Source organism: Heptranchias perlo, chromosome 32 (assembly GCF_035084215.1).
Source record: "Heptranchias perlo isolate sHepPer1 chromosome 32, sHepPer1.hap1, whole genome shotgun sequence".
NCBI classification, from domain to species: domain Eukaryota; kingdom Metazoa; phylum Chordata; class Chondrichthyes; order Hexanchiformes; family Hexanchidae; genus Heptranchias; species Heptranchias perlo.
Genome location: NC_090356.1, coordinates 7,131,309 through 7,192,256, shown reverse-complemented (window position 1 = coordinate 7,192,256; position 60,948 = coordinate 7,131,309). Strand labels below are relative to the sequence as shown.

The 60,948-nt window shown below is 42.7% G+C and overlaps 1 protein-coding gene and 1 long non-coding RNA gene across 2 annotated transcripts; one reads left to right on the top strand and one right to left on the bottom strand.

Moving 5' to 3' along the window:
• Positions 1–594: 594 nt before the first annotated feature.
• On the bottom strand, positions 595–51,390 carry ttc34 (tetratricopeptide repeat domain 34). The gene is made up of 7 exons (XM_067970269.1): positions 49,700–51,390; positions 45,814–46,039; positions 40,307–40,499; positions 21,875–22,041; positions 15,246–15,516; positions 13,160–13,374; positions 595–2,277 (listed from the first exon to the last, which is right to left on the bottom strand). The coding sequence occupies exons 1-7, from the start codon at positions 51,328–51,330 to the stop codon at positions 1,756–1,758; spliced, it is 3,225 nt and encodes a 1,074-aa protein (XP_067826370.1). The 5' UTR covers positions 51,331–51,390; the 3' UTR covers positions 595–1,755.
• LOC137300972 (uncharacterized) lies at positions 50,654–57,222 on the top strand. Its single transcript, XR_010958206.1, has 2 exons — positions 50,654–52,570; positions 56,603–57,222. It is a non-coding gene; the product is annotated as an uncharacterized lncRNA (long non-coding RNA).
• Positions 57,223–60,948: the final 3,726 nt, after the last annotated feature.

The window sequence follows — 60,948 nt, the reverse complement described above, 5'->3', positions numbered from 1 at the left end:
TTGTGGCTTGAGGTAAAACATGAAATACTGAGCTGAAAACATTTAGATCTAGGCTGACACAGTAGGATAGCAAGGGAAAGGAGAGAGTCAGTCATGGGGGGTGTGGGGGAGGGAAGAGGAGAGGAGTCCTCGGGCGGGCAGGTAGGAAAAAAAGAGGGGAGAGGTCCAATCGCAAGGGGTGGGGTCGGCCAATTGAGAGGTGGTATACAGGTTAGCTTGGTGGGCCGGGGAGAGGAGCACTCCTGCTCCTCCTGACCCACCAACAGTGCTGGAAAGGCACCTACCTGTTTGATCCAGCTGTTCTCGCCTCCCTTCAGCTGCCAGGTTTTCTGACCTCTGCTGGTACCTGTGAAATTAAACCCCACCAGAGGTCAGTGAATTGAGGAGAGGAGAGAGGGAAACTAAAAGGAGAAAACTGGATAACAACTTGAGGCTTCTGGTGATGATAAATAGCTGTTATTTTTTTTAAAGATCCAACACAAGATTAAACAGTCATCCTGACACCTCAATTTTTCACTTAAACCACTTGTAACTTCTAGTAACTTGATTGCCAGTGGCTAAATTAATGTCAAATTGTATTTATTCATATTGCTTTTGTTGGTTTCAGAATCCAACTACAAATCCTGTACAAGTTATTATAATTTAATACAAAATAAATACCACATACTGCATATATAATTTAAGAAAAAATGAACTTGTATTTATAAATTAGCAATGTCCGTAATCTCTTCCCCCTTCCTGAAAAAAAAAGTTTGGTGAGTGATAGTGTCTCAGGTGGATTCCAATGAAGTGCCCCATATGCAAAGGGCTAAAATATACAGTAATCACATAAGAAGACGACAGGTTTAATGAGGGGGTCCATCTGCGTACACCAATGCTGCTCACCAACTTACACTCACAGATGCAATCTCATCCAATGACTTGCTCAAGAGCCATTCTCTTAGAAGGCTGCACGTTCACCACACCAAGTCCCCTAATTTCAATCATACCAATAGGACCCTTGTAAAGTGGAGGCCAGGCATTTCAACAAAGGACAAAAAGTTAAAATTACAAGACCAATAATTTTAAGAAGGCCCTTCTGTGTATTCTGTAAAGGCTAGTGCAGCTCTGTCTACTTATGACATTCCCTTGCTTACTTTTGCTGCGAAGCAAAGGAGAACAGCACTGGATCTGAGTTTGGTCAATATCTAACAAATCAATAGGAAACGAATGGCGGCCCAGAAGCACATGGAGCAGCAAGTCTGCCGAGGGGCAGACAGCCTCGAATAGCCCATGGGCCATTTAGGTGCACCAATGCCATACAATAGTGTTGACTTCAATACGAACCCATTTGTTCTGTTAACGAAGATTAAAAACATTTTGAAGCTGAACTGTACTCATTAGTTATCAGTCTATTGAAACATTATAGAGAATTTCCTGGTTCACCACCATAACTTCGCCAGAAGTGCGGCGGTAACACGGTTGGCACATAGCAGCAGTAGCTCAGAGGAAAATCTGGGCCATCATGTCTGCCAAAAGAAGAAAAAGGTTTGCCAAGCACTTTACACAAAAGGTACTGCCCCTTTAAATATTTCTCCTTTTCCTCAGTCCATATTCCCAATACCGTCTCTCTACTACTGTCAGTCCTAGGCCATTCAGCAAACTATTCCAGACAATGTAGCTCCGTTTTGGACCTCTGTCCCTCACTGTATGCAAGGCATGTTGTCCATGTCCTTTCTTAAGCGCTCTTATTGTGCCAATCTGTGATGTAAAATATTAATGAACAACACACCCTGATGCCTCTCGTTTGATCCTAGCTCTCAGTTTCTTTAATTCAGTGTTGTTTTCATCAATTATCAGTCCGTATTCTGCTAAATGCCACGCTTCTTCATAAAGTTGCTGTTCAAAGTAACGGAGAGCGATGCGCTGGAAGTGTTGTGACAAGCTGAGCCGTCCTGGCCTACTGGAGATGTTGGTTAGTGCTGCAGACTGGTCTAATTGCAGGGCTTTTATATAGTCCTTACAAGCCTCTTCATCCTTCAGGATAAGGAGTTGGATGTGCCCTGTGCAGCAGTAATCTTCTACCAGCTCTGGAGAGTTGCTGGAGGTGCTCCTTTTGATAACCTCACGCAGGTCCTTTAGTGCCCTCTCGTGCTGCTTTAGTCTGGTCAGGCACATTGCACGTGGGCGGACATACTTAGCTTTGTTTTTACTTGCAAGGACAGCCAGTGTGTAGTACCTCAGAGCTTTCTCCTGCTGATTCTCTTTAGCCAAGATACTAGCTTCCTGCGAGGCTACCTATAGAAGAAAATGGTAAACGAGGCAACATTAGATTTCCTTAGGTTGCAATTATTAGAAGATAAATTATTGGCAGATTTGGGGGGGGGGTGGTGGGGAGGAAGGAAAGAGGGAGAGGGAGGGAAGTGTGGCACACTGTCCTTTCACCTCAAGGATCTGGGTTGAATCCAGCCCGAATTGATGGATGAAAATCTCAGGGTAAAAATTCTGCTTGCCATATTGGAGGCTTAAGCACCCATCTAGTGCCCGACAAACGGGCGCTGTGCCATCAAATTTCTACATCCTCCTCTCTAGAGGTCCTATAGAAATGAATTTAGTTAGACTTAATCCTGTTCCTATTGGGCACAAAATTGCTCCTTTTATTGCAAATCTCATTCAGAGAGTCCACAAGGTTGGCTGTGCAGGAAATGAAAATGTCACACTGGTACAGTTGGGGGTGCTCTTCGAGGTTGTTGTTAAGGCACACGATTGATGCAGAGAAGGAAGGAGAAATAAGGAATGAACGAGTGATAGACTAGCATTTATATAGTGCCGTCTATCTTAAACATATCAAAGCACTTCACATGTAATGATTAACTTTGGAGTGCAGTAACTCCTTATGCAGGCAAGCATTCACACGCAATGAGATAAATGGCCAGTTGATTTGTTTTTTTTGTTTGAGGGAGGAATGTTGTCCAAGAAACCAGCAAGGAGGAACATTACTCTGCAACTGTTGTCTTATACCTGACCTGAGTGCTGGATGTTATTCTGGGTGCCTGAAACAGTAAAGGGTTCCAGTTCTCATTGCTAACACTGCTCGTGTTAAAAGGTAGAAGAGGTAAAAAAAACTGATTGCAAAGATGCAGTTTTTAGAACATATAAAGCATAATCCTTTCCCATTTCCCAAAGAAAATATCCACCATTGAATTGGCTTTTTGTTGAAACATCTCCCACACAATGAAACACAGAGCAAAACTATTCTTTACTCCAGCTGCCTTTCCATTGGGACCCTACTGATGCCCAGTCACCCGTTCCCCTTTCTATGCTACAGTGGGATGGACCGCTCCATGGACACAGTTTTCACTACAGCCAGCTGACAGAATACCTATTTCTACAAGGTATGGATGATCCTGGCAGTTTTCGCTCATCATGGTGGTGCAATCTGCCACCATAAAAGCCTTATACAATGGCTCTCAGACAGAAATTAAGTTGAAATGATATTGGAAGTTAGGATTCCAATTAGAATCCCATCTCGGTCTCCGACTGAAAGCCTGGTGGTGCTCCTGATAGAACTGCTGGTTCGTTTAATTAGAAGCCTGTGTCTTTACCCCTAAAGTTAGCAGGCCACCTGAATGGAAGCCTATAACGATCAGTGGAGCACAAAATTTTCAGAGAAGTTGTTCATTGCTCCACTGTAACAGCTCTCTCTAAGAGGCCTACCCTACAAGTTGCCTCAGGGCAGCAGGACAGTGCAGATGGGGAACAGGGAAGTGGTGCACAAGTGCATGAATATCAGGCAAGGACAGGATCTAGCATAGCAGTGATGAAACTCATAACTGTCAACACTCTCTGCCTGGCTGCTTATGCAACGTATAGGAGTGTGGCCACTAGCACCAATGCAGTTTTTTATATATATAAAAAGTTGTTGAAATTTTCAACAACTTCATATCATAACCACTCCTCCCATTTTTTCAGACAGCAAGTGTTGGTAATGGCTCTGCTGTTGCCATTTACAGCTGCTCTAGACAGATCTTTTATTCCTTAACTTATCCTATTACCACCCTCCTTGTCTTACGCCATCATTCCTTTTGTCATTTAATCACTCTTGCCTTCTACCCTATCACAGATCTTCCCTTTTGTTCTTTCCTCCCCTCCCCCCCCTTCCCTGGCTCTGTACTTGCTTAAAAACGTTAACTCTTAACATCTTCCAGTTCTGACAAAAGGTCTTCGACCTGAAACGTTAACTCGGTTTCTTCCTCCACATATATCACACAGCATCCAGCTGATAATCTATTCCAATATTTACAAAAGTTACAATTGTCCACAGTCCATTACCACATCACGAATTGCAGAGCAGCAGTAATTACTGCTTAGGGAGCAATTAATCCAATAGTCTCGCGTCCTCCTGTCAAGGGATCCCGTCCAGTTTAAAAATTCAAGAGAATGAAGATTAAATTGTTCCAAACAAGGAGAAGCCTTCATAACTCTGCCAGCACCACTTTTTTTCTTGCTGTGAGCAACAATCTATCTCTTGTCTGTCAACAATATGCAAATGATTGGCGCCTCTGCATTTCTAAAAAAAAGAGTAGCATGAACAAAAATGAAATGGCAATAAGGGTGTAATGTGGGGTTAGAATGACAACAAAATGATGTTTCAAAAATATCACTGGATAGATAACATCCCTGACTCAAGGATGCATAAGATGCCTGTGTCTACTAGAATTAGGCTTACCCTTTGATCTAGGACACTGCCCTACAAGCAAAGTTAGAAGTCTCCCATCGCCTGGTGTAACTTTCCAAGTTATGATAGCACAAATGATAAAGAAAGACAGAACTTGCATTTATATAGCGTCTTTCATGACCTCAGAACCTCCCAAAGCTTTTCACAACCAATGTAATGCTTTTGAAATGTAGTCATTTTCTAATATAGGGAAACGTGGCAGCCTATTTGCAAATAGCAAGATCCCAACAACAACGACCAGATTATCTGTTTTAGCAATGTTGATCGAGGGATAAATATTGGCCAGCACACGAGAACAGCTCTGCTCTTCTTCCAATAGTGCCATGGGATCTTTTATGTCCACCTCAGTGGGGGCCTCAGTTTAACATCTTATCCAACACATGGATAGGGAAATACAGGGGGTTCGTCAACCCTGTGGCTGCTAAGGCAAGAATATAGCGCCCTAGTGGAAAAAGCCCTTTTAACATCTCACTCTCCATGTCAACTGAGGCAATAAAACGGGGGTGGGGGGAAAACAGCTCAGCCAGGTCTGCGGCTCCTGATCAATAGACAGTAACCCCTGCTGGAATTTGCATGTGTGAGCATACGAGGTTGGAACAGGGTTGGGCTCAGTTGGCATTTGAATAGGCTGCTGACTGTTGGCTTACACAAAGAATAGTAATTTGGGCATAGTTGTTTGGTGTTCATGGGACCCAACCTCAGCAAGAGGTGGCATCTTTGAGAGGGGAGGAAAATAAATGTGGAGAAAGCATGCACACGTGCATGAACAAGTATACAACCGAAGAATCTCTCTGGTATGCATTTCAACAGTAAGTGGGAGGTTAAAGATATTTATGAAAATGAAATGGAGCCAGTGCTCCCCTATGAAGAGGTTTATACATCGAACCAAATAAGGTGAACACATTGGCTCCTACACCTTTGTGAAGCAAGTTTCATTGCCTGGAATGTGACGGTGAAATGAGAATAATGTAATACTGACAGCACACTAAAACTGCCAAACGCTTGTTCTTAAATATGTTGTTTAATGTGTAATTTAATAAAATCTTTTTGCTGCCACCCAAATCATATGTTCACTATGAATGTGATTCCAGAAAAAAAAAAGGGGGGGGGGGGGTGGAAAGTAGGGCTGGAAATGCCAATCTGCCACATGTGAGATTATCAAGTATCAAATTTCCTCCTCTAGCTGCCCTGAAAAGCACCCATAAATGGGACCGAATTAATACTGCTCTTGCTGTTAGGGCAGGTGGGCACTGAAGATGTACCAATACTATGCTTGGGCTCATCTAAATTTTAAACTTTATTCACTTATCATCATGGATGATGATACAGGCCATTTGGGAGGAAAGAAACTGAAGTAAAAAAACAAAATTGTTAGCATAGCAGAGATCGTGTCAGGGAACCTCTATTGCTCGTATTCCAACTATTCATTGATGTGATTATTTACCAGAATGTTTGTGGGACAAAACCTTCCACAAGATGTTGAAACTATGCAATGTTTACTTTTTTATTTGTATTTTACTGGTCTTCACTGTCATCTCTAGAGTATTGCTGTGAAAAACATGCAAGACCAAAATTGGGGGCCTCTTGATTATCTGACAATTTCCACTATCCACCCCAGGGATTTTGGGGGGTGGGGAGTAAGAAGGAAGATAATGGAGGTTTAACTGCACAGTGTTTCTCCTCAATGACTGAAAGAATCAAAAGAATGTTAGGTTTCCCCCGTAGTGCCTCAAATGTGGGATGAAGTGGTCAGTTTCTGATGAATGGTTACACCTGAAACATTGACTTGTCTGTTGTCACCACAGATGCTGATCGACCTCTTAAGTGTTTCCATGAAATAAATCTTCTAATGGTAGTCAGATAATGCCAACCTTGAGTTTTTGAAGTCTGTGGACTGTTGTATTAAGTTAAAGATGCTACAGAAAAGCACCTCCAGATATGGGTGCAGAGTTAAAATCTTGCAAAGCAGGCAACTCAGGTACTGAGCAACCCAGGGAGGACAACTTGAGTGACAGGTAATTCTGGTGTGTTTGGGTAGGAGGAATTCTGCAGCTTATTGTTCTACGAGAGACTGTTGGTGATAAATACAAGTCTACCGAATACTAAATTAGAGAGGGTACAGTCAATTATCACCAGTGGACTAGAGACCATGGTTTATATGCAGTGGATTACAACCCACGGGTATATCCCATGCATTATAGCTTGTAGTTTACAACTGGAGGATTTTAAGAATGATTCCATGATCACATGCTCCCACTGGGAAGCTGCGCTGACGGCGAGTGCGGGTCAGCGACAAGGCTCCAATATTGGAAGCCTCAATTCTCTGATCTATGATCCTTGCCAGTATAGCTCCCCACTGGGAGCACGGGATCGTGGTCTCACTACATATTTCATGATTGATGGTCAGTGGTGGAGGCCAGCATTCACTAGACTAAAACATTGAGGCCCAAATCACTGGTCGCGTCAAAAAGCCTGCACTCCTGTGTCAAACCCTCAATAAATCATGATTTCGTCTCAGGATTTTACCTCATTAAAAACATTTTAAAGACTATATTTCTGTTGTATAAATACACAAGGCCAAAATGCTGCATGTATAATTAACTGAATCACACACCCGTGGCATCACTAATGTTTGACTTATTCTGTAATGGCATTGGAAAATTCTACTTACCGTTTAAAAAAGTTTCTGCCCCCTGTTGTGAAACTACCCCTCCCATGCCATGGGGTAGTTTCACCAAGAGACTGAAAGGCCTGAGCCTGACTGTCCCTGTCCTTCTCATCATTTCTTTCTCAACCATTATGGACAGTTTTTAAAAAAAAAATATAGGAACTGCTGGAACATGGTTTCTTGTTATATAAATGAAAACGGAGGCTAAAAAATGTCTTTACCATAATTTCTCCTATGCCAATGCACTGTAAAGTAAATGGTTGTCATTACATTTTTTCCACTTGTATACAAGAGCCCAGTGATGGATCCCATTGAAAAAAAAATTTCAGTTGTGATTGTGGCAATGGGAAGACCAGAGGTGATGGAGGGGTAGTGATTCTACAGCTATGTTATTTGGGACACCAAGGGATACAGGGATAGGGCAGGAAAGTAGAATTGAGGTAGAAGATCAGCCATGATCTTATTGACTGGTGGAGCAGGCTCGAGGGGCTGTATGGCCTACTGCTGCTCCTATTTCTTATGTTCTCTTAAATTTGCTTTATAAATTATCATGGTTTATAATGGAAGGAAAGCTAAGTGAATGCACATCAAGTGTCTCTGAATACTCAAAATCTACAGATTGAGATGTTCGGTCAGGCTCTATGCCTTCTCCATTATTGAGGCTGGCAAGCAGCACACCCCATACTTTCTGGTCTCTGCACAAGTGAATTATATTTGCCTATTCCATTACATCATCTTACTACATTTTTCTTTGCTTGCCTCAATTATCAACCTTTCCAGACAATAACAACCCCAGTGTCTCCCAACTAACATGTGCACAATCAATCATAATTATCCTCTTCACTTCTCTCTTGTGCTAGTTCAAGGACATCTCACTTATTATGGCAAACAGGAGCCAGTTTGTCCAAATATTTTGATAGGAGCCGAACCAGTTTGTTACTATAACCAAGGTATTAAAATTATTTCTGTGAATTATTCTTCCCTTTCTGTATCCATGATACCAAAGCTAAGAACTGTCTTCACGCGTCACATTCTCTATCACTACACAACTTGGGCTGATATATAGATCAATTACACAGCATGTAAACAAGAGTTGTGTGGACTATTAAAAATATTGGAAGAATTTTGAAATGAATCAGATAGCTTAAAAGTCCCATTTTCATCGAGTTTCAGCAGTGTTCAACAGCAAGTACAAGAACGACCACCCTTATAGGAAGTATCTTAACTTCTCAGAGAAGGGCCCATGTTCCATCTCTCCCCATATACATACATCTTATATACCCACGGGACAGAAGACAAGTTGGACCCCATTAAGGAGTTTACAACCATCTTCCTTTCTGCAATAAGATTCTTTACAACAACCTGTATTTATATGGCGCCTTTTAACGTAGTAAAATGCCCCTAGGCGCTTCACAGGAGCGTTATCAAACAAAATTTGACACCGAGCCACAAAGAGATATTAGGACAGAGAATAGCTTGGCCAAAGGGGTAGGTTTTAAGCCTCTATGATGGTTGACAGAGGGTTCTGGGGTATTGCTTAATATTAAGGTTAGTAAAAATTTCCCCCAAGATAGAGACTACATCTGGTCCATTTTTATGGCTTATCTCAGAGGTGACAATCTTCAACTGAAAAGTCTTGGACAGTGTAGCAAGTTGAATTGCTGGACTAAAGCAGCAGCTTAGATATCAACTCCAATGCACAGCCTTCTAGAGCTTAGGCTGAGCAGATGCTTAAACATGAGACATTTGTAAGTGACAATGGTAATGGTCTTTCTTTTTTCCCTTTCTCCACAATCAATTGTTCAAGGAAAAAGCAAAATAGATAGCATTTAGCTCCACTAGTCACTTATCATGGGTCCTGCTGGCTCTTGAGCATGGCTGATGTAATTTTTGAGACACACACAATGTGGACATCGAACTGTATCTTTGACAAACTGAGATTGTCCATTTTACCTCACAGCTAGTGCCTCTGAGAGCAAATACAACCGTCATCATTGAGACAACTGCTTGCAAACCACCATTCCGGCTGAATGAAGGAAACTTGGAATATAGTTTAACTCAATTTGCTTCAACAACAGTGGAAAAGCTGGAGCAGCTGAATTGCTGCGAGTTGATAATGGAACACAGGTCTTAAAGAGTTACCGTAGTTATTGAAAGCAAATCTGTGCCAGCTTTTCCATTAATGTGTTGAGCCACCGTGCCAGACAATGCACTTTTCATTATTTCTGTTTATTACTGATCTTACAAGCTGTTGACAGAAAGCACTGGGATGAGAGGGAATGCAAAAGCATTTCAGTCTAAGGTCAATGCACCAGCTTCAGACTCTGTTATGACTAAGGAGAGGGTCACATAGGTTCTTCTTAGTGGTATCGTACAATGTTATGACAGAACAGTGTGCAGAACAAGAAGAGATTTCTGTCAATATACCCAGCAAGGACTTTTCACTGGTTACTGACTTAATGATTCAACATTATTTGAAGCTACTATCTAGTCAACCCAACATAAGGCCTGATTTTCGTGATAAGAAATAAAATGTTTATAGGAAGAAAAATTGCTGGAAGACATTTAGGATTGGCAATGTGGCAATATTTTCATGATGTAATATTATTGGAATGGATTACAGTATTCTCATTTAGCATTGGGGTAAGAAAAACTGAAAACAATGGCGTATGTTTTGCCCTGGTGGTTAAATATGATGAAGTCTATACGACTGACCAGCCATTAAATGCAGCAACAGACCTTTTAGCCATTATTATTACTGTCTCAGTTTTTCTCAGTCTGCAATTTGTGCAAGGACAGTAACAGGAAAGCCCCCTGCTTGTTAAGAAGTTGTTAATGACTGAAGGCCTTGTTAAAAGGTCCATGTGAAGAAACAGGCCAATCACCAGTTCACTCATTTCATTGGTTTAATCCATATCTAAAAAGTACCGTCAAAGATTTATCACCCATATACATCACCCCAACCCATATGAGTGGCATACTGGTCAGCTATCACTTCATTCAACTGGATGTATCTGCTGTTATAAACAATTGGATCAGGTGATGGGGCTGGCAGACAGTTGGGCTGTGGATTCACAAACCATAAACTTCCCTCCCCAAAAATTTATGGCACAATTTTAAATAAGAAAGGAACATTTTAAGCATTTTACTTATGGGTGATCCAACAGTTTACCCATGGGTTTGGTCCATTTGGAGGAATTACAACTCGACTTTTAGTGTACTACATTTTTATAGGGTTGAACCAATAAAAGAGATCTGTTAACATTAGGATTATTGAAATATCTTACATCCAATGTGATGTGAAATGCCGAAAGGGATTGTTTTGAGACAGCCTTCTGAGGCTGATTAAGTGCTAGTTTTCCTCCAGAGCTGGAACCTCCCATCTAGCAACCCTTCAGAGAATTGGACTCTCAACCATGTATGAAGCACCACTGAGAACCAAAAAAGGAAAATAAGGACCACAAGATATTAAGCAGAGTCTGTGGCTTGTGTAAAGGTTTTAATTTAATATACTTAATGTCGCCACCTGAGAACATCCAAGCATGCAAATCAATCAAAAAGAACAAATTGCCAGCACTTCGATAATATATTAGCATTCCAATGCATATTGCCATCAAATGGTAGGTTAGAGTGTTCTATCTCTAATTTCCCCATCTTGGCCAATCTCAAAGGCAAAGTGTGTCCCCACAAGGATGGAGGGAGGAAGTAAGGAATAGAAGGAGATTGAGTTACCCCTGGGCATAGTCTTTGTGACCAGATCAAAATTAGCATTGGCCTGGGATCAATTATCTTAATTGAACACTCAGCTGGGAATGATGAATCAGACCAGGGAATGTAAAAGATTGGGGGCGGGAGGGGGAGGGTGGAATGTAAAAGATTGGGGGCGGGAGGGGGAGGGTGGAATAGAGAAAAATAAGTCCTTGAATCACATTCCCTACTTCATTTAGTTTATAGTTTCTAACTAAAAGGAAAGGAACAAGTTAAAAAGTTAGACGCTAACTGAAAAAGCTTCATTATGATCCTGTTTGATATGTCACACCCTTTACTAAAACTCTCAGGTTTATAACATCCTTCACTAAGATATTCCACGTCCCATAAACCAGTAGTTGATCAGACATTTCAATAATCTAAATGATATGCCCAAATCCTGAACTTGGGATGAAAGTGCGCTACCACTCAACTAAGCTGATGTTTAGTAAGAATAGCATTTTAAAAATTCATATAACATATACTGTAGTGGGGCCAATATAATGCCCCATAGTAGTCGATTGGCACTTCAACAATGAGAGTGTGCTGATTCTTCCACGCACACTTACAGCAAGCAAAAAGAACAATAGGGACTTTGTGGCTTTGAATTTAGTATCTCCCACGCTACATGACAGCCACCCAAACTTCTCAGTCTTTTGCTATTTTCAATTTACCACGTCTCCCAATTTCTTCAAATACACTGCATATTTTCATCTCGAATTGTGTTGTGTCTGGAAGTTGGCTGATTTTTTCTTTAAAAATCTTTATTCATTCTAAGAAACTATCCACATAGGCTACCCAAAGAAATCTCCCATTTCCTCACTTATCTGAAACCTTGCTTGTAATGATTAATATTAGTTCACACTGTTTGAGTGGAAGAACATGATGCTTTATCAAGTTTTTTGGCACTGTATTTGAGCCAATGGCAACATTCTTCAAATAGTTGAAGACGTTTCCCTGAATGCCAGCCCACTTCTCCTTCCCATTCTCTTCCCACACTTACCATTTATGTGCAAGTTATAGTCCAAAGATAATCTTTAACAGCTGCATATTATTGATTTGCGCTTTCCCGTATCCCATTGACCACTTTTTCCTACAGGAGTGTTGCACAGTTCTTACCATTGCCCTGTTTAATGCCAACTTTCGATTATAAAGAGGGAATTAAGTTCATAAACTATTCTGATTAGAACAGTGCCTGTCCACACAATCTTGGCACCTCAGCAGGGCCAAACAAGTTCAACCTTCTCAGCCATTACTAACATTATACCATTCAGTGTGGGATTCATGTTGATTATTAATTAGGTTGAGAGCGTCCCAAACCAATTTCCTTAGATGTTTAAAAATATCATAGAAAAAAGTGGTTTTAGCCATCAAGCTGGACTGAATCTGAACCCAGGGCAGGCTCCAGGGATAAAAAGGAAAAATATTCTAATTAAATTGCCACCAATCTTGAGGATGGAAACACATCATGCACATTTACAATTAGATAGCAGACAGTCAATACATATAGAACATTGTTATTCCATCAATATCAACTATCAGTCCAATCAAAGATTGAAACTTATGACTGAGTAGGGACCATCAGGCATCAGAACATGGAGGACAAAAGATTTGTTCCTGTGTATAGTTAATCACAGTCAACCCAAGAAATCAGCTGACTAAGAGGAGTTAGCCAATGTTAGACAACATTTGATTAAGTTAGGGTTGCATTTGCAGTTCAAATTTCCCAAGGGACCAGTTCTAGGTCAATGACACCAACTTGGATACTATGCTAAATAGGTTAAACAAGAATAAAGGCCACATATAAATAATTCCATTTTAAACTTGAAACAAGCTGTGCTGATTTAGTCTGTATTATTGTGCACAAGCACTAGCTGTTAAAATCTGCCTTGCTTGTGCTACTTGGTGTACAGCTCTGAGAGGCTTCTCTATGCCTAGACCAAGGGTCCGATGTTCCTGAATTGAGGTGGAAGGGAATATTCAACTCCCCAATTCTACATTCTTGTTTTCATGAGTATAAACATTACCTGAACCACATGGTGACATGATTTGCTATCCAGGAACAGCAATAGAAACTCCAGGTCTTTGTTGTCCTTTTCAGCGAGCATGCTCAGATTCTGCACAGCAAGCTGGGTGTTCCTCCTCTTCATCTGAATGAGTCCATACCTGGCCTTGGCAGCAACATCGTTAGGAACTTTTCTAAAAATCTCCTCCAAGTGTTTCAAGGCATCGTCATACATTTCTGCAGAAAGGACACATTTGTATGAGATGCAGTTTCCAACATCTGGAATAATAGTTTACATCATGCCCAAATAAAGATATTTATAGTCACCATTTAAAAAGGCAGCATCCCAGTCAGGGATATTTCGGTCAGGTTTAGTTCCTGCAAAATAGCCTGTTCCAAAACATCATAGGAGGTTCCAAGGAACATCTGCAGTACATTACATGTAATCCGAATTTGTATACCATTAAGTGTTAGCTTGGCTCAATGGTAGCATTTTCGCATCGCTGAGCTTTGTGCTCAAGCTCCACTCCAGTACTTGGGCTCATAATTTAGGCTGACTTGGGAAGGTTTGATGTTGTCACTTGAGTGGCTAAAATTCCTCTGTGATAATTTTAAGGAAAAAGTTGATTTTGATCCCCACTTAAATACTCGAGCTAACTTTTCCACTAAAAATATTGAGGGGAAGAAAAAACGTTCCATTTCCTAGCACTCATTGAGCAACACAAAATTCGCAAAAAGAAAAAAAAACTTCTAAAGCAGTTCTCTCTCTCATCTATTTGGTCTCCTGTCCAGAAGGCTGTGGATGCTGAGTATATTCAAGGCTGAGACAGATACATTTGTGGACTCTACGGCAATCAAGGGATATGGGGATCGGGCAGGAAAGTGGAGTTGAGGTTGAAAATCAGCCATGATCTGATTGAATGGCGGAGCAGGCTCGAGGGGTCGTATAGCCTACTCCTGCTCCTATTTCTTATATTCTTATGAACGGATGTTTTTCGGACTGGAGAAAGGTATACAGTGTGTTCCCCAGGGGTCGGTACTAGGACCACCGCTTTTCTTGATATATATTAATGACTTGGACTTGGGAGTACAGGGCACAATTTCAAAATTTGCGGATGACACAAAACTTGGAAGTGTAGTGAACAGTGAGGAGGATAGTGATAGACTTCAAGGAAGACATAAACAGGCTGGTGGAATGGGTGGACACGTGAAAGATGAAATTTAGTGCTGAGAAGTGCGAAGTGATACATTTTGGTAGGAAGAACAAGGAGATGCAATATAAACTAAAGGGTACAATTCTAAAGTGGGTGTAGGAAGAGAGAGACCTGGGGGTATATGTGCACAAATCTTTGAAGGAGGCAAGGCGGGTTGAGAAAGCGGTTAAAAAAGCATACGGGATACTGGGCTTTATAAATAGAGGCATAGAGTAGAAAAGCAAGGAAGTTATGATGAACCTTTATGAAACACTGGTTCGGCCACTGCTGGAGTACCGTGTCCAGTTCTGGGCACCGCACTTTTGGAAGGATGTGAAAGCCTTAGCAAGGGTGCAGAAAAGATTTGCTAGAATGATTCCAGGGATGAGGACTTCAATTACGTGGATAGATTGGAGAAGCTGGGGTTGTTCTCCTTAGAGCAGAGAGGGTTGAGAGGATTGATAACGGTATAAAAATCATAAGGGAGTCTAGACAGAGTAGATAGAGAGAAATTGTTCCCATTGGCAGAAGGATCCAGAACCAGAGGACACAGATTTAAGGTAATTGGTAAAGACGACATGAGGAAAAACTTTTTTTTAAACGCAGCGAGTGGTTACAATCTGGAATGCACTGCCTGAATGGGTGGCGGAGGCTAATTCAATCGTGGCTTTCAAAAGGGAATTGGATAAGTACTTGAAGGAAAAAAAATTCCAGGGCCACAGGGAAAAGGGTGGGGGAGAGGGACTAGCTGGATTGCTTTTGCAGAGAGCCGCAATGGGCTCGATGGGCCGAATGGCCTCCTTCTTTGCTGTAACCATTCTATCTTTATATAAATTGAGCCCTTTTACCAGTGCCTAACTGTATAGAGAACAAAGAATCAAGAATCATTCGAAGCATAAAGCATTTGTATATTACCTTTTGCAATCAATATATCAACATACAGGATGTGTCGGGTTGAATCTTTCCCATTGATCACGAGTAGAGATTGACCAATTGCAGGAAGATTAACAAGTTCTTCACTGAAGACCTTTTCTTTGGCTTCTGCCATTCTAATTAGAGTGTTAATACAGTGATCATGCAGCCAGCTGCTGATCAGATTTTGAGCTTCATGCTTCAGAGATGAGATTTCTTGGATTGTCATTTTTTGGTTTGTCCGTAGAGCTGATGCAATGTCCTGTATTGCTTCCTGTTAGCAAAGGGAACGGGAACAAAATGATAGATCCACCAGTTCCAAAAGCTTGGAAAATAGAAACTCTAATATGTAGAGGTATCACAATTAGTCTTATACACTAGTGTATTAGTTTTAAGAAAAGTTTAATAAATACATTGGAAAACGTGGGTTTTAGCACTGCTTTTCATTCATTTATCTGACCCTAGTAGCTCATCTTGATCCCGTGGCATAATTATAGGTCTTTCACATCTATTCTCAACTCTGACACTATACAAATATTAGCACCTAATATGTTCTACAAAATTCCTTTGCCCCTATTATAATAATTATCCTAGTTATTGTAAACAGGTTAATGACTCTGCAAAAAAAGCAGATAAAGGAATTTCATATGAACTGGCTAAGAACTGACATGCTGATATGCATGCTGTGTAATTTCAAGGCCGTAGAATGGTTTTAGGTTCAAGACATCTTTATGTCCCCCTTAATGAGTCATCGCCGGGCCTGCAGTAACTGATGGCTTGTTTTCTATCCCTGGTAGGAAATGTTTTGTTTGTATAAGCCTTCATGATTTAATTAGCATCAATGCTTTTTCCTTTCCTGATGTGGAGATGCCGGTGATGGACTGGGGTTGACAATTGTAAACAATTTTACAACACCAAGTTATAGTCCAGCAATTTTATTTTAAATTCACAAGCTTTCTGAGATTTTCTCCTTCCTCAGGCAAATGTTTCAAGATCTTGAAACATTTGCCTGAGGAAGGAGAAAATCTCCGAAAGCTTGTGAATTTAAAATAAAATTGCTGGACTATAACTTGGTGTTGTAAAATTGTTTACAATTTTCCTTTCCTAGCACTGAATTTGACTGACTCCATTTTCAGGACACTTTAGGCAATTCTAAGGGCATTTCCCCTACATAGGTAGGGCATGGGAGGACATCTCAGAAACCATCGTTCAGGTAGAAACAGCAAATCCAGTTCAATACTTTTAACAATCTGTGCTTTTTCAAGAAGGGGTGTTGCTCATTAGCGACAACAGCTAAATATTGGGTGTTTATGAAGTTGAATCTGAAGTTCCATTCCTGATCACTGTCTCTGGTGTGCTAATCGGCCATTGATCTTCAATTTAATGGACCAGAATTTACTGTCAAAATAACAGTTATTTATGCACAAATCACACAGCAACTTCAGGAGGGCAGATGCATAGTTAAACTCAAAAATCCATAAACTGCTGTCTGAGATGCGCCGCTGTGCCGTTAGCTTCACGAAAACGTCATCTTGTTCTCTGACTCACCATTCAAATGCATTTATGTCAACTCCAACCCAAATGATGCAAACTAGAAAAAGAACTGGGTCCTTGTATGTGGGGATTGTCGACAGCTTAGGGCTGGAGTTTAGGTCAGGCCAGAAAGCTGGGAACTTCCATTCTCATATCTAGCACTGTGGGCTTAGTACGGATACCAGCTGTCACTGTATTCAGCACTTCATAATTGGCATTATCCTGCCCAGTAGAACACATTTGACACAGAGAGGTATTTCCTAAGGCCAGGTCAAATCCTGATGCCACACTTATATTTTTACAATGGCAATATATCTCATTGAAACGTATAAAATTCTTAGAGGGCTTGACAGGGTAGATGCGGAGAGGCCGTTTCCCCTGGCTGGAGATTTTATAACTAGGGGGCATAGTCTCAGGATAAGGGGTGGGCAATTTAGGACTGAGATGAGGAGGAAATTCTTCACTCAGAGTGGTGAATCTTTGGAATTCTCTACCCCAGAGGGCTGTGGATGCTTAGTCGTTGAGTATATTCAAGACTGAGATTGATAGATTTTTGGACTCTAAGGGAATCAGGGGATATGGGGATCGGGCGGGAAAGTGGAGTTGAGGTTGAAGATCAGCCATGATCTTATTAAATGGTGGAGCTGGATTGAGGGGCTGTTTGGCCTACTCCTGCTCCTATTTCTTATGTTCTTATTTGCAAACCAGAATGCTCCTCAATTCTGGTTTCTGGGTTTTAAATGAAATAAACCTAGACTTTTTGTGCACCCAAGTAGATTCCGATAGGCCTGTGATCAATGGAGATCTTCAAAGTTTATGTAGGACAGCTTAAAATTGAACCAATGCACCACAGACAGCATGAAAGTATATGGTACCAGCATACTGTGTTTAGAAGAAAAGGTTATGTACTTAAGTCAGCATTCCCAGTACACGAGAAAACAGTATCCTTTAGCTTGCCCTCTATGGCAATAGAGTCCCAAGAAGCCATTGTCTCCATATGTCTGTTGCAGAATTAGTCACATTGGAGTCTGGTCCTAAACTTGGGGGCAGAAGGTAGAAAATGGAAGGTGTTTAGGAAAGAGGTTCTAGAGAATCCTGGTTTGCAAAGTACTTTGGGTGGGGGTAGTCAATGGACCTCCTGGACACATTTTAAACTTACCAACCTCAATTAAAATGTTGACAGAGCAGAGATTCGTCCTTCCATGTTTTCACCTGAATGCATATAAACCATTAAAAATGGAACAAAAGTAAATTGAAGATGGCCAAGGAAGGGTTTGAGTAAAATGGACATTAGGTGAATTTAGCTTAATACAAGTTACTAGTCTCTGAAACTCTCTTACTTTGACTGACTCCATTGATCTATGCTTCCCACTGTCAGGGTATCATTTCTGACAATTCAAATATGCATGAAGCACAGCACAAAACTATGATCACAATTCATTACATTGTGTGCACCGCTTCAAATACAATCAGGTAACCGCCAGCCTATCATTAACTGTAACCTCGAGCAACTTCACAGCAGCGACCTTGCATTTAATAACCAACATATTTCAATGTTTTGAAAGAGAAATGGTTTTGTCAAATTCCTGTTTGGTTTTCAGTAGGCTTGTTAGATGAAATTTTTGGTCATCAAGGCCAACTCATTCGATCTGAACCAGCTGAATTAATTCAGGTCGTTTCTGACAAAACAGTCAACATACATTTGATTTGAACTTTCAGATGGCACTCAAGGTTACCACTTAAAGATCCTTAACAACATAAAATACTGTAGAAAAGGAGAATGTGTGTTTGTTTGTTTTTTAAAACCTTATTTGCTTTCACTTCAATCGTTTGCTGCTTAGGCTTTCAGCTAATACAGGCTCTAGAAAGCAGGGAGCATCTAATTAGATCCTAGAGAAAGCAAGATGAGGCCAAGAGATAGTGAAGAATCATTAAGTATCATGACATGAAGTTGAACATTACGTTGCTGCTTAAAAATAGCAGATTATGTTGTTTTCTCAAATACATGTCCTACTTTTAATTCTGCAAATTAATATCCAAACATTAGCATATATTTTTGTTGAGAATGCTCGTAACTGCCTCTTTACTTCATTTACTTTAAAATATGATACGGAGTTCCTCTAATAGCTTAGCTGTTGAATGAGCTCCTAGTGTGGAACTGAGCTACACAGGCTAGATGGGTTCCATGTTTGATGCCCAATGTGTACTGAATTAGCTGGTCTCTGCTAGCTGTTATAGAGCTGTTCCAATTGGCCTAATTGATAACTGTTATGGAGCAGTCAGCCTTATGGCAGGCATGTCAGTTTGCCAAAGCCCCTCACATAAAGATTTGGTTTAAGCAGTTGGTGACTAGTGAGCTTGGCATGTGACACTAGACATAGTACATCAAGGTAGCTGCTACATTGCAACCTGTCCTGCATAAGTCCTTCCGCTATGCTGAGGCAGCTGTCTATCAGCTAGCTGATGAGGAAACTCGAGGTTTGACATGAAGCTACTGGATAACGTTACCTGGAGACTGGATAGGAGAACACGTGTTCAACATATCAAGGTTCGGTATTTACCATTATTGAGTTGCAGAGAGGCAACCGAATGTTCCTGAGGTACCACATCTTCAACTGATGGAATCACTGTTCAGTGAGGGTATAGTGTGTGCTTATGCTGTGGTCAGGATGATGGTGGAAATACAATGACAGTTCATGGTGAGTTGTGTTGCTCATCATGTTGCTCGAGGGATACACTGTTCACATAGCAAGGGCTTAAATTCACATTTTGTAGTTGCTTAATTAGCAACTAGTGACTCTCCCTTGCCGGAGGTTGGGGCGGGGGGCGGGGGCGGGGAAAGAGAAGTAAGGTGCCGTTTCTTTGGGGTCAAAGTATCTCCAAGGTGACACATGGTGATGGAAGGTTGGAACCAAGTCAAACATCTATGGCAGCCTCAGTAATCAAATAACTGAACCAGGCAGTTCACAGTACTCCAGGGTACAGTTAACCAACCAGTCTAACTGATTAATGGGACCTGGAGGGTTTGATCTGTCTTTGGGGCTGGAATTCTTCCCACTCAGCTCCCGATAACCCTATAGGCCAATGTCCTAACAGGTGGTGTAATCTTAGCTGGACAAGTTGTGGAAAAGTTATCGGTGCTCTGTCTTGATAAGCCATATGGTTTTAGTTGATTAAACCCCAGTAGTACCCCATGCATACTTGTGGGTGCCTAAGCTCTCTGGACTAAGTGGGGTGTATTCCTGGTGGGGTGGGGTTGAGGTTAAGGTGCATTCAATATCAGACAAACAAAACTCTATCTGGATTTCTCAGTCACTTGGTTTGGGGATTCTTCAGCACAATGTCTGTACATTTCAGACACCCAGCTGTCTTGTATATCAAAAATGGAATGACCAAAGCAACAGTCAGTGCCTGGTGTCTGTGAAACTGTACACCACCACAAGCCATGGAGAAAATTGGTGGGAGAAGGCTGGTAACATGTTCAAAATAAAAGCATTCATTTTCATCCACAGGGATCCAAATGTGCAGAAAGGGCCAGGTCTTCTTGCCTTTCTCAATTATTCTTTACAAATTAAGATTATGAAGTTGGTTCAGAAGATGGATTAAGGGAGCCATCAAGGTGTCAGTGCTATTACTTTGCCTGAATGTTTAATCAATGCCTTTAGCAGCAGGGTCACTTTTCTCTCATTTGCTCCAGCTGCAGTCTGGGTTTTGAAACATTTGTCATGGCAACTACAGCTATTTGCACCTTAGAAAGGTTTGAAGTATTGAAGATTAGTGACTGAAACAGAGATTAGTTCAGAGTAATCGTGTCCAAACTTAAATTACAGACATTTGAAGTTTGAGGAAAAAGCCTGATGTGTAGGACCAGAGCCAGCTGTGTTGATATGTGCAGGCTTGGAACAATAAAGATTATAATAGCTACTCTACCTAATATCTTGTGTCAAAAACAGCAATTTATTTTAATAAGCACAGTGGCCATTTGATTTTTTTTTGTTGCACAGCACAACATAATGTTCTTTAGGTCATTGGGATGTTAGTACTTTGTACATGGGATAGTTTGGGGACCACATCTCGCGGCTGTCACGTACACTATTGGGTTCTGTCAGCAATCACATTATAAATCACCAATCTCTGATGTGTACACCATATACATAACAGGTTATGCAGTTCTTGACATGTAGACCATATACACAATGTGTATACACGGTCCCTGATATGCAACAAATATAACAGTCTCCACTACGTATATTAATTTATACAAAAGGGGTACATAATCCCTGATGTATATACTATTTGCATAATAAGTATACACCGTTTTTGATCTGCACCTCATTTTTACAGCAAGTATACAGTTTTTGGTGTGCATCCGATTTATAACAGCCCATTCGATTTATAACACAGATATAAGAAACCCCTCATTGGCTGCATATGCCTTCGTTAAAAATGGGATACATATCAAAAAACGTGTGCATTGTATATGCAGTTTGTGATGTATATACTGGTTATATACTAGTCATTCAAAGTCCTTGATGTATTTATCACAGGGATACGCTGTCCCTGATCTGTATACGGTTAGAGCACAAGCATACACAATCTCTGGTGAGGCCAGTTCTGGAGTGTGGCATGTGCGCCCTTGGCCAAAAAGGATGTAAATATTGAAGCGAGGGGTTAAAGAGAGGATGATACCAGGCTTTGGGAGACTTAGTTATGAAGAAAGGCACAAGCAACTAAACACTGGAGAAAATAGAGGGCAAACATGATACAGGGTTTTAAAATAACGAAAGACAGAAATGAAGCGGAAGCAAGTAAGCTATTTAACCTGAGCATTGGAATAGATGAGACAAATACAAAATTTAAAAGCTTTGAACTCCATTAGTTGGCCTGCTGTAAAATAACACTGGCAGAAATATGATGCTTGAAGCAGAGGTGGATTAGTAAATCTACCCCACACCTCAAGATCTCTTCAATTCAAATCGGCCGTTAGGAACTATGGCACAAGCCTTAGGAGACATGAATTGTTTCAATCGGTCGGGATTATTCTCATCCCTAGGATTAATTACAGGCAATGCTGTCACCAACGACGAGAACAAATTTACCTTTTGCTTATTAAGGACCACATACATGAAGGCTCGTCCACATCGTGCCTGCACATGGGCTGGGTTTGCCTTTAAAATGGTACCAAAATCAAAGATGGCGGTTTTCTTCTGGTTAAGATGTGCATAGCATCGAGCTCTAGTGAGGAGCGAGGCTTCATCAGTGCCCCCTGGAATAATAATAAATATATTAAAACATTTCAAAGAGCGCCACACAATGAATTACTTTGAAGTGTATTTTTAAAAATTCATTCTCAGGATGGGCGTCACCAGCAAGGCCAGCATTTATGGTGGAGGTCGCGGGTTTGGAAGACGCTGTCGAAGAAGCGAGTTGCTGCAGTGCAACCTCTGAACACTGCAGCCACAGTGCGCCGGTGGTGGAGAAAATGGATGTTTACGGTGGCGTGAAAAGCATGACCAATTAATCTTGTTTTTAAAAAATTGGAACTGGTTGTGAGGAATTTTGGTGAGGACGCTGGTAGAGCACTCTGCTCTTCTTTGAATAGTACCTTGCAATCTTTAAACATCCACTTGAATGATCACTGAACTTTACATAATGTTAATTATTTCTGATTGGAGTGTATGGTCCAAGCTCTCTTCAGACCTGCCATTTTTGTCCTTACCTAGTCTATGATGAGTTTGCTTAATGGTTTGTTTACAGCTACATCTTCTATGTCTTTCATAATTTTAAAGGATTGGGTTATGTCTCCTCTTAAATCTTCCCTTTTGCAGTGGAAACAACTTGGAGATTTTGTCAGTCTATCAACAGAACACTGTTTGAATTTCAGGATCTTTTGCGCTCTGCTCTCAACCCTCACCAATACATCAATGTTCCTTTGAAAGTAGAGTGCTCATAACTGTATACGGTAGGGTCAATTCAATGGGCTCACACTTGCAGCAGAAAGACAAATTAGGAGATAGCAAAGGTCTAAATCTAAGGTTTCTGCCTCCACTTCCCTACCTGGAAGTCCATTCCAAGTGTTCACCACTTTGGAGAACAAGTTACTGGCTCCAGTTTGAACCTGTGGTATCTTGTACTGTTCTAGTTTAATTTGATGTAGCGTTCTAGATTCACCTTTAGTCTGTGTGTTAAATGGATATAGTTTGCAGTTAAGAACTACCAAATGATATGGTCCACGCATATTGCCATCATACTGCCTTGCTTATGCAATTGAATAGTAGAGCTTCATAGTGAATTTCAAAACGCCAAGTTCTGAATCTTCGTGTTAACACAGGATCTATTATAAAAGGGTTTGAATTACCAAAGATAATGGATCAAATGTGAGGGAGTTAATCATATACTTACACTAACATTCTGTTCATCAAGCCTGGAGCTATACATAAATTGCTAGTTTGATATTTCCATAATTCAATGGAGCTAATTCATTGCATCCATCAGTGTATAGTAGTGTTCAGGATAGCCAAGATACATTTCGCAAAACTAAGAATCTCTCCCATTAGCCAGCTCTTAAAAAATTGAAACAAGGTCATAATCACTGGCAGATAAGAGAGAACAATACCATTTCCATGTTTGCTGTGTTTTGTTTTGATTAAATGCTTTCACTTCAAATGCTATGTTCAGCCAGTAGATAAATTGTGGCCCACTGGAGATTGGGTGATTTATTGCTCTACCACTGAGTTGATTAGAGCATTAAGGGACAATGACATGACTATTCCAATGCTCTTCTGGCTGGCCTCCCATCATCCAACCTCCATAAACTTGAGCTCATCCAAAATTCTGCTGCCCGTATCCTAGGTCGCACCAAGACCTGTTCACCCATCACCCCTGTGCTCACTGGCCGACATTGGCTCCTGGTCCACCAATGTCTCAACTTTTAAATTCTTATCTTCGTGTTCCAATCCCTCCATGGCCTCACCCCTACATTCCTATCTCTGTAACCTCCCTCTGCCCTACAACCATCCGAGAACTCTGCATTCCTCCAACTCTAGCCTTTTGTACATCCCCCACTTTCATCACCCCACTATTGGCGGCCGTGCCTTCAGAGGTCTAAGCCCTAAGCTCTGGAATTCCTTTCGGCTCCTCCAGGCCCCACAAAAATAATTTAAAACCTACCTTTCTGGATGTTCTTTGGCTGTCGTCATTGAAACTGGTCGGAGTATGCACGGCATACGTTCTCACCAGTTCTATCCTAAAATTGCAATTGGGGTCCTATGTAAGCTTGGAACAGGCAAGCGCTTCAGCCACTTAGTGGTTGGCTCATTGTGACTTTAAATGGGGCCTATCATTGGGGTTAACGGGGTGGTATGGCAACTGATCCAATTTTGAGGCCAATACCGCCCCATTAACACTGATTTCAGCAGGTTAAAAGCGCTTCCGCTGTCGCTGATAGTAGTGTGGGAATGCTTCCCATCCCCATGGAACAGTCTGTAATTCACTAACCAAGATAAACCTACTGCATTTAATCTTTCTCCCAGTTGAGCTTTGAAACGCAATATAATTTGTATTAATTTTGCTCAGAACATTATATTTAGTACTTCTATCAATGCAGGAGACTGTAAGGCAGATTGTTTAATACCTATGACTTACAATTTGCAGAGAAAATGTGTTTTTTTAAAAAATATATTTAAAAAGTCAGTATCTGTAGTGTTAGCTGGGCCTTGAAGAAACCACCTTGGTGGCGAATAAAAGTAGTTCTTTTTAAACCACGTGTCTGACTCGATATAGTGTGTGAGAAAGAAAGAGAAAAATGTGAGCATAGCTAGATGGCATAAAAACAAATGTGAGACAGAGAGAAAGCACGCACTAATACAAGTATGCTGATGTACCAAGATAAAAGCAGAAACTATGCAGAATATCCTTGTGAAAATGTTTGGCCTTGTAGTAGAAAGCGAGTGTGCTTTATTTCCTTCATTTCCCTTTCCTCCCCCCTTGACTACAACAAATGCAGCATTATCATCAGCACTAGTGAAGACATCTACAGCCTGGTGAGCTGAATAGATAACTGCAGGTGTTAACTGTGTAAAGCAAGCACCACCCAATCAAGCTTCACCATCATTGAGGGCACTTGCAATTTTTTTCTCCTTCCAGTTATACTTGGAGCTAATTTCTAATTTTAAACATTAACTTAATTTGTCACACAGCTCTCCTATAGAGCTCAGAAAATATATCTAAACCTGCATGCCTGCCCCTGGTAAACAGCAGTATTTAAATTTAATTAGAATAAATATGGAATGTCACCAATTTAGAACAATCAAATCCTATTATCCATGGGGACTTGCAAATCTGGCAAAAAGTAAAAGCTGTCCTTTCAACAAAAAAAAAATTCCGGTGCAGTTGATTTTTTTTTGCTGTTGGAGGAACATGTGGAAAAGCTGATAAGGATGAGGATTGACAGTCACCTGTGACTATCTGGCCTCTATTTACAAACAAAACAATGATTGACACCATCTTTTGCTTATTCAAGGCATGCACTTTAATTTTCTCAAATCATTACTTTTATGAACATAAGGATATGTTTGTTACCTGTTGTATGTGATGAGCAGCTCAACTCCCTCTGGCACACAGTCATTTACATGGAGCCAAGGCCCAGAGGTCAGTGAGAAACCAATGTCCAGTGCACCTGCACTAAGCTTGGTCGTTGGCAATATGTGCAACAGGCTCCTTCCCCCTCCCAGTCTCTTCTACCTCAGGGTTTGTTGCGGGGGGGGGGGGGGGGGGGGCGGGGGGGGGGGGAAATGGGTGACTGGATCAGACCATTCAGAAATTCTAGACATGGATATAATAGACGTTGATTGGCAGGAAACACTATTGAGAACAGGTTGAAAACCAGGAAGAGTTTTGGAGATCCACATGTCTATTTGTTCTAGTTACTGCCGCAAGTACACATAAATCCACCTTTTGTGTAAAGCATACCATTGTTTAAAGGTAATGCCCCTGCTCTTGTAGCTGGTTTTAACATTGATGCTGAATCCCCAATTCTCATTAGACTCTTCCACTTGTGTCCCTATGCATTTTGCAAAGAAAAGACAAAGTACCAACAGAAACATGACTTCTTGCTAGCAACTCCTTCATCCTTACAGAAGCCTCCCCACCTGGCATTATTTTTCACCACAAGCACCACCCAAGCTATCACGGTGGCAGCATGGTCTTCATCATCAGCTCTCACCTTGGCCTCTACCCTGACTCCTTTTGAACCTTCTCTTCCTTTGAGCACCTCACCCTCTTATATTCGTCAGGCCTCTTAAAATCCTCATTGTTCTACTACCCCTCAATCCATGTTCACTTACCTACTGAGATGTTTCCCTCCTCTCTTCTGTCAGCCTCTGCAGCGTCGTCTATAATTTCGACTTACATCTCAAATCTCCTAGCCCCAATTCTACTGGCATCACCACCCTTCTGTTTTCCCTCAATCTCGGCCTCCATACAACAACCCTCATTGTTGGGTGCCTCCTTGATCTTAACATCTTTCGTGATCTCTCTGCACCAGAGGTCTTGATCACTGACTAGCAACTTTGTCATCTCCTTTACCATTTACAAGCTCCAGTCAAACTACTCTCAGCATTCACCCAAGGAGAAAAACTCCCCTCCAGCTCCCTCACAAATTCCTAACTCCCTTGTCTTTGGCCCTCCCCTCGCCATGATATCTCTGCTGTTGTTGGCCTGCTTAATTGCAGCCTCACTTCTGCCTTCAGTACCTTTGCCTCCAGTAAATTAGTCACTATCGCTCACACTTGTTGCCCTACTTGTTAGAGCCACTATCTTTGCTTCATGTTAAAGGGGCAAAAACTCAAATGTACCTGGAACACTCAGGTACATTCAAGCACTACCAGGCTTCACTCTGCTGAGCTGGATGGCAAGGACCATCCCAGGCTCCTTTTTCCATAACAAACTGTCTCTTCAAATCCCTCTCCCCTACCCAACTCTACTCTCAACCTCAAACGCCAAATGTGAAGAGCTCACAGACTTGGGACCCCAAGACTGAGGCCATCTGTATGACTGCCACCATTCCCTTCTCCTCCAATCTTCTACTCACTTTAGCCCAAGGTCTCCCAAGTCTTTGCAGTCTCTTACCCATCCTTGTTTCTGTCCTCTGAAAGCTTATCTTGTTCACACAATCCACTTTCTGCTGCCTGGATCACCTCCTCACTCAACTTCGGACCAATTACTTCCTCTAGCTGAATCCTACGCTAGCTGACATTGCCAATGGCTCCCTTTGCTCAGGCATTGTTGCTCCTCTTAAAAAAAACACCATCAACCCATTTATCCTGTTTAACAACCATCACATCTCTGGTCTCGCTTTCCTCTTTAAGGCCCTTGAATGTGTTCTCTCCCAATTCTGTGACCATCCCTTTTGAAATGCTCTTCGAATCCTGGCTTTCAGCCTTCTTAGTACTGAAATGGCTCTGGCCAGTCACAAATGACATCCTCTGTAGTTGCAACCATGATGCTTTATCCCTAATCATCCCAGCAGTATTTGCTACTGTTCACCATGCCATCCTTCTCCAACACCCGTCCTACTTGCCCAGCTCCATAGTACTGTCCTTGCATAGTTCTAACCTACTTATCTGAATACAGCCAGTGCATTTTGATCACCTCCGCACCATCACCTCCAGGTCCCTTTCCTCATCTATATGTGGCCCCAGTGACATTACCTACAGGCATGGGGTCAACTTTCACATGTATGCTGATGATACCCAGCTCTACCTTTTGCGACCTTTCAATTGCCTCTGGTGTCAGACTTCTCCAACATACAATCTTGGATGAGTCACAACTTCTTCTAGCTCAGCAGACCAAAGCCATCATCTTCAGCCCTCACCACAACCTCCACTCCCTTGCCACTAATTTCCTCCTCCTCCCTGGTCAGTGTCAGGCTGAAGCAAACTGTCCATAAACTCGGCATCTTGTTTGACCCTGTGTTGAGCCTTAAACCCCACACCCTTCCAACTCTGCCACTGAGATCCTTCGTCACTTCCCGACTTGCCAGTCTGCCATCCTCCACAAACTCCACATTGTCCAAAACTGCCGCCTGTACCCTAAACCGCACTGTCTCGCTTGCCTGCACAGGCTCCTGGTCCCCCAATGGATTACATTTGACTTCCTGGTCCTCATCTATAATTCTCCCCGTGGCCTTGCCCCACTCTATCTCTACAATCTCCTCCAGCCCTATATCCCCTTCCCATTCCACTGATCTTCTGTTCAACTCCCCTTCCCTTTATCCCACTATTGATGGCAGAACTTTTAATCACTATCATGCACTTTGGAACTCCCAACCTAAACCTCTCCACCTTCAAAACCCATCTTTTTCACCAAGCTTTCATTCACTCTTCCTAATCTCTCTCTCTCTCTCTCTCTCTGCTCAGCGGCCATTTTCCTTACCCTTATTTGTAAAGCTCTTTGGGACGTTTCTTATATTAAAGTCACTATACAAGTGAGTCCAAGATCAATGTTTATAATCTAGGTGTACGATAAATAAAAATAAATTATTTCCACTGGCAGGAGAGTGGGTAACCAAAGGACACAGATTTAAGATAATTGACAAAAGAAGCAGAGGGGAGAGGAGGAGAATTATTGTTATGCAGCAAGTTGTTATGATATGGAATGCACTGCCTGAAGGGGCAGTGGAAGCTGATTCAATAGTAACTTCCAAAAGGGAATTGGGTATATACGTGAAAAGGAAAAATGTTCAGGGCTATGGGGAAAAAGCAGGGAGTGGGACTAATGGGATAGCTCTTTCAAAGAGCCGTCACAGGCACGATGGACCAAATAGCCTCCTTCTTTGCTGATGTGTTATACAAGAATTACAATCCAGGCAATATACATAATGACATAGTGCCTTATTTCTGCCAGTGGGCATAACTATGGTGTGATTGGGCACTAGGTACCAGAGTGGACAAGTCAACATAATTAGCGAAAAACAGGCAGTTTGTGGTGTGTGTCTGCACACTCGCACATGAATCCAAGTGGGAATACTTAGCAATGGTATACTTTGACAGTATGGAGCATGTAACATGCAGCAGGCAGAATTTTCCATCGATGAGCCATATGACTGTCAAATGTTAAAAAAATTAGTGTGGAGCTTTAAAAATTATCTTTATGGATAAAATTGAAAAATCAAAATTAGATTGACCTGAATGAAAAATCAAACATTATGTGAAACTTTCCACTGTTTGTTTTACATCAGGTGCATTATTGTCGAGTAGCTGAGTAGGAGGATGACAAATGTAATATTACATTGAGGTCAGACTCAAAATGCTTAATGAAAAGCAGGAGAATGTGTATCCCTCCCCCTCCTCAGTAGTTAATGGCCGATAAACAAAATCTCAAGCTTTAAAGCCTTGCTTTCCTGCAATTTCAGTAGAAGGTCATTAATTACGTAGAAGAAGAGGCTCCCATTTTTAAAAAAAACAATTTGATCTTCTGGTCCTTCGTTCTTACATATTAGGAGGTAATAAAATCCTAGAGTTGGACACCAATGGGAAATGGTCAAACAGCAACAGCCATTACTCTTACTTGCTCCAGAGGTGGGGCTGGCGTATTACAACAACCACAGCCAAATGACATACCACTCTGACTAACTGAGAGCACGGCCACCATAAAGTTATAACCACAGATAATAAAAATTCTTCGCTCTTCGCTCTTCGCTAATTTTAATGGAAAAAATAAACGCGAGTCTTTACGGTTAAATCTAGTTAACTGGTAAAATTAGCGAATGGCAGAAAATGCACCCAATCACCTGGAGGGAAGGTGTCCCTTGTGCCCTGTGTGTAGCCAAATTAAACCAGGTCTTTATAAATGCATTTACAATTATGTTACACATGCAAGAGAGGAAATCTCCTCCTTTCCACCCCCCACCCACCCCAATCTGATATTTTCACCCCCAGTCCAAATTCACACCGAATGTTTTAGGAAAGACGCCAGTACTTCAATAGATTAAAGGCTGCCCTTAGCATTAAATGTAAGCGCAGATGCAGGAATGGAGAGAATGCCCACATCTTCGAAGCTGTTTCCAAACTGGATAGCTTCCCAAGCCCTGAATTATTTATGTGGTGTTACTTCAAATAACCTGCTTGATAACATTCAGTAGGCTGCGGAGCCAGAAAGAGAAAGAGAGCGAGTACTCCCAGGAGCAGCAGCAGAGGCTGAACTTCAGCCAGTAATGGAAGCATTTAAGTCTGGCTGGTCTGGGGACATATTTGTTTGAAATAGCTTACTAATTATAACTTCCTGGGGGACAGAGGGGAAGAGACAGCAAGAAGGAAATGTTTTCAGATGAATCACCGTATTTAATAACGAATGAAAGAAAATTCTTTCCTTCCTAAGTTTAAATCACCATCCAGGGAAACAACACAATAAACCTCCAGATGCCAACGCATCATGGATGGGTAATGGTAAAATACACATAATTCTTGGCTCCTCCATTGACCTAGTTAGTAAAAGTGGAACTGAGCCATTCAAACCAAGAAGGTCCCAGATTTGATCTCTGGTCTGTTTCGAGGTAGTCAATTTCAGCAGGGAAAGCAGCTTGCGTGCTACTATTAGCTGCCATACTACTGGGGTGGGGAAAGGGGGAAAAATTAACAACCAGGGTTTCTGCTATCCACTGGCCTTTGTTAGAAAGTATATGTGGATGTCAGGTGAGAACAGGATGAGGCTTGTAATGGTTCCCCCGCTCATCAATGAGTAGGCTCATGCAAAGATAGTGAGTTACGAAGGGCTAGTCAGCACTTGTGGAACCGTACCCTGGGAAAGGAGAGAGAATTGGCCGGGGGAGGGTGGGAAAGAGAACAAACAAAATACTTGTGGGGATGTGAGATACAATGTGACAGAACTTCAGTCTGGTATGTGTGTTAAAAGGGATTAGAACATGCAAGTGGCCACCTTAGTCTGCTTTGGACTTCAATACTCAATTCAACTTAGTTTAAAAATAAGAACCTAAATAGAAGAAAAGACCATTTAGTCCACCAAGCCCACTCCTACCAAGGACACCCACCAAGTTGCGAATTCTATCCCACCCATTTAATCTCCTACGGAAAAATATTCCTGATTTCTCCCCAGATATTCATCCAGCCTTTTTAAAAAAATTCGTTCATGGGATGTGGGTGTCGTGGGCAAGGCCAGCATTTATTGCCCATCCCTAATTGCCCTCGAGAAGGTGGTGGTGAGCCGCCTTCTTGAACCACTGCAGTCTGTGTGGTGAAGGTTCACCCACAGCGCTGTTAGGTAGGGAGTTCCAGGATTTTGACCCAGCGACGATGAAGGAATGGCGATGTATTTCCAAGTCAAGATGGTGTGAGACTTGGAGGGGAACGTGCAGGTGGTGTTGTTCCCATGTGCCTGCTGCTCTTGTCCTTCTAGGTGGTAGAGGTCGCGGGTTTGGGAGGTACTGTCGAAGAAGCCTTAGCGAGATGCTGCAGTGCATCCTGTAGATGGTACACACTGCAACCGCGGTGAACCAGTGATGAAGGGAGTGAACGTTTAGGGTGGTGGATGGGTTACCAATCAAGCGGGCTACTTTGTCTTGGATGGTGTCGAGCTTCTTGAGTGTTGTTGGAGCTGCACTCATCCAGGCAAGTGGAGAGTATTCCATCACACTCCTGACTTGTGCCTTGTAGGTAGTGGAAAGGCTTTGAGGAGTCAGGAGGTGAGTCATTCACCACAAAATACCCGGCCTCTGACCTGCTCTTGTAGCCACAGTATTTGTGTGGCTGGTCCAGTTAAGTTTCTGGTCAATGGTGACCCCCAGGATGTTGATCATGGGGGATTCGGCAATGGTAATGCCATTGAATGTCATGGGGAGGTGGTTAGACTCTCTCTTGTTGGAGATGGTCATTGCCTGGCACGAATGTTACTTGCCACTTATCAGCCCAAGCCCGGATGTTGTCCAGGTCTTGCTGCATGCGGGCACGGACTGCTTCATTATCTGAGGGGTTGCGAATGGAACTGTACACTGTGCAGTCATCAGCGAACATCCCCATTTCTGACCTTATGATGGAGGGAAGGTCATTGATGAAACAGCTGAAGATGGTTGGGCCAAGGACACTGTCCTGGGCCCGAGGTGATTAGCCTCCAACAACCACTACTAGCTTCCTTTGTGCTAGGTATGACTCTAGCCATTGTAGAGTTTTCCCTCGATTCCCATTGACTTCAATTTTACTAGGGCTCCTTGGTGCGACACTTGGTCAAATGTTGCCTTGATGTCAAGGGCAGTCACTCTCACCTCACTTCTGGAATTCAGCTCTTTTGTCCATGTTTGGAGCAGAGTGGTCCTGGCGGAACTCAAATTGAGCATCGGTGAGCAGGTTATTGGTGAGTAAGTGCCACTTGATAGTACTGTCGATGACTCCTTCCATCACTTTGCTGATGATTGAGAGTAGACTGATGGGGCGGTAATTGGCTGGATTGGATTTGTCCTGCTTTTTGTGGACAGGACATACCTGGACAATTTTCCACATTGTTGGATAGATGCCAGTGTTGTAGCTGTACTGGAACAGTTTGGCTAGAGGCGTGGCTAGTTCTGGAGCACAAGTCTTCAGCACTACAGCCGGGATGTTGTTGGAGCCCACAGCCTTTGTTGTATCCAGTGCACTCAACTGTTTCTTGATATCACGTGGAGTGAATCGAATTGCGGGGCGGAGGAAATAATGTGGAAAAGTGGGTAGAAATTAACTTTTTAAAATAATGTTTCTCCCCTTCCCAGTATCTAGGTTCAAATCCAGTCCAATGGGATGAAAGCCTCTTCTTTCTGCTGGTTGTAGGGGACTTCAGGCAATCTTAGTGGTATGGGGCCACAACAAAACAGCCACTAATTTTATACTAATCTCAATTAGACAAGTCCGTTCAATATCTGGCATTCTATACTGGTGAAGTAATAGCGCTCTTACAGGGCCAGGACTAGGACATTGTTGGGGCAGAGCAGAGGAAGCCTTACTCTGCAGCTGACTGCGATGCGTGTGATTTATAAAAAAAAAGCGCAGGAGCCACCCAGGTTGAAAAGAGTAGGAGAGAAGGCAAGATAAATCAAGAAATAATACTCAAACGAAAACAAGCTTGGCTTCAAAAAGCCTGCAGATTATAGAAGGAAGAGAAAATTAAGAGAAGATCCACAGTGCTGAGGTCCTGGGAAAGAATGGTACATTAAGTCTCAGCTTTAACGTAGTGAGAATTGCTTCAAGCGGCTGACCTGAGAGTGCTTGATGCTGACATTAGGTGCCTGAAATAGGAAAGTGTTTCATTTCCCAGCATCAACATTCCTTGATTTGATGAGTGCAAAAAATATATATTTTTATAAAAGTACATAGCTTGTCATATTTAGCACTAAGACGCAATAAATACTCAAGGAAATTTGGCTGCATTACATACCAGCAATAAAAATCACAAGTAAATTATGGTTAACTGGTTACAGAGATTTCTATTAACTCCCTATTGCCCATCATATTCGTACTTCCTAATTTAAAACTTTGTTTTCTCATCCCAATTATTCTCCCCTCTTCTCCTGAAGGCATGGACTCATTTTAGTGTAGACATAGGAATACTCGAGACACTCAACATCATCCAGGTCGAATAGTATGCTTGATCGTTACCCTGCAACTGAACTCATATCCTCCCGCAGCTAACAGTGGCTGCAGTGTGTACTACCTACAGGTTGCAGAGCAGCAACTCATTAAGCTTACTTCAACAGCATCTCCCAGTTCCATGACCTCCACTACAGAGAAGGACAAAAGCAGCAACGTCATGAGAATACCATCATCTGCCAAGTTCCTGTTCAAGTCACACACCATCCTCGCTGTTCCTTCATAGTCACTGGGTCAAAATCATGGAATTCTCTACCTAACACCATTGTTGGATGACCATGAATGCAAGAAATGCAGCGTTCAAGGAGAAGGTCCACCACTACTGTATTGGGATAACTTGCAATGGGCAATAAACACAGCCTTGCCCACATCCAGAGAACAAAACTAATATACTGGGCTGTGGCTCCACAGGGAACTGCTTGCCTTCCTGTGCCTCTCTAAAGTGGCTATACTTCATATGTGAGCCCAAACAGTGTCAAATAGACTATTTGACCAAGGCAGCATACAATGAAGACTCACCAGGATGATACCAGGGATCAAAGATAATGGCTATTGAGATACTGGGTCTATTTCCACCAGAGCAGAGAAGGTCGAGAAGATTTAATAGATGATTTAAACATTACATGAAGGCATTTGATAGCATGAACAGGGAAAGACTACTTCTTCTAGTTGGGGAGACAGTGACAAGAGGAAATCAATTTACAAAAGTGTTACTAAAGGAGTGAGGAGAGGTCAAGGGAATTGTTTTTTGTTACGCAGACGGTTGCTGAAGCATGGAATGCTTTGCCACAGAGAATGGTTGAGGCAGAGACCATTTCATCTTTTAAGAGAAAAGCAGAAAAATATTTGAAGCAGAGGAAGATCAGGGATATGGGGAGAACAGGGCAATGAATTAATTCTAGATTACTCTGTTAAAAAGAGCTGGCACAAAGATGATGGGCTAAGTGGCCACCTTCTGTATTGTAAACTTATATGGCCCTTCAAGCCTGCACCTATTTATTGGTTAGTCCCAGTCCCCACCCTTTCTCCTGTTCCCTTAATACCCTTACTTCCCAAGCAGCTATTTTAAACATCTCAATTAATTCTGCATCTGGTACCTTGTGGCAGAGCATTCAACATTTTCATAACCCTTTATGAAAAGTAAATATCAACATCTCTGCAGTCTCTAGACCAGCCATGTATAGGACATAAACAAGGATCTCTTTCCATTTTATGTCCACCATTGCTATTTTAAACAAATGCTGAATCTTTCATTTTGCTACCTAGTCCTGATCTACTTAGAATTCAGTTGTTGTCTTTGTATTTATATAAACACATCAATTAGAAGGGGATTAAATGAGTCCAGCAATTTGCCAGATCAAACAGGTCAGCCATAACAATGCAGTCAATTTGCAGAGGTAATAGTATGATTGATTAAACAGTAGAACTTGGCACTAAAGTTTAACTAGTTAGGGGCACACAGAAGGGCTCAGCATAAATAGGTAGGTAGGTATATAGATAAGACAGACATTTATACTGAATTAGGTTCACTTGGTAAATTTGCCACAGTACATGCACTCTAAAAGAGGTCCTAGGTTCAATTCCTTGTCTGTGTGGGATTTACCATCCTGAGCCAGTGGAGCAGTGTTGATGGCCCTATAATTAGTCCCGGCCCCCTGGACAGGGTGAGGTTATATAAAGAAGTCTGGGTCTCTGCTTCTGATAACTACCCAGCAACTTCTAGTGGAAACAATAGGGATATTCCCCAATCCTGCACTCCTAATGGGAGCTATTCTCGCTGGCAACGATCAGGGGGATGGTTACAACAGAGCAGCCCCGATTTTCTGACCTGCCCTCTCTGTGAGCACGGAATTATCCCCAGTGTGTGTGTTAGGACATCGAGTGAGGACAGAATTTGGCTTGGTTGTTGCAAGTCTCATGATTGAATAGCATGTTAACAGTTACCATCTAGGCTTGTGCATGAAGAATGGCCAATTTGGTGAGGTGTCCAAGTGTGACTGTGGAATGGCATTCCATTGAGATGGGGAGAGAAAAACAGGCCAGGCAAATAAACATAGGTTATTAATGGTGTATATTTCAAAACTCAGTTATAAACAGTGCATGAGCCCAACTCCAGGCTAGAGTAAAATCAACCTATTATCAGGTTGGCATAAATACCAATGTGAATTGGGTGCCATTTTCTACAGTAAAGAAACACTCATTACTACTCTTGGCTTGCATCAGATGCGGAAATTAGTATACATGCCATGTTTGTAATTTACCCCTAAATGTGGAGATGCCGGTGATGGACTGGGGTGGACAAATGCAAGGAATCTTACAACACCAGGTTATAGTCCAACAATTTTATTTTAAAATCACAAGCTTTCGGAGATTATCCCCTTCGTCATTCCTTGCATTAACCCTAAATGCGCTGTGAATGTCTTTATTGGGCTGGTCATGCTCCTGCTTTATGGACTGCTGACAGGTTTACTTGGCTGCTCTTCCAATTTTTTGGGAGTTCCTCCCACCTCCAAAATAGACCCCAGAAATATTTTCATAAAAGAGAGAAAGGTTGTGATGGAAGGACAGAGAGAGAAAGCGCGCAAAAGAGTGAGCGCAAATGAGGAAAAGACAGTGACACATACACTGGAGGCTAAAAGATGTCTCTCTCTTATCCGTGCATTTTCTTGATATTATTAATTGCCCATCTGAAAATTCTTCTCAAGTTTCAGATACACCACCTGACACACATTTCCTACGTCTTCACTGTGTTGAAAAGACGACCCAGCATACCATCTCCTTCTCCAAAACAGAGGGACTCCTTACTTCCTTCAGTCTTGCCTCTCTCCTTCAAGCTTTTATAAAACCAAATTTGACACCATCTAATCACTATCTCTGATTCACTTCATGTCTTCCACTATCTGCAACCTTGATGGCCTACTGCATCATGGGCTTGACCCTTCACCTCAACTTCCCAATTTTAAGACGCATAGGTCAGTAAATTACATTTGTTTACTTAAATAAACTAAGGTCTGCTAATGTGTGACTGACCACTAAGTGGATCAATGTCGCAACTTTTTTTTTTATTCGTTCACGGGATGTGGGCATCGCTGGCAAGGCCAGCATTTATTGCCCATCCCTAAACTTCAATCAGATGGAATTGGTTCCCCATCAGTTGGAGCAGTCTCACTTCCATAGGTATTATATTGCAGTAAGTTCATTTTCCTTGAAGCTTACAAAATGGGAATATTGCTCTTCCAAATTAACACTTCATACAAACAATCCATTGTCAAGATTCTGGGTAGGATGAGCTGATCGTGGCTGGCTTGTGCTCTATAGATTTGCAGCAAAAGCTAATATCCATCAGGGATTACAAATTTGCACCTGGTGCGCAGTCACACCATCCAGGAGTCAGATTGGGATTCCGCCCACGTTTTCATTTCCTACAACTTTCCAGCCATCAAAATGAATGGGATGGGGGTGCGAGATTGCCCAATATGCATGCCCAGTGGGAAAGGGTACTTGCATTCGCAAATATTACCCTTACATACAACCTAAAATGTAATGCAGAAGGAGAAGCTGTCGCTTTAAAAGTCGTGTTAGAAGGCGATTCCATACCTTTATCTGCTTGAATCATCCAGCACTCCCTTTCACAGACACTAAGTCCCAGAGGATGGTCGTGGTCTGTGGAGGTTGCCACACTTTATTTTAAACCTTCCCTCCCCCATGTCGCATTTTGATAATCATTCTAGAGTTTTATCTTTTCCTGCTTTCTTCCCCCTCACCTACTCTTTTGATTAAAATCCAAGCTGGGCATCATCCAGCTGCTACTTCCAGATTTATCCCATCTTTCCTCTTGCTCTTTTCAACTTTGGTGGAATCCGGCACTAAATCGGTTGTAGTTCTTCACCTAGGTTTCTTTTTTAAAAAAAAACCCTCATGGGTTAAAATGTTTGGCAAAGGATTAAATTGGAGAGTAAATTAATGAAATGTAGCCTCTCGAGTGGGGCACTGGGTGGCCTTTAGAAAACGCTTCAGAGGAACATTTTCAAGGGCAACACACAGAGTGGAACACAGCAAAAAGGAAAACATTTGTTAAAAATCACCAGCAGGCAAGCTTCAGGAAATTGGAATTCCCAAATGAATGGTTGCAAATCAAAGCTCATTGCGCTTTGGAGTCCTGGCGAGCAGATCTTCACTGTATCCAACAATAATAGAGAATAGACACTCTCCATTTATCACAGCCCAGGCTACGAGCAGAGATGTTCCATGTGGCCACATTGTGTTTTGGAATACATTCTGCATACTTTTTCTGCTCTCACTTAAGGAAGCGAGGTAACAAATACTCATCGTGCCAAAGAGAACTTCTGCAGTATTAAAAAGTATCTGTTATTTCACACCCTCATGCAAACTGACAGAATAATGCAGAGTTTCTGAATGGATTTAGATGAGGATAAGCCAATGAGGGTCCAGTGGAGATTGGCAAGGAGAGTGGCAATTGGTGAACATAACAAGGTGTGGACAGTGGAGGTCCTTTTGAGTTAAGAGTTTGTGTAAGGTGGAATTCAGGAGGCTGGAAAAGTAGCTGTTGGAAGAGGCTGGAGATGACAAGAGCATGGATGAGAGTTTTAGCAGTGGAGGGGCTAAGGACAGTGATGTTTCAAAGGAGAATGAAAGCAGTTTCATTGGTGGAACAGTGCATTTACCATCCATAAACGTAATCTTAACCTGGAACCATATACAAACCCATTACTCAAAACAAACAACACGCTAACAGAACGTTCAAGATTAAGTTAGCAATTTCAGGTCCGGAATTTGGTCCTATCAATATTTAAGACGACCTTAAACACAGGAGATCTAAAAAAAACTCTGGAGTACAGCCTTACTTCTGTACGTTGTTCTGCTATTCTTCATGTGCCACATGGAAAATTCTAGTAATTATTAGTTTATGGGTTGGGGGGGGGGGGGGAAGCATCCCAGCCAAGTCTTTGCCCAACACGCACATTCAAGAAATCACAGGGAAATGATTAAGCTGGGCGAGTTCTTGGTAATTTTTCTTCCTCTGCCTGGGCCAGGGGACACCAAAGCCAATGGTAGCTCCCATACCACTTCCTCAGCTTAGGGCACCTAACTCAGCACAGCCCAGGAAATGAATCTGGGCCCTTCCAGGTTTGCATGACATATATAATTTAAAAATACTGAAACACAGTCTAGGCAGTCCTTTCACTAAATTCTGTTCTCGCCTTGCAGCCATTTCTTATCTCCCTAAGGTGTTTAAAATGTTAAACGGATTTGATAGGGTAGATACAGAGAAACTATTTCCTCTGGTAGCAAAATAAAGAGTATGGGGACATAATCTTAAAATTAGAGCTAGGCCATTTAGGAGGGAAATCAGGAAGTATTTTTTCACACAAAGGGTAGTAGAAATCTGGAATTCTCTCCCTCAAAAAGCTGTGGATGCTGGGACAATTGCAGCGTTCAAGTCTGAGATCGATAGACTTTTGTTAGGTAATGGCATCGAGGGATATGGAGTGGGAGGTGCAGATCAGCCATGATCTAATTGAATTGTGGTTCAGGCTTGAGGGGCTGAATGGCCTACTCCTGTTTCTGTGTTCCTAATATGGACTCTATCTGCAACTAGTGGGGTGCCATAGAGATCAGCACTGGGGCCTCAACTATTTACAATATATATCAATGACTTGGATGAAGGAACAGAGTGTATTATGGCCAAATTTGCTGATGATACAGAGATAGGTGGAAAAGCAAGTTGCGAGGAAGACAAAGTGTCTGCAATGGGATACTGCCAGATGGAATATAATGTGGGAAAGTGTGAAGTCATCCATTTTGGGAGGAAAATAAAAAAGGAAAATATTATTTAAAATGGAGAAATACTACAAAATGCTGCAGAAGAGGGATCTGGGTGTCCTCGTACATGAAACATAAAAAGTCAACATACAGGTGCAGCAGGTACTCCGGAAAGCAAACGTAATATTAGCCTTTATTTCTAGGGGGATGGAGTATAAAAGCAGGGAAGTCATGGTACAACTGTACAGGGTGCTGGTGAGACCACACCTGGAGTACTACATACAGTTCTGGTGCCCTTATTTAAGGAAGGATATACTTGCATTGGAGTCAGTTCAGAGGAGGTTCACTAGGTTGATTCCGGGTATGGAAGGGTTGTCTTATGAGGAAAGATTGAACAGGTTGGGTCTATACTCATTGGAGTTTAGAAGAATGAGAGGAGATCTTACTGAAAAATATAAGATTCCGAGGGGACTCGATAGGGTAGATGCTGAGAGGATGTTACCCCACATGAGGAAACTAAAATTAGGGGGCAGGGTCTCAGAGTAAGGGGTTGCCAGTTTAAGATGGATATGAGGAGGAATTCCTTCTCCCAGAGGGTCGTGAATCGTTGGAATTCCTTATCCCAAAAAGCTGTGGAGGCTGAGTCATTGAATACATTCAAGGCTGAGTTTGACAAATTTTTGATCAGCAAGGGAGTCAGAGGATACGGGGAAAAAGCAGGAAAGTGGATTTAAGGTAACAATCAGATCAGCCATGACCCAGCAGGCTCGAAGTGCCAAATGGCCTACTCCTGCTCCTATCTCTTATGGTCTATCCTCACAGATTTAGAATGCCCAAGATGGAACAGCAAGATTACCCTTTTTCCTGCTAAGAACTGTGGTAAATTCATCACTATGGACTCACAGTTTCTAGACTGGTTGAAGAATGTAAATTTGAGATCCTGAAGTTCCCAATCTATTCCTCTTGGTGGGGGGGGGGGGGGGGTCAACAAAGATTCAATTTTTGTGAGCTTTAGTTCCCCCCCCGCCCCCCCTCCCCGCTTGGATTGGGATAAGGCTGTTGCTTTGAATTTCATCTCACTAATCATCTCCTGTCTAAAAACAGATCTCTGCTACTAACCTGATGAAATGATGGCCAAAGAGAGATAGGCCACTGCTTCCTTTATATATGTATCACCGTCCTTGTTTTGTAGGATTGACATGGCACTGGAGTGACAGTGTCTCTGCATTAGGTCTCGATCTTCTGACTTGAAAATGTCCATGATGGGCAGGAGGCAGGAGGTGTCACCAATCTCTATAACTTTCTTTATTAGCTACAAAAAAAAAACATTTTTCTGAGACCTCCTCAAAGCACTGGGTGGAGACCCTTTAATTCACTGACACTTTCTCACCAAAATCACACAAATTAATTATAGGAACGTACAGGACCTGAGACCACTGGAGACCATCTGGCCAGTCCCAGCGTCTAGCAAATATCTTAGCCCATGATACCTCTCATATCCCTCTATCCTCCAGATACAATAAGGCCCCCGCTGCCTCCTTTGGGCATCCTTTCCATATCATAATCACCCTCTGGAAATCCTAATAAACAGTTGCCTAAATAGTGTACACATCAACCTAATAACAATGCCTTTGGAACTTGTACTTCAAGGCCAATGTAGAGGTATGGTAGTGTAATGGTTGTGGTACTGGATTTGCAACCCTAAAGGTAGTGAGTTCAAATCCCACTCTAATAAGAAATGGAATAGAAATTTGAAAAATCTGGTAATTAAGTGAAAATCCAACTGCTTCACTGAATGTTCTTCAGGGAATGGAAGGGAGGGAACCTGCCATTCTTACCTGCTCTGGCCTACATGCAACTCCAGTCCCACATTATGTGGTGGACTCAATGCCCTCTGAACTATCCCAGCAATCCCCTTCATTGCCTTGGATAATAAACATGGCCTGGCTAGTGCTGCTCACATCCCAAAAACTAGTGTGCATAAATAAAACAACAGGCTCTTCTGCCATTCTGGGTTGAAATTAATAAATCTGTTCATACCAAATTCCTTTGTCTATTGTTTAAAATAAACAGGTTAATACTATCCTTAGTTTATTACTAATCCAATCCCACTATAATTTACAAGCCATAAAACTCCCCCCAAAAAGCTGGATTTTTTTTCCTAGATGCCCGAAAGATATATAAAAATATCAAAGTAATACTGCCCAAGTCCAACCATGGTCTCAACAGGACTTGAGCCAGCCAGGCTCTGTATTCATTCCTATATTGAGCCCATAATCTAGGCTGGCACTTCAGTGAAGTCCCGAGGGAGTGCTGCTTTCTGTTTCAGATGAAGCGTTAAATCAAGGCCCATCTGCCTCTTCAGGTGGATGTAAAAGATCCCATGGCACTTTTGGAAGTAGTACGGGGAGTTCTCCCAGTGTCCTCCCTCAACTGCCACCACCAAAACAGATTAATTGGTCATTTATCTCATTGCTGTTTGGGGGACCTGGCTTTGCACAAATTTGGTCATGTGTTTGCCCACGTAATAACAAAACAGAAAAATTAATTGGCAGTAAAGCACTTTGGGACATCCCGAAGATTTGAAAGGCACTATACAAATGCAAGTTCATTTTTTCTTTATATCTTTATCATTTCTACAAGAGGCCTATTCAGTTCTTCCTTAAAATGATTTAATTGACAGGATATATTTTGCAACTGGTGCTGTTCCTTTATGAACATACAACGTACTCGTACTAAATCCCAGTTAGTTAATGCCCCTGTTAAAAAAGCACAGAGGGACTTAGTGCATTTGTGTTAAATGCTTGTACAGGAACAGCACTGATTGAAAAATCTACCCCAGCAATTCTATTTTAATTTTTAAAAGAAAAAAGTTAGAATCAATTGATTAACCTTTTTTCAAACCTAATTTAAAGTAATTTCAAAAGGAGAGCAAGAGTACATAAGAAAATGGTAAGAACAGAGAATTGTAAGTAATGGGATGAGAGTGCGCCCACATGTAAAGAGCTTAAAGTATTTTTTTTAAAAAGTCTTTATTTTAATACTGCAGTGTTGCAGTAATAAAACTCCTCCTGACATCTGACTAACATTAGTGTTTTTACAGCATCATAGTACAGGAGGTGAAAACTTCAAAAAAATCAGCTGGCTCAGGGAGTCTTATTTCCTTGGAGCTGCTGGCTGGATAAGTATTGGTAAAATTGGCTTGGACAAGGAGGACCTCTTTAGCCCATTTGATCTCTAGAATAATAACCCTACCTTTTCCCTATTACTGCTTTAATATCCATCTGAACAGGCAAACAGGACTTCAATTTAATGTCCTGGCTCAAAGACAGCACCTCTGACAATGTAGCACTCCCTCAGTACTGCACTGGAGGGGCAGCCTATATTATATGCTCATATCTTGGTGTAAATCATCATTGTGCTAATGCTGCAAGTATAGCACAATGAACTATTGCTATTATAGCACCTCTGGTCACAGTGCTTGTGACATGCTTGGGAGGAACAGACGACTTTGGACCTCTGGTTCCCAATGCTCTCCACCACTGGGGTTTTCCATGTGTCATTTCTGGGTCTGTTGTAGACTAATTGATAGATTGATTGCTATGATGAGTCAACAACTCCATTATCATTGTATTATGCGATTTTCAGGATGGTAGAAGGCAAACTGGATGGACTGTGGTCTTTTTCCGTCCAGCAATCCCTATGCTAAATGTAGCAGGAAAAATTCCTACTTCTTACCTCGAAGTGAGAAGGCTGTAGGTTCAAGCTCTACTCCAGGACTTGAGCACATAATCTAGGCTGACACTCGAGTGCAGTACTGAGGTAGTGCTACATTGTTGGAATGCCTTTCTTTGGAGGAGAGGACAAAGAAGGCCCCTTCAGAAGATACAGGTGGACATTAAAGACCCCATGGCAATGTTCGCACAGGGGCCCGGTCAACATGCCTCCTGGTTGACACTGGCCTGTCACCTTGGTACCAGAGTTCAAATCCAGCCCAGAATGATGGGATAAAAGTCTTCTTTCTGTGTCTGCTGGCTGTAAGGGCTATGTGAAATGAGTTTGAGGGGTGCTGAATTTAGTTCCCAGTAGGCAAGGGCACAAAACTACCTGTAATTTGGCACTAACTGGCATTGGCACTCAGGAAAGTCAGTACAACTTGGCCAACACAACTGAGGCAGGCTACTTTGACGTGCCAGCGATTTTGGTTTGGCAGCAGCACTGAATAGTTATGTGGTTGGAGCGCCCTCTTGTGACAATATAGAGTGTAACACTCTAGAGCAGTCCTCGGACCCATGCAGATTGTTCACTTGCACAGGGGGCACCAAATTGCATGTGTACAATTTCCTTCACATCAAACGACATCTCAGGAGAGCTTTACACCCGGGGGGGGGGGGGTAGCATTGCAAAGGTGTGTGGTGGTGGATGGGAGCAAATGCCTGGTTGAAATGGTGAGTTTTTAAATGAAAGTTTTTGAAAAGGGAAGGGAAGTAACGAGGCAGAGAGCTGGAGGAGGGGGAAGAACCTAGACAGAACAGGCAGGCTTGTGCCTTTAAAAGGAGGAGTAGCAATGCAGAGTCAAAGGGTACAGGCTGAATCTTTCAATGGAGACGATCTTTCAGATTAGGTGCAGCTAGATGGTGGAGGAATTTGAAAGTGAGGATCGAATTAATAGTGTAGAGGATGGAGGTAATAGGGGTTTGGTACTTTGGGCAATTGAAGATTCTGGATGAGCTGGAGGAAGGGAAGCCAGTGGGGAGAATGCGAATGAAAGAGTAAATTAGAATAATCGCCAGTGGAGAGAAAGTTAGAGGCAGAAACAAGCAATGTCACAGAAGTGGAAGAACAGGGTGTCCTGATGTGGGGCAAGAATGGTCAGGTTAGGGTCAAGCAGAACACCGAGGTTCAGCCTGAGCAATCAGTTGGAGCATTTAATGTTGCTGAACCAGTGGTATGTAGATGTCGGAGAGGACTTAAAGGATGGCTTCAGTATGGCCAACGGGGAGCCTTGGAGTTGGTGGTGATAGCGAGACAAGCCTAGACTTTGACTTGGGCTGGAAGTTCTGCAGGAGCCACTCGGCTGGCTCCCCACTGCCCCCCACCCCACCATCTCAGATATCCTGCTGGAAGTAACAGATCATACAATTCATCCCTCAGTGCCATTTCACAGGTGTCCGTACCCTCCTGTATTTTACACACCCCTCAGTACAATTCTCTGCATGCCTGTACAACAGTGACAACACTGCAAAAGTACCTAACTGGCTGTGAAGCACTGTGGGATATCCTGAAAAGTGCTACATAAATGCAAGTCTTTCTTTGTAGAGTCCTATATTGTACCCATTCCTCAGGACCATTGCTGCAGGGGCTCATATCTCCCATATTGTACCCTCCACTTAGTACCGTTCTATGGGTCTGTATCCTCAGACAGACTAGTCAACTACCTGCACCCTCCATTTTGACCAAAATCTGCAATATATATCTACTGCACCCATGAGCTTTCCTTCGTTACTCAATCTTTCTCAACAGGCTTAAAATTCAGAAAAGTGCAATTTTTTATAACTTATTTCACAGCCAAAGTCTCCCTTTTCACAAAGCTCCATGAACATTACTTGCCCAGTGCATCTTTTGATAAAGATCAGAATTGGTTAGTTAAATATTCAAGTTGAAGTAAATAAACTTAAATTACATTGAAAAAATAAACACATTTTGGCTGCCTGAAGAAATAACCTGAGGTTTGCTGCCACCTTGTGGTCAGAAGATAATCAGGTTCCGTTTCCCAACTAAGCTATTTATTTACCATAACTGAATTACTCACAAACTATTTTTATTACATGAAATTCCAAGATTTTAAACAGAGTTTTGGGGATCCCATTCCACAATTTCATCCATTCCCCTCCCATAAAAACTCCAAACCAGCAGCCTTGCTATAGCTGAAATCATGAGAAACTTTAGAATAGGGAAAGACCATTAGGTTCAACTGAGTGTGTTTAATGTTCATAGATCAACTCTACTTATCCCTACCTTTTCACCATATCTGTCAATCCCATGTCTCTCCACAAATACATCTAATTGTCTCTGACCCCATTTATACTGCCTGCTTCAATCTCCTTCAATTTGTTTACCTTTTGAGCGAAAAAGCTCCCCCGACTTCACTTGTTACCCATAATTTAATCTGTTTTAATTTGTGTTCCCTACGATTCAAACATCTTATCTGAATCTGAGAGACTAAGGAGAGGAATTAGGAGAAACTCATACACATAGTTGCTCACCACCGGGAGTGTAAAGGCAGAGATCTTTTAAAAGAAAAAGCAGATAAACATTTGAAGTAGAGAAAAATACAGGGCCATAGGGAAGAGAGTGAGGCAGTGCAATTACTTTTGGATTGCTCTAGCAAAGAACCAGCACAGATACGATGGGTCGAATGGCCACCTTCCGTGCTGTAAATGTCTATGGGTTTGTGGATCAACAATTTGCTTTAAAATTCAGAAAGCTTTGAGTAGGTCACCCCTGAGGCATTCTCTCTCTCCCTTAATTTTTCCTCCCTGCTGATACCAGGGAATACCAAGGTAGACAACGCCTCACCTTAAACACCGTGACTCCATCTTCTTACTGCACCCCAGTAACCATACCTGGTTGGCGTCATATAGAAAGCCTTTCTTCAGCTGAAGCAGAGCGAGCCGCGCCAGGACTGAAGAACGCTGTGAGTTCTTGCCGAGCAATACCAGCAGCGTCTTGTGAGCATCTTCCGTCCGGCCCAACTGATAGAGGGCGTCTGCGGACAGAATTCGGGAAACCTCATCTGATGGGTCCAGCTCCAACAGCAGCAAGGACAAGTAATGAACACCCAAAGCATCTCTAGGAGAAAACAAACGTGTTTGGATTTAATGGTCGAGGTTTTTTTCCTTTTAAACTCATCAAATGTCCGATGAGAGTATGTAGCAGATCACAGGAGCATTCCTGATCATTTTCTACCCTTTAATGGATGGCGAATAGTGGGCAGCGCACATGCTATTGTCCGATGTGTTACCGGCAGGCAAGGCTCCATGCCAGGAAAACACTTTTGCGTTACAGTGCTGCCTCGAGAGGCAATGGCGAATGTAAAGGAGACACTGTATATGCCTCCAGGGGCATGGGATACTATGAAGTTAGGTAGTTTCAATTCCGGATTCCAGAGATCAATGACAAATGGTTGCTATCCATCCAGTCATTCTGATCTGAATTCTCAGCCTGCAAGAAAGAAAATAGAAAAAAAAACATAAGAAATAGGAGCAGGAATAGGCTATACAGCCCCATGAGCCTGCTCCGCCATTCATTAAGATCATGGCTGATCTTCAACCTCAACTCCACCTTCCCACCCGATCCCCGTATCCTTTGATTCCCTTAAGAGTCAAAAAAACTATCGATTTCAGTCTCTAATATACTCATTGACTGAGCATCCACAGCCCTCTGGGGTAGAGAATTCCAAAGATTCACGTCCCTCAGTGAAGATGTTCCTCATCTCAGTCCTAAATGTCAGACCCTTTATCCTGAGACTATGTCCCCTAGTTCTAGACTCTCCAGCTAGGGGAAATATCCCCTCAGCATCTACCCTGTCAAGCCCTATCAAAATCTTACATGTTTCAGAGATCCCCTCTCATTCTTCTAAACTCCAGAGAGTATAGGCCCATTCTACTCAATCTTTCCTCATAGGACAACCCTCTCAAACTAGGAATCAATCTAATGAACCTTTGTTGCACCGTCTCTAAGGCAAGGAGGCCAAAACTGCATACATACTCCAGGTGTGGTCTCACCAAAGCCCTGTACAGTTGCAGCAAGACTTCCTTACTCTTGAACTCCAACTTCCTTGCAATAAAGGCCAACGTACCATTTGACTTGCTAATTGCTTGCTGTACCTGCATGTTAACTTTCTGCGTTTCGTGTACAAAGACACCCAAATCCCTCTAAACACCAACATTTCAATAGTTTCTCACCATTTAAAAAATTTGTTTTTTCTACTTTTCCTACCAAAGAGTGAATAATCTCACATTTCCCCACATTATACTCCATCTGCCACCTTCTTGCCCACTCACTTAACCTGTCGATATCCCTTTGCAGGCCCTCGCAGCTTACTTTCCCACTTAGCTTTGTATCGTCAGCAAACATGGATACATTACACTCTGTCCCTTTGTCTAAGTCATTAATATGGATTGTAAATAGCTGAGGCTCAAGCACCAATCCCTGCAGCACCCCATTAATTACAACCTGCCAACCTGAAAATGACCTGTATTCCTACTCTCTGTTTTCTGTCCATTAACCAATCCATGCTAATATATTACCCTCAATCCCATGAGCCCTAATCTTGTGAACACTGTTGAAGCATCTTGTTCACTTCTCAGAAAATTACTGGGGACTTAAGACTATCTGGGAAGATGGGCAGACAATTGGCAAATGCAGTTTAAGTGTAAATTCATGCACTTAGGAACACAAATTAAGCAGAGGAGTTATAGAATTAATGGGGGAAAATTGCCAATAGCAAATCAGGAAAGGGACACAGGGAGTCTTAGTAGATAAATCCTTCAACAAAGACATCAAACAATGTCCAGCCGCTATCAAAAAAGGAAATGGGATATTAGGTCGTATGTTTAAAAAAAATGGAATGGCGTGTAGATCAAAAGGATCTGGTCAATTTATAGAGCATCAGTCCAGAGCTGGAGTATTGATGAAATTCTGGAACCCTCACTACAAGAAGGATAAAGCTGAGTTGCAAATCGTGTAAGAGAAAAGCTACTGGAATAATTAGGACACTAGAGAATAAAACAAAGGAGGATGGACTCTCAGAACTGGGGCTCCTTGCTGGAGAGGAAATGTGAGGAGGGACATGATTGAGGGTCAGTTAGAACTATTTAATATGGGATAGCAGAACAAGGGAATAGAAATCTAAACTGAAAAGGGGTAGAATTAGGTGGAACATAAGGAAGCATTACTCCATTCTTCTGATGGGACATTAAACAGAGGCCGTGTCCACCTGTTCAGGTAGCTTTTGTGGCACTACTGGAAGACAAAAAGGAGTTCTGGCCAACAATGCCACTCAAAAAACATTCAGCCTATTTTTATATTTGTTCTCAGGATGTAGGTGACACTGGCAAGGTTGCATTTATTGCCCATCACCAGTTGCCCTGAGGGCATTAAAAGAGTCGACCATGTCGAGTGGGACTGGAGTCACGTAGTCCAGAAAGAGTAGGAGTGGCAGGTTCCCTTCTCTGAAGGACATCAGTGAACTAGTTGGATTCTTACAGCAATCCAGCAGCATTCATGGTCATTTTATCTGGTCCAAGCCTGAAAATCACCAGATTTGATGAAATTCAAGTTCCCAACTTGCCGTGGTGGAATTTGAACTCTCATCCTCTGGATTACTAGTCCAGTACCATAACCACTAGACTATCATATCCGCATTGTCTATGGGAACTTGCTGGTGCAGAATAGCTCCAACATAATTAAATCAATGTTCTCCAAAAGTAACTAATTTATGTGACGCACTTGGAAATATTTCCAGATCTTTCCACAGGATGATCTGGTAAAGGCGATTTCACAATGATGGATTGAGCATCCTTGCGGTGAGCAGATACCCACTGATTTTTAAAAAGAATAAAATCACCGATTACACACCCACCACATTACGGAATCACGCCTTATTATAAATGCAAATATTCAAGTTCTGCGACATTCTAAGCCCAAATTAATCTGAATTTCACCCTCTCCAAAACCTGAATATAATTGAATTCTCGCACTCAAATCATATAAAATGTAATATACAAATAATACTCAAAAGCTACCAGAGGGCAGGTGCTGTTATATACTTTCACATCAATACGAAATGGCTTCGAGCATGTATAGATTATAAAGTATAAATCAAAGGAGTTATATTGAAGCCATTGCAACTCAACACAAGCGCGATAGAACCCATGACACTTCATAAACTTATTCAATGCTTTTAATTTCAGTGGAAAGCAGAAGCTTCTGGCTGTACTCAAACAACGAGAATTGAGAAGCAGTGTGTTCTTTTTGTGTGTGACCCCCCCAATACAACCTGTAGCCATGCACAGTCAGCAGTATAACTGCATTCTGCTGACCAACCATCACACTCCATTGCAGCTCAAGTTATACTAAATGAAAAGTTTGTTAGGATAGGAATTGCTAGACAAGAAAAGACCACGGTCAATATAGTGCGCCTTCTACCATTCTGGTAGTAGCATGATACAAGGATAATGGAGTTGACTACTCATGGCAATCAACCTCTATCAACTAGTCTACTACAGACCCAGACACGAGGTGAGGAAAACCGCAGTGGTGGAGAGCTTTGGGAACCGTAGGTCCAAAGCCATCTGTTCCTTCCAAACATGCTGCACTTACCACCTGTCATGTCTCAAATTACTCATATACTGTATCCCAAAATGTTATTGTCCTGAAAAAAAATCTAACTTGAATGATACAGGTTTAAAAAAACAATGCACTTATATTAAATAAAAAAGGCTGTACCCTTCTTTGAAAAAATAGTCTTGGTTTCCATGTTCTGCACTTTTCTTCTTCCTGAACACAGCACTGGCGGACGGGCTGGAGCGTTTTCTCTGAAGGATTTTCTGCCCTTCTTCCTGAAGCACCTTGTACAACAGGCCTCGCTGGTTCCAGGGAACGTACGACTTCACGAACAGAACCGCTTCGTCCAGCCGCAGCCTGCTCGCCGTGATGTAGTCCAGGGCCGTTAGATAAGAGCTACCGGCCAGCATTCGCACCAGGCCTCGCCCACACATAGCCTTGACGCAGCTCCCGGGGTGTGGCAGGTCGTGCTCCAGGATGGTCTGGAAGTCCTCCAGGGCCTGCTTATGGTCGCCGGCGTGGAGGTGACAGAAGCCGCGGAGGACCAGTATGGTGTTTTGGTAGGTCTTTCGATCAGAAGCGATCAGGCGCTGGCACAACTGGAGGGAGCCGTTGGCGTCCCCGGAGAGCAGCTTGCAGTCGGCCAGTCGGATCTGCAGGTCTCGCCTGGCCTCCGGGTCGATGCGGACCACCAACTGGAGTGCTTCGAGAACGGGCTGGAGGAGGTCGGCTCCGCCGTCAGATCTCAGGTCAGCCCGGCAGCGCACGGTCTCCTTGTACTCGGAGAACCGGGCCTCGATAAACTGCTTGGCACGCTCCACGACGGTGCCGGCGCTGTGCGGCAAGAAGAGCTGGTCGAAGTGTCTCCTGGCAAGCCCCGGGTCGCGTTCAAAGGCCGTCGCCAGGTCATGCATCACCTCCCTCTCCCGGTTGCCCATGGCGAAGTGGGCAGCGGCCCGGCCGATGAGGAGAGCGGCCTTCTCCTCCCCGTCCTCCGGCTCCGATTCCCCGAGCCTCGACAGCAGCTCGAGCGCCGCGCTGCAGCTTCCCGCGCTTTCCTCAAACCGCCGCAGTTCGAAAAGGCGCGCGGCGCACGTCCGGTGCGCGCTGACGTCACGAGGCTCCACGGCCGTCAGAAATCGGCGGCAATCGCTCAACAAGCCGTCCACGCGGCCATTTTGAGGGCTCCGTTCGCGCAGGGACATGTAGTCGGCAAAGGCCCGGACGATCTGCGGCAAGTGTCCCTTCTGCCGGGTGGTCACGAACGCCACGGTTTCCTCTTGCCTCTTGACGAAGGCCTGCAGGTAGTCCACAACTCCGTTGCCCGAGTGGCTGCCGGACAGGACCCATGCCAGAGCCCTGGTCAGCAGCAGGCCCACCGAGTGCCTCGGGTGGGCGTTGAGCAAGGCGTTGCAGCGACTCACCGCCTCCTCGTGCCGCCCGCTCCTCAGCAGCGCGTCCATCTTCAGCACCGAGGCCGTCAGGTTGCTGGGGCTCAGCGTCGAGAGGAACACGGCGGCCACCCCCACGCTGACGGGCGTCTTGCCCGCGGGCTCGCCGCCGCCGCCGCCGGACTGGATCGGAACCCAGCTCTGGTCGGCGCACCAGCCCTCCAACACTGCCACGACATCGCCCAGGCCGAGTTCCCCCAAAGATTTCACGTGTTGGACAGTCTGCTCGGCGCTCTGGCTGAAGGCTGTGGTGTAACAGGCGGTGGCTTTGGCCGGAGAACCGCTCGTAAGGTACTGGTCCCCCTTCGAGCAGAGCTGGGCAGTCAGCTCCTGCTTAGACATCACGCCGACTCTGAGCTGGTATTCCAGAGAGATTTACATGTGTGCAAATAAATCCGTGGCTGTACCTGGAAAAAATGCAAAATCCGCAGATTAGATATTTAGAAATCCCATGGGGCAATTTTAACCTAATCTAACCCGCCCGTCGGGAAACTGAGGGTGGGAGGAAACGCTGGTTTTACACCCGCCTGATTTTACTCTGTCAGTGGAGAGTAATATTGGGCGTTGTGTAAAACCGGCGTTCCACCCTGTGAGTTAGGTTAAAATTATCCATTGCTTCCTGATTCTGGAATAGTCTATTTTATGGTGAGACACCATGTGTGGAGTCAAGATTGATCGCGCATCACACCGCCACCACTGCAGAGCATAAGATGGTTGGTTAAAAGAGTTGGCTAAAAATGTGTAGGAATCAAGTGATGCCAAGTTAGGGTTTTAAAAGCCTGTAGTTTGGAGGAGGACTAGGAAAGGTGGGATCCTGGGAAAGGAAAAGAGTTAGAATAAGAGACATTTGATGAATCTAGATTTCACAGTGAGGGTGGAGGAAGGGATGAAAGGAAGTTTATTTGGAGCTTAGGAGGGACAAAAGATAGTACAGAGCATTAACCATAACTGAGACAAAGACTACAGCAGAGTGAGAGTTTGGAGGATAGAGATGAGTGGTGGAAATTGGCTATCAGACAAACCTGTTCTATTTTAAAGAGGGCTCCTCACCATCAAAACCAAATTTTAAAAGATAGGTCTAGCATTAAGCTGCTCATTTGGTTAATTGAGCAAATACATTGCCTAGTATGCTACTGGGCTAAATACAGGTCAGCATAGGAGTTTCTCTGATCTCAACCAGGGGTCACTGCCATAGGCCTTAGCCCCATGGGATGGGTCAGGAGGCCAAATTCTGTCAGGGTTCCTAATTTTGAACAGATTGGGGATTGAAACGGGGGCCTTCCTTAGCTGTATAGCTCAGTTACACAGTAGGCAGTGGCTTTAATAACTAAGCAGCTGAAGAGCTGCTCGTACTTGATTCTTGATAGTCCTTTAAACATTGACTGCATCATCTCGGTAACTTTATCTCAAGACTGCAATCCTGAAGCATTCAATCCCTTGGCAACAGTCAGGCCGTGAAAGACAATGTTGACTTCAAGATTCATGAGCAGCCATTGGTGGTGAAGAATGGAAATGTCTCCAGGCGGCAGACGATAACATTATCGCCAGACACCATTGCAGTTTTGCAAAGAAAACATTGCAGGCAAGAGACAGTATTGTCAATCTTCCTACCTTCCACAACAGAATCACCTGCACCCATCTTTAGAAGACAGTCTTGAGGTCTTGGTCTGGTTTACACTAGAAGCCAGCAAAGAGAATTGTCTTATCCACACTGATGATAATGTCTTAGTTTAATTAGATTTTATATTTAATTATATTATTAGTGGTGCCTCCTCAGTTAAAGGGAGGCACTTGTACAGCATCACCCCCACTGGTTTATTTAAAATACGCAACTGAAGTTCCTCCTTCTCTGCAAACTCCATATTTAAACAAGGTGAATGATATCAGATCAGGTTAAACCTGAAAAGAACAAATACTAATCCAAATCAGTGCATGCTCAGAGTCATGTGTATAAAAGGGCAGAAAACAGTATGTATATTCCTAGCACAATATGGTGGTAATGGGAGATCCCTACCAATACATTTTATACTGGGCAGTTTTAAAAAAAATCTGTTCTTGGTATGTGGGTGATGCTGGCAATGCCACATTTATTGGCCACCCCAAGGTGCTCCAAGAGGGTGGTGATGGGCCTTCATCTTAAAGTGATTGTACAACTGAGTGGCAGCTTGCTGAGCCACTTCAGAGAGCATTAAGAGTATGCCATGCAGTGTGGACGAGAGCTGACTCGGTAGGGGTGGCAGGGTCCCTTTTCTGAAGGACATTAGTGAACAGGTTGGGACTTAAATCTGGCAGCTTTGAATGGTTATTTTTCCTCCTGCCAGCCCACAATTTACCAGATTTCTTGAATTCAATCCCACAACCTGCCACGGTGGGATTTGAACTTGGGACCTCTGGGTTGCTCGTCCAGTAGTTAGCCTCCCCTCATGACGAGCAATTCCTGGGGGCCAGGGTACTGGGAGAAACCAGAGGGATTTCATAGATACAGAGACATTTCAATACAGGAGGTGGCCATTCACCCTACTGTGCCTGTATTTGTGCTAGCTCCACGTTGCAGATATTTATTCAAATCTCTTTCCCCATTCCCTTTAAAATCTAAAGCCGCCTTAAATTTCATGATTGACGACTTCAGTGGGCACTGGTGGTAATGTGTCCCATATCCCAATTACCTTGTGTGTGGAAACATTCCTTCTAACCTCGCCCTTAATGCTTCTGGTACTAATGCTGAGTTTATGCCCCCTTGTCATCGGTTCCTCTTAACACTATTTGCCCTCTGAAATCTTTTAATAATTAAAATTCTCCTTAATTAAAATAAATCCAAAACACAATGAAACAAGACCTTTGAGGCTTTGGAAGTAGGTGTCTGCCATGCTCGGTGGTAGCACTCTTACCTCAGAGTCCAAAGGTTGTGGGTTTAAGTCCCACTCCAGAGACTTGAGCACATAATCTAAGCTGACACTTCAGTACAGTACTGAGGGAGTGCTGCACTGTCAGAAGTGCCTTCTTTTGGTGAGACGTTAAACTGAGGTCCCATCTACCCGCTCAGGTGGCCGTAAAAGAACCCCGGAACTATTTTTGAAGAAGAGCAGGGGCATTCTCCCTGGTGCCTTGGCCAATTACTCCTCAAACAACATCAGTAAAACAGATTATCTGGTCATTATCGTTAGTGGGACCTTGCTGTGCATATATTGGCTGCCACATTTCCTACATTACAAGTGATTACATATCAAAAGTACTTCATTGGCTAAAGCACTTTGGGATGTCCTGAGGTCATGAAAGGTGCTATATAAATACAAGTTCTTTCTTTACTTCAGCAGTAATGTCATAACTTGTGGACACTGTCCTTTTAAATTGCATTTGCTTTGCTTCCCACCTCTTGTGTTGTAATATGGTTACACACATGTTGAAATGTAATAAATAGGGATCTTCAAAGTTAAAATGCCTGCCCTATATCATGCATTAGTAAACAGTGTTTACAATACAGTCCGTCTCCACAGTGACGTTACCCAGCAATACAGACAGCTCCTGACTCACATTCTGACAGAAATGTTCCTTCCAAGGCAAACAATTAAGAGATAAATCGGCACTGCTACACAGCAGCATAATCCATTAGTCTCGGCTATTGTTCTGGTGTAATCGACACTGGTAATGGAACTTCAAACACAATGTTACTTACTAAACAACAACAACTTGCATTTATATAGCGCCTTTAACATAGTAAATTGTCCCAAGGTGCTTCGCAGGAGTGTCATCAGATAAAATTTGACACCAAGCCACGTAACTAAATATTAGGACAGGTAACCAAAAGCTTGGTCAAAGATGTAGATTTTAAGGAACGTCTTAAAAGGAGGGGAGAAAGGCAGAGAAATTTAGGGAGGGAATTAAAGTGCTTGGGGCATAGACAGCTGAAGGCATAGCTGCCAAAGGAAGTAGGGGATGCACAAGAGGCCAGAATTGGAGGAACGCAGAGTTCTCGGAGGGTTGCAGGGTTACAGAGATAGGGAGGGGAAAGGCCATGGAGGGATTTGAATGCGAGAATTTTAAACTAAAGGCATTGCCGGACCAGGAGCCAGTGTAGGTCAGCAAGCACAGAGGTGATGGGGAGAACGGGACTTGGTGCGAGTTAAGATACAGGCAACAGAGTTTTGGATGAGCTCAAGTTTACGGAGGGTGGATGATGGGAGGCAGGCCAGGAGAGCATTGGAATAGTCAAGTTTGGAGTTAAACTCAAAGCAGTCTTAATCCGGTTGATAAGTAGGTTTGTATCCATAGCTTAAATCTGTCCCTAATTTGCCGCCAGTTCAGCACTAAATTGGTAATCTCAAAGAGGCTATTGGATGGCAACTGTAGGAAATGGAACAAAAAGGTAATAGTAGTGATCTTCTGAGGCACATTTTTGGTGCAGAGTAGACAGTGTTAAATTTGCCATACCTCGTGGGAAGTCTTGATGCTGAGACTAGGTACCTGAAAATGGGAACTTTGTTTATTCCCGATGTGGAGATGCCGGTGATGGACTGGGGTTGACAATTGTAAACAATTTTACAACACCAAGTTATAGTCCAGCAATTTTATTTTAAATTCACAAGCTTTCGGAGGCTTCCTCCTTCCTCAGGTAACATTTACCTGAGGAAGGAGGAAGCCTCCGAAAGCTTGTGAATTTAAAATAAAATTGCTGGACTATAACTTGGTGTTGTAAAATTGTTTACAATTGTTTATTCCCCAGCATGAGCGCCCCTCAACTTGAGCACAAAATTCATGCACAAAAACTAAAGTAATAACAGTATTGTCCATTAATCCTTCAGTATGTATGTACATTTGCACATCATCTTCATACTGACCCTCATTGCCCTCATAGCACTGGCAGGCTTGGGAGATGCAAAGAAATATCAGCCAGGATTACGGTCCTTGCTGCCATAGAGTGACAGGATCAGGTTTGGTTCAAACCCCTCACAGTCTGCCAATGCTCACTGTCTGGACTCACATTTGAAGAATGGTCCATTGGACAAGTTACTGAAGGGTTGCTAGCACCATGCAACAAACAGTATCTTTAAAATATCATCATTGGGGGGGGGGTGGAGGGGGAAGAGACGAGATTTGGAAAAACACACCCAAGCATCTTCATGAAATAGAATAAAAGGAGCCATACCCTTCAACTGAAGGCAAAATCACTAAGATTGCAATGATTCTGCCAATTTAAGAAATCAATTTAAAAGAGGCACAGTTTCATGAAAAGGTATTTGGCAAATTATTTGTTCAGGGACGAAGAGCTGTGATTCACATCTCTCTAAGCCTATCATGAGAAAGGGTTTGTCACCCACTTTCTCAGAGACACTGTCCCTTTAAAATATGTTTACTCTCACTGTGCCAAAAGTAATGGACCTTCCCATTCTCCATCCCCAATAAAAATCAAAAAGTTTGCCAATGTTTTGTAAAGACAGTGCCCCTTCATTACTGTATCTACTATAAGCTTATTGCGTGTTTTAGAATAGATTCCCAATGAATACTGTAACTAATGATGTAGCTTAAGAAAACTTTACGGCCTTATGCCTTAGCTCCCTGATGGCCAGATAGCAAAACAAACTTTCTTCTCAATTTTTTTCCTTGTCCCTTCCCAAAGGCACACACTCTGACTTGGGGAATGATCCTGCACCCACAAGCAGATCTCCGGAATCTCACCCAAGCGGCTCATCATCATGTGAGAGACTAGCAATTGTCAGCAGACCATTCGACCGTGGAGATTATCACAGCTCAACAAGATCCCATCCTCAATTGGTGTCTGCACACACTTTCCAGCAGGAGTCAGCGGATAAGAATCAAGACCGAGGACCATGGCTGACTAGCCAAGGGCACTTAGGCCAGGTGTAGCCCTCCAACTGCTCCAATGGATGATATCAGCTAACAGCACAGACCAGCTGTCCTACCCAGTGTGCCTGGCCTGGAACACCATCCGGTGCCTTTAGTCACTCACCCATTAGGCAAGCTGGGAACCTGTTTCCAATTGTTTCAGTAATAGGCTTATATTTAAAGAGCTGACAGCGTCCCTCCAAATACTCTCAGCAACGTACATCTTCAAACAATAAATATAGCAAGTCACCTCCGGCATCACTTTCAAACTATCCGGACTTATTTCCCTCCAAGTCCGGTCACTTCTCATTTTGTCAACCTCTGACGTGCAATTTCCTGTTAATAAGCTTTCTACTTATAATTCCATGAAATAAACCCAAACTTTCATATAAATGTTTAAAAGTGACAAACACTTGGAAGCAATTTGGACAGAAAAGGTTTAAGTGCATTGGATAATTTTTAAATTACAGGAGGTATATCTGGACTATCTTGTGCTACTGTAGAGCTGATCCTTTAAGGGCTATGACAGGTGAGGCTGATCCAGCAAGGTGGGAGGGGTGGGTGCAATGGCACACACACAAGTGGAGATTTCGATACTGTATGTCACGCAGAGGTAGGTTCGGAGTTTGTAGCCCTGATTCCACCCAAGTGGATTTCAGAGTTTTGGCCATACCATTAGGGCGGTTTTCAAAATTAGTTGGGCAAGGAACACCTTGAGCTAACAGAAGAAACAAGAAGTGATGAGGCTGATTATAACAAAGAAATATTTGAAACTAGCACCTTTTCACACCACCAAAACACCTCAAAATCACCACGCGTCAGTGTGACTGGAAGATTAGTTAATCTGTTTTTTAAAATTGGTGGTGTTGGTCAAAGGAGGAATTTGGCTAGGACACCAGGAGAACACTCTGTGTTCTTCATATGGTGTCATGGGATCTTTGACATCCACCTGAACCAGCAGACAGGACATCAGGTTTAACCTCTAATCTGAAAGACAGCACATCTAACAACGCTGCACCTCAGTATTGCACTGAAATGTCAGCCTAGGTTATGGGCTCAAATCCGGATTAGTGCTTAGAACCCACAACCTTCTAATTTATAGGCGATAGTGCTACAGACAGAGCCAAGCTGACACTTGGGAGGGTGGGGGAGAGGAAACTACAATGATTAAGGCAAGTGATTGTCCTGCTGTGTTATCCTCTGATAAATCTTCAAGTTGTCTCCTTTTCACAGGTAGCACAATTCTATCCAGAGGCACGATTCTCAAAAAATGCCATTCAAAATGATGGTTTCTTTTCCATTCCCACTGACCGAGGCCCCGTCGCCATTTCCATTGAACCTCCTGCTTACTGCACACAACTTTGCTGTCTGCTCAGTACCCCCATCAAGCTCATCCTGATCAGACCAATAAATAGCAAGCCCGTTTTGTGCAGCGTTAAAAGTGAAAACTTCCAATTTGTTTGAAACTCTATAGCATTACCAACCCCATCCAATGTAAGGCATATATGCTAAACATTTCATTCTACATGAAAATAAAATCACATTTGGCTTAAAATATAAACAGTTTCTTCAGAAATACAGGGGACCCTAACGGGGTGAAAGGCTTGTGTATAAATGTCCTTCACTTTACTGCAAAGCCCAATAACTAGGGCAAGCGATTAATTATCACTCATCTCTGCTCAGAAGCTGTCATTTTCACTCCCTTTTCATGCAAATTTTAGCACTCGGATGGCACATTCTACAATATGCTAGAAGTGTGTGCAGATTGTCACAACACACTAATTCACTTACCTACCATTAACTTTTTTTAAAAAGTGGTGATTCCCCTCCCCCTTCCATTCTGTACACAAACTTGTGTTATGTACAAGTCTTTTATCATGGCAGACTCATCCGAGACATCACTGGACAATCTCCACAAGAAACAGATGGCTCAGAACAGACAGCTCTTGATATATTCGTTCCCGTGAATGAAAAGGAGTTGTCGGGGTGTTTTGCATACATTGAACTTACTGTTTGAGGGAGGCTTCTGTGTTTCACACTGGCACGGAAAGCGAGACTCTTCAGGGGGTCAGTTAACAGCAGCAGTCTCACCCATTGAAATTGGCAGATGAAATTTAACTCGGAGCAGTGTGAAGTGACATTTTGGCAGGAAGAATGAGGAGAGGCAATATAAACAATGGTACAATTCTAAAGGGAGTGCAGGATGGGAGAGACCTGGGGGTATATGTGCACAAATCTTTGTAGGTGGCAGGACAGGTTGAGAAAGCGGTTAAAAAAGCATTCGGGATCCTGGGCTTTATAAATAGAGGCATAGAGTACAAAAGCAAGGAAGTTATGTTGAACCTTTATAAAACACTGGTTCAACCACAGCTGGAGTATTGTGTCCAATTCTGGGCACCGAACTTTAGGAAGGAGGTGCAGAAAAGATTTACTAGAATGATTCCAGGGATGAAGGACTTCAGTTACATGGATAGACTGGAGAAGCTGGGGTTGCTCTCCTTAGAGCAGAGAGGGTTGAGAGGAGATTTGATAGAAGTGTTCAAAATCATGAAGAGTTTAGATCAAGTAAATAAAAGGGAAATTGTTCCCATTGGCGGAAAGGTAGAGAACCAGAGGACACAGATTTAAGGTGATTGGCAAAAGAATCAAAGGCGACATGAAAAAAAAACTTTTAACACAACGAGTAGTTAAGATCTGGAATGCGCTGCCTGAAAGAGCGGTGGAAGCAGAATCAATCGTGGCTTTCAAAAAGGAATTGGATAAATACTTGAAGGGAAAAAATTTGCAGGGGAATGGGATTAACTGGAATGCTCTTATAAAGAGCCAGCTTGTTGACACCAACAATGAAATTATGATTTGATTCTCAATTCATTTGATTTTGTGATCATGAAATAAAGATGTCAAAAAAGAGTCAACCTGGAGAAGAAAAAAGAGCTGGCATGGGCTCGATGAGTCGTATGGCCTCCTTCTATGCTGTAACCAATCTATGATTTAATCCAATTTGTACTAAACTTCAACGCTTTATACAGTCTTCACCAGCTATATAGAATCATAGAAAGGTTACAGCATGGAAGGAGGCCATTTGGCCCATCAGGTCCATGCCAGCTTGATGTAAGAGCAATCCAGCTAGTCCCACTCACACGCCCTAACTCCGTAGCCCTGCAAATTTTTTCCTTATGAAAGCCACTATTGAATCTTTCTCCACCACCCCACCTGGCAGTACATTCCAGATCCTAACCACTCGCTATATAAAAAAGTTTTTCCTCATATCACCTTTGGTTCTTTTGCCAATCACCTTACATCTATGTCCTCTGGTTCTTGACCCTTCTGCCAAAGGGAACAGTTTTGCTCTCTCTCTATTCTGTCTAGACCCTTGATGATTTTAAATACTTCTATCAAATCTCCTCTCAAACTTCTCTGTTCCAAGGAGAACAACCCCAGCTTCTCCAGTCTATCCACGTAACTAAAGTCCCTCATCCCTGAAATCATTCTAGTAAATCTTTTCTGCACCCTCTCTAGGCCTTCACATCTTCCCTAAAGTGCAGTGCCCAGAACTGGATACAATACTCCAGTTGTCATGGAACCAGTGTTTTATAAAGATTCATCGTGACTTCCTTGCTTTTGTACTCTATTCATAAAGCTCAGGATCCCATATGCTTATTTTAAACTGCTTTCTCAACCTGCCCTGCCACTTTCAATGATTTGTGCACGTATACCCCCAATTTCTCTGTTCCTGTACCCCTTTTAGAATTGTGCCCTCTAGTTTATATTGCCTCTTCTCGTTCTTCCTACCAAAATGTATCACTTCCTATTTTACTGCATCAAATTTCATCTGCCACGTACGTGTCTGCCCATTCCACCAGCCTGTCTACATCCTCTTGAGATCTAACATTATCCTCCCCACTGTTCACTACACTTCCAAGTTTTGTGTCATCTGCAAATTTTGAAATTGTCACCCAATATACATCCAAGTCATTAATATATCTCAAGAAAAGCAGTGGCTGCAGTACCGACCCCTGGGGAACACCACTGTGCACCTCCCTCCAATCCTGTTACTTGGCCAATTTTGTATCTATGCTATTACTACCCCCTATGTGTCAGAAGTGCCTGATCAGACTA

Excerpts from the sequence above, each read along its gene's own strand:
- ttc34 (XM_067970269.1), bottom strand. The coding sequence starts at position 51,330 with ATGTCTAAGCAGGAGCTGACTGCCCAGCTCTGCTCGAAGGGGGACCAG. Across the intron at positions 22,042-40,306 it reads TTTGGCCATCATTTCATCAG|GGGGCACTGATGAAGCCTCG; the intron begins GTTAGTAGCAGA and ends TTATTATTCCAG. Across the intron at positions 13,375-15,245 it reads TGATATATTGATTGCAAAAG|AAATGTATGACGATGCCTTG; the intron begins GTAATATACAAA and ends TCCTTTCTGCAG.